A 69,344-nucleotide genomic window follows, 5' to 3' on the forward strand; every position below is an offset into this window, starting at 1 on the left:
TAATCTTTAGAATTTTATCTATTGATAGAGAACAAGCTATGGTGATTTTGAGCTCATCTTTTCACAATTGATAGAGATTTTGATTATCTTAACAATGCCACCAGTTTGAGGTCAATCGTGTCCTTAGTCAAGAGTTATAATGATTTTACTGATAATTGGTCATTTGACGCACAAAGAAAAAACTTAATATGCTAAGACATATGTGGACAATGCACATAAGGTTGTGGAATGTAAGCAGACATCCTTGGAATGTCATAAGATTTCTTTGGAATGTCATAAGACTTCATTGGAATGTCTTATGACTTCTTTGGAATGTCATAAGACTTCCTTGAAATGTCCTGAGACGTTCCTAAACTATATTTGAACGTCATTACTGTATCCACTGGTTTGTTTCGAATAATTTTGGGAGATTTTGGAGTTATTTAAAAACATAACTTCACAAAATTTTCAGGATATTTTGAGTTTTATGAACTTAACAATGCCTCCAGTTTGAGGTCAATCGGGGTCTTTAGTCAAAGTATGATAGTTTTAATGAAGAGTGGTTGTTTAATGCACGAAGAAGAAACTTAATATCCTAAGATATCTGTGGACATTGCACATATGGTTGTGGAATGTCACCAGACATCTTTGGAATGTCCTAAAACTTCCTTAGAATGTCATAAGACTTCCTTGAAATGTCATGAGACGTTCATAACCTGTATTTGAACGTTATTATTGTATCCACTTGTTTGTTTCGAACAATTTTGAGAGATTTTGGAGTTATTTAAATACATATCTGCACAAAATTTTCAAAATTTTCAAAAATTTCAGAGTTTTATGAACTTTATATGATCGTCAATACCTTGCCCATTGGTATGTTCTAAGCACATTTGGGAGATTTTGAGTGTTTTTTTGTAATGTATAATTGCACATTATCATCAAAATTTTATCTATTGATAGAGAACTAGGTATGGTGAAATTGAGCTCATCTTTTCATAAACGGTTGAGATTTTGATTAGCTTTCCAATGCCACCAGTTTTGAGGTCAATCAGGGTTCTTAGTCAAAAGAAAACTTAATATCCTGAACCATATGTGGACATTGCACATAAGGTTGTAGAATGTAACTAGACATTCTTGGAATGTCATAGGACTTCTTTGAATGTCATAAGACTCTTTGGAATGTCCTGAGACTTTTCTAAATTGTATTTAAACGTCAGTACCCTATTTTGGTTTGTTTTGACTAGTTTGAGAGATTTTGGAGTTATTTAAATACATAACTGCACAAAATTTTCAGAAATTTCATAGTTTTATGAACTTAACAGTTCCACCAGTTTGAGGTCAATTGGGGTTCTTGGTAAAAAATTATGATAGTTTTACTGAAGAGTGATCGTTACGCACGAAGAAGAAACTTAATATCATAAGACATCTATGGACATTGCACATAAGGTTGTGTAATGTCACCAGACATCCTTGGAATGAAATAAGACTTCTTTGGAATATCATAAGACTTCCTTGGAATGTCATAAGACTTTCTTGGAATGTCATAACACTTCCATGGAATGTCCTAAGACGTTATTAAACTGTATTTGAACGTCATTACTGTATCCACTCGTTTATTTCGAAAAATTTTGGGAGACTTTGGAGTTGTTTAAATACATAACTGCACAAAATTTTAAGAAATTTCAGAAATTTCAGAGCTTTATGAACTTTATGTGATCGTCATTACCCTGCCTACTGGTACATTTTAAGCAACTTCGAGAGATTTTGAGTTTTTTTGTAATGTATAATTACACATAATCTTCAAAATTTTATCTATTGATAGAGAACTAGCTATGGTGAAATTGAGCTCATCTTTTCAGAAACGGGAGAGGTTTTGAATAGCTTTCCAATGCCACCAGTTTGAGGTCAATCGGGATTCTTAGTCAAAAGTTTTGATAATTTTACTGAAGAGTGGTAGTTTAATGCACGAAGAAGAAACTTAATATCCTAAGCGATCTGTGGACATTGCACGTAAGTTTGTGGAATGTAAGCAGACATCCTTGGAATGTCAAAAACTTCTTTGGAATGTCATAAGACTTCCTTAGAATGTCCTAAGACGTTCATAAACTGTATTTAAATGTCATTACTCTATTTTTGTTTTTTCGAGCAATTTTGGGAGATTTTGGAGTTATTTAAATTCATAACTGCACAAAACTTTCAAAAATTTCAGAGTTTTATGAACTTAACAATGGTACCAATTTGAGGTCAATCGGGGTTCTTAGTCAAAAGTTATGATAGTTTTACTGAATGTTGGTCGTTTAACGCACGAAGAAGAAATTTAATATCTTAAGACATATGTGAACATTGCACATAAGGTTGTGAAATGTCACAAAACATCCTTGGAATGTCACCAAACATCCTTGGAATGTCATAAGACTTCTTTGGAATGTCATAAGACATCTTTGGAATGTCATAAGACTTCCTTGGAATGTTCTAAGACGTTTCTAAATTGTATTTGAACGTCATTATTGTATCCACTGGTTTGTTTCGAACAATTTTGGGAGATTTTGGAGTTATTTAAATATATAACTGCACAAAATTTTCAGAAATTTCAGAAATTTCAGAGCTTTATGAACTTTTTGTGATCGTCATTATCCTGCCCACTGGTACGTTTTAAACAACTTTGGGAGATTTTGAGTTTTTTTAATTGTATAATTACACATAATCTTCATAATTTTATCTACTTATAGAAAACTAGCTATGGTGATATTGAGCTCATCTTTCAGAAACATTACAGATTTTTATTAGCTTTCCAATGCAACCATTGAGGTCAATCGGGGTTCTTAATTAAAAGTTATGGTAGTTTTACAGAAGAGTTGTTGTTTGACGCACGAAAAATAAACTTAATATATCCTAAGACATTTGTGGACATTGCAAATAAGGTTGTGGAATGTCACGAGACATATTTGGATTGTCATAAGACTTCTTTGGAATGTCATATGACTTTCTTGTAATGTCCTCGATAAAAAGTTATGATAATTTTAATGAAGTGTGGTCGTTTGACGCTTGAAGAGGTAACTTACTATTCTAAAACATCTGTGGACTTCCAGAGACAGTTGTATAATGTCCTGTGACATTTTTGAACTGTCTGTAAACGTCATTACCTTGCCCACTTATACATTTTAAGCAACTTTAGGAGATTTTAAGTTTTCTTAGAAGTATAATTGCATATAATTTTCAGAATTTTATATATTGATAGAGAACTAGCTATGGTGAAATTGAGCTCATCTTTTGAGTAACGTAGAGATTTTGATAAGCTTTCCAATTCCACTAGTTTGAGGTCAATTGGGGTTCTTAGTCAAAAGTTATGATAGTTTTACTGAAGAGTGGTCATTTGACACTCGAAGAAAAACTTAATGTCCTAAGACATATGTGGACATTGCACATAAGGTTGTGGAATGTCACCACACATCTTTTGAATGTCATAAGACTTCTTTGGAAGGTCATATGAGTTCTTTGAAATATTCTGAGACGTTCTTAAACTGTCTTTAAACGTCATTACCCTATCCACTGGTTTGTTTCGAGTATTTTTAGGAGATTTTGGAGTTATTTAAAAACATAACTGCACAGAATCTTCAGAATTTTATTTATTGATAGAGAACTATCTATGGTGATTTTGAGTTCATCTTTTTAAAAAACGGTAGAGATTTTGATTAACTTATAGAATAATGCCACCAGTTTGAGGTCAATCAGGTCCTTAGTCAAGAGTTATGATAATTTTACTGAAAAGTGGTCGTTTGACGCACGAAGAAGAAACTTAATATCCTAAGACATATGTGGACAAAGCACATAAGCTTGTGGAATTTCACCAGACATATTTGGAATCATAAGACTTTCTTCAAATGTCTTGAGACGTTCCTAAACTGTATTTGAACGTCATTATTGTATCCACTGGTTTGTTTCAAACAATTTTGGGAGATTTTGGTGTTATTTAAAAACATAACTGCACAAAAATTTTAGAATTTTCAGAATTTTATGAACTTAACAATACCACCAATTTGAGGTCAATCGGGGTCCTTAGTCAAAGTTATGATAGTTTTAATGAAGAGTGGTCGTTTGACGTACGAAAAAGAAACTTAATATCCTAAAATATCTGTGGACATTGTATATAAGGTTGTGGAATGTCTGGTGACATCTTTCGATTGTCATAAGACTTCCTTGGAATGTCATAAGACTTCTTTGGAATGTCCTGAGACGTTCATAAGTATTTGAACGTAATTATTGTATCCACTGGTTTGTTTCGAACAATTTTGGGGGATTTTGGAGTTATTTAAATGCATAATTGCACAAAATTTTGGAAATTTCAAAAATTTCAGAGTTTTATGAACTTTATGTGATCGTCAATACCTTGCCCACTGGTACGTTTTAAGCAACTTTGAGAGATTTTGAGTGTTTTTTTGTAATGTATAATTGCATATAATCTCCAAATTTTATATATTGATAGAGAACTAGCTATGGTGAAATTGAGCTCATCTTTTCAGAAATGGTAGAGACTTTGATTAGCATTCCAATGCCACCAGTTTTGAGGTCAGTCGGGGTTCTTAGTCAAAAGTTGTGATAATTTTACTGAAAAGTGGTCGTTCGACGCACGAAGAGAAACCTTAATATCCTAAGCCATATGTGGACATTGCACATAAGGTTGTGGAATGTAAGCAGACATCCTTGGAATGTCATAAGGCTTCTTTGGAATGTCATAAGGCTTCCTTGGAATGTCATAAGGCTTCCTTGGAATGTCCTGAGACGTTCTTAAACTGTATTTAAACGTCATTACCCTATTTTGGTATGTTTTGAGCAATTTTGGGAGATTTTGAAGTTATTTAAATACATAACTGCACAAAATTTTCAGAGTTTTATGAACTTAACAATGCCACCAGTTTGAGGTCAATCGGGGTCCTTAGTAAAAAAGTATGATAGTTTTACTGAAGAGTGATCATTACGCACGAAGAAGAAACTTAATATCCTAAGACATCTATGGACATTGCACATAAGGTTGTGTAATGTCACCAGACATCCTTGGAATGTCATAAGACTTCTTTGGAATATCATAAGACTTCCTTAAAATGTCATAAGACTTCCTTGGAATGTCATAAGACTTCCTTGGAATGTCATAAGACTTCCTTAAACTATATTTGAAGGTCATTACTGTATCCACTGGTTTATTTCGAACAATTTTGGGAGAATTTGGGGTTATTTAAATACATAACTGCACAAAATTTTCAGAATTTTCAAAAATTTCAGGGTTTTATGAACTTTATGTTATCATCATTACCCTGCCCACTGATCTGTTTTAAGCAATTTTGGGAGATTTTGAGATTTTTTGTAATGTATAATTGCACATAATCTTCAAAATTTAATCTATTGATAGAGAACTAGCTATGGTGAATTGAGCTCATCTTTTCAGAAACGGTAGAGATTTTGAATAGATTTCCAATGCCACCAGTTTGAGATCAATTAGGGTTTTTAGTCAAAAGTTTTGATAATTTTACTGAATAATGGTAGTTTGACGCACGAAGAGGAAACTTAATATCATAAGCCATCTGTGGACATTGCACATAAGGTTGTGGAATGTAAGCAGAACATCCTTGTAATATAATAAGACTTCTTTGGAATGTCATAAGATTTCCTTAGAATATCCTGAGATGTTCCTAAATTGTATTTAAACGTCATTACCCTATTTTGGTTTGTTTCGGGCAATTTTGGGAGATTTTGGAATTATTTAAATTCTTAACTGCACAAAACTTTCAAAATTTTCAGAAATTTCAGAGTTTTATGAACTTTACAATGCTACCAATTTGAGGTCAATCATGGTCTTTAGTCAAAAGTTATGATAGTTTTACTGAAGAGTGGTCGTTTAAGAAGAAATTTAATATATTAAAACATATGCGGACATTGCACATAAGGTTGTGGAATGTCACCAGACATCCTTGGAATGTCACCAGACATCCTTGGAATGTCACCAGATATCCTTGAAATGTCATAAGACTTCTTTGGAATGTCATAAGACTTCCTTTGAATGTCCTGAGATGTTCCTAAATTGTATTTGAACGTCATTATTGTATCTACTGGTTTGTTTCGAACAATTTTGAGAGATTTTAGAGTTATTTAAATACATAACTGCACAAAATTTTCAGATATTTCAGAAATTTTAGAGCTTTATGAACTTTTTGTGATCATCATTATCCTGCCCACTGGTACGTTTTAAACAACTTTGGAAGATTTCGATTTTTTATTTAAATGTATAATTGCACATAATCTTCATAATTTTATCTACTGATAGAGAACTAGTTATGGTGATATTGAGCTCATCTTTTCAGAAACGTTACAGATTTTGGTTAGCTTTCCAATGCCACTATCCTATCCACTGGTTTGTATTTAAACGTCATTATCCTATCCACTGGTTTGTTTCGTGCAATTTTGGGAGATTTTAGAGTTTTTAAAATACATAACTGTACAGAATTTTCAGAATTTTATGAACTTTATATGATCTTCATTACTCTGTCCACTGGTTGTTTTAAGTAACTTTAGGAGATTTTAAGTTTTTTGAATTGTATAATTGCACATGATCTTTAGAATTTTATCTATTGATAGAGAATTAACTATGGTGATAGTGAGCTCATCTTTTCAGAAACAGTAGAGATTTTGATTAAATTAACAACCAATCTTCAGAATTTGATAGCAATTTTATTTTTTGTTAAAAATTGTGTCTTTTCATTATATATTAAGATGTGTCCTTTTATTATTTATTTTTTGATTTGTATATTAGTTAATATTTAAATTAAAAAGATGTACTTATTTAAATGAAAAGTTGTGACTATTCGTATATGTATCATTTCAAAATAACTACCTTTAAATTGAAAACATATGACTATTTGACTTGAAAAGTTGTGAATATTCATATGATTATCATTTCAAAATAACCACCTTTAAATTAAAAAAATATGTGACTATTCATATATATGGAAGGTTGCATGTCTTAATTTTTTATACAAATATTTATGTATTTTCATTTTATTATGCTAATATCTATTATTAATATTTCATAAATATTTTTATTGTTTTATATCTAAAAATCAGTGTATTGATATGAAAATTTAAAATTCTTAAGTTTTATACATGAAATTTGCATCTCATAATTTTTACATGAAAAAATCCCAAACAGTGTTGAAAAAATTGTGTATTTTTTAGGAATTTTATTTCTTGTTAAAAATTATGTTTTCATTATATATTAAGATGTGTCTTTTTATTATTTGTTTCAAGATTTGTGTATAAGTTAATATTTAAATTTTATACAAATATGTCTCTTTATTTTTTCATATTACACATAACTCATGATTTTGTAATACTAACTAAATTAAATTAGCTTACACAGATCCTAGTAAACAATATATTTTATTTAAAAACTATTTTAATGTTTAAAAAGAGATCTTTTATTTATTATAAAGTGATATAATTTAAAATTTTAGAGTAACTTACCTAAATTAATAAAAATGTATAATTTTATTGGTATTGATGTATTTTTATTTTAGTTGTAATTTCAAACTATAAAATATACATTTCTAATATTATCTATAAATAAATATTTTCATACGTTTTGACATGAAAAATTTATTTGAAAATAAAATTAATTTTTCTATAAAATATAAATTAAATAATGATTATTTATTTATAAGAAATAAGTTTCACGCGATATCGCGTGGATTCATTACATGTGTCTGCCAATGATTCATGTCGTTTATTGACGAATGCAGTATTTACTATTTAGTGTTACATTATCTCGTCGTTGTTGATTGATAAATGTGTGATTTTTTAAAAATAATTAATTTCAAAATAATATTTAATTAAGTAAATTAATTAAAAATTACAAACTTTATTCATATAACTTATACAATCTTGTTTCATTATAGGTGTCATTCTTACTTTTTTTCTTGTTACATAAAAAATATTAATTTAGAATTTCAATGCAAATTATACATATTTTTAACTGAAAATTAATTACAAATTATATTGATTATAAATAATTTTATTTATCTCAAATACTCTTAGTCAAATAAATATAACTAATAACAAAATAAATATATTTCAGTCACTTTTTAATCTTTGTGAAAAATATCGACACGATACTTATTAAGAAATAGAGAGAATATAACGTAACATATTTTGATAAACTAAATAGCAGTATATCTAGATGGCTATATAGTTATGAAATCATCTTAATTATTAATATTCAATATAACATGAGAGAAAATAATGCCAAATTTTATTAATCCTATATATTTAGTTTTAGAAATTTTATAAAATATCATAATTAAAATAATATTTGTCTATTAATATTGATATGTTAAGATATTTATTTACTTATTTGGTTGTTAATATATATACAATAGAAAACCTAAGAAACTACTGTGATGACAAATCAATTTTAATCATTGTTTTTTTTTCTTTTGGAAAACATCACTTTCTTATTATGCATTTGACATTTTGTACTGTATCTATTCAAGTGGTATACAAAAAAAACACCACTAGCAATTGCTTTGTTTGTTGTTTCTTTTGATTAGTATTTTTTTTTGTTTAATATTTTGATTAGTATTTTATTTCTTATGATATGTATTAAAGTATTGGTATCCATATGCTACACTGGGAAGTTTGATCCAACGACTACAATCCATTATTGGTATTTGGTACAGAGATTAGACACCAGAATCGATGGAGGCAATTCCTCTCATGCCCCTATTTCTTACTTCTCAATCTTTATTAGACAGTTTTCTTCTTTTAATTTTATGTGTCTAACGAAAAATCATAAAATTAAATCGGAAACGTGAATATTTTTTATTTGATTTATAGAATTTGATAAAAATATTTCAAAAATCAAAAAACTGTTTTTTCATAGTTTCACGAAAATCATCAAAATAGGGTTAAAAACGATTTTAAATTTTTTTTTTTCAAATTTGAAAGGTATAGAAATTAAATACTTACCCATGGGTTCACTAATCCATAGGGGGGGAGGGGGGTTAGGGTATAGTTTTTGAAGAGGGGGGAAGCTTTGATTAGGGATTTTGTGTTTTGATCAAAAATAGAATTATGAAAAAGGGGTATAGAAGACTAAGGGAGCCCATAGGAGATTGTGTATAGGAAAATAGGGGTACAGGAAAAGTTGACTCGAATCGATGTATCACATCATAAATGAACATTACGGTCGGTTGGTCCAAAATTTAGTCTTAAGTTTTGATAATTCATTTTAGGGGGGTTATTGGAAGAAGAATTTGTATAGAGTTTGTGAATTTTAAGAGTTGATTGATTTTAAAAGTTATGTGGATTGTGAAAATGTATATACATTAACTTATAGAATTTGATCATGATTTTCTTAGATTTGTCTAGCTTTTCATTAACTTGGATTACCAAAAGAGGTTTCATTAAAGAGACACACTTGTTATATATAAAGAATAATAAAAAAAATATTTAAAAAAAAATATTTCGAATTATAGTTTTCAAATTCTAACATTTTTATAAAATTTTTGTTCTTTTTTTAATTTTCTTTTTGAAATTTGAAAATGATTTTCAAAACTATTATAAACTTTTTATTTAAAGTTTTTATATATATAAATTTCATTATATATTGAAAATGATAAACATTATAAATATAAATTATGTTTTCAAAAGTGTAATGGTATACAAAATGTATGAATTATAGATTTGGACATAATTTGGTAAAAGTTGCACATGGATTTTGAAAATCACATGAATACATATGATATTTTGAAAGTTGAGTCTCATGAATAAAAATGAATAGAATTCATGTCCCAATAACAATAGATTTAGTTAGAATTAGAGAATCTATAATAACAAAACTTTTTGAATAACAATGGATTTGAATGAATTTTGAAAATTCTTAAACCAATAACAATGGATTCTATTAAGATTTATGAAATTCAAGAACCAATAACAAAGGAATCTCAAAATTTCCAAAATTCACGAAAATTCATCTCCCAATAACCCCCCGTTAGTTTCATTTGAAAGACTAGTCAACATAAAACTAACATAATACATGAAAATTAACATAACATATTTCAGCCTATAAAACTTCGTAACGATAGCTAGTTTGGTTATCCTTCTACATATTATTTCAGCTTTTATTTGTTTTTAAAAGTTGTATTGAAATTGTTATACATTGTACTTTGTAAAAGTTCTATGATATCAATATATTTGATATTATTAACCAAAATTATGTTATTGCCAAAAAAACTTTTATTTACAATGTGAAAACAATGTAAACAGTTCTATACACATATACTTTCACAATTACCAGATTAAAGCGACAAAAATACACCATCATAAACCAAAAAAAAAAACAGAGCAGAAACAAAAAAATCAGAAAAACAGGCAAACACAAGAAGCCAAGAAAAACTCAAAATCAATTGTAAGAAGAAGAAGAGAGCCAAGGATGGTCAAGTGCCTCAAGAGCTGTAGGACGTCTCAACGGATTGATTTCAAGTAGACTTCTTACAAAATCTAAGAACAATTCATCACTAACATGTAACTGATCTTCCAAGCAAGATTCTTCTGTAATTATGTATTCAATCTCATTGCTCTCCTATAACACAAAAACAACAACAACAATGCATCAGATTCGAGCCACAAGTCTTACTTACTTGAATTTAAAACAAGATAAACCTACCTCGTTCAAGTGGTATAGTTCAAACTCTTTGGTGAAGTATTTATGAGTCTCTTGACCTTTCTCTAGCATCTCCGTTTCTATAGGACCTAAAACCGCAACAATCCGAGCCAATATCATCGCTACTGCTTCGTTTGGAAACAGAACCTGATGAACATATATATACATTGATCAATTCTTGTCACTAGTTTATAACATTTATAGTTAAGATTTTAACCAGACAGTACCTCACCAGAGCAGAGCTCTGCTAAAATACACCCAAGAGACCACAAATCAATCTTTTCATCATATGGAAGTCCAAGAATCACTTCAGGAGCTCTATAGGAACGTGATTGCACATACAAACACAAGTTGTCAGAGCGGAAACAACTGCTTCCAAGATCAATGATTTTTACCGCGCATTTTTTGTAACTCTTTATTAGTATATTCTCTGGTTTAAGATCGCAATGTATGATTCCTAGTCCGTGAAGGAACACGAGGGCTTCCAAACATTGTCTCATTATAACCTGATGAAACAAAACATTAATAAAAAGCATAAATAAAAGATGTTTTAAAAAAAAAATATTAATAACGAACCTGAAGTCTGCTCAAGTTAAAGTATGGTTCTCCTCCAGATTCTTGGTTGAACTTTTGGAACTCATATAAGTTTGCACGTAGAAGCTCACACACAATAAACAGATGTTCCTGTTACAGACTCTCAATGCTTAGAGACTTGTTGAGAAAGAAAAAAAAATGATAGTTATGTATTTTCAAGATCTGATACTTGGTGGTAGAAGTAATCATAGAGACGCAAGATGTGATGTTCATCAGCAGGATCATGCTTATTAACATGTTTAAGGAGTTTAATCTCATCTAAACTCTGATCAAAGAAATCTTTGTCGTTCTTGATAATCTTGAGGCAAACATCGACCCCATTGTGTAGATCCTGCGCTTGAACCACCTTGCTAAATGCAGCTGAACCAATGTATTCTGTAATGTAGTATCTTCCCCCAATCACTGAATTAAGCACAATTGGCAGATCCTTATTTGCTTCGAACCCCGTCCTGTAATTAAAAAAGAAAATGTTACATTACATTTCATTTTATGCCATCCCTTCAACGCATCACCATCATACCTATTTTTCCAGTGAATGATTCTTAGATCAAATACTTCATACTCATCTTCTACAAGATCTTGAACAACATCAACCTCTTCATCTGTTACATTCACCTTTGCATCTTCTTCACAACTAAACCCCAATAACTCCCCATCAAAACACTCTCTTTCAAGACCGAAGTATTCTTTAGAGTCGTCCTCAAGATTGTTGATAAGAAAGGTCTTATCTAAGTAATCAAGACTTGCTTCGGTTTGAGATCCTTGTGATGATTTATCGTAGACACCAAGATTATTATTCTCGAATTGGTTATCTGTGATGAACTTGTCCTGCGTATGTGCAGGGAAGATGAAGAAATCGGATTCTGTAAATGAAGGAGACATGAACTCATCTTCCTCTGTCTCTTCTTTGGTCTGTAAGTAAAACTCACTCCACTCCTGATATGTACGCGCCGTACCAAACTGAGACATGGATTCAGATGATGATGATGATGAACCATCTCCATACGGATTCACAAACCCTACATTTAAGCAAAATCAAGAAAATCAAGAAACTATACAGTCAAATCAAGATTTGGCCAAATTCAAATCTCCACGTTACCGGAAGTGAAAGAGTCCAAGCTGACGAACTCTTCGTCTGAAGAAGACTTGGAGGAATCAGGAGGATGAGGGAGAGGACTCGCCGTGATTCTGATCGGCGGAGGAATAGGAAACAGAAACTTCTCGAAGTCAAAAGAAATGAGTTGGTTTTGCTCGTTGATATCGTCTCTCAGAGCAGACTCAGCCTCCGTTAAGCCGTTACGTCGGAGAAACTGAAGCACGGATTCAACATCCATCTCCATGGACCACCGTGAAGAGGAGAGAAAGTTTCAAGATCACGTGATCGAGAACAGAGTTAAACCCATTGTTCTTGATAAGCTTTCAAGACTTTCCCCATGGTCTCTAATGATTAATGTTAATCTCTGATCTTCTTCTACTACTACTACTTGTTCTTCTCTCTGGTTGGCTCTGTAGGACCAAAGCTAACAATAACGGACATGGTGTGATGTCTTTTCTTACCGGTTTTGTTTAGGAGAAAAAGGTTTCTTCAGGGTACGGTATTGTTTTTGTTTCAACGTCGAGGTTTCTTTTTAATATGTTAAAGACACGTGTACCAATAGTTATTTGTCACGTGTAGATGATATCACTGTGTTTGGACTTTATTTTTTAATGTCTGAACCGACGGAGTTATATAACATTTATTTTTGTCTTGTAAGCGGGACAGATCGAATTTAAAAGTTTAATAAAATAATTGAGAAAAGGAAGAATCTTTCAGATGATTGATTGTTACAGTATTATTTTACTAAAAAAATCTAAGTTCCACTAAGGTTTTATTTATTAGAAAATCAATCGTAAACCATCATCACATTTCCTAATCTCATTTCTCTTAATTAGACTTTTCAATATCTAGTATATAATTAGAATTTTAATAATGTCACACGGAGACAAGTTCTTGTTAAGATATCGTCAATGTAGGATATGAAATCCTATGGCATGACTTTATAATAATATGGCAAGTTGTTTCATTCTTGCTTCAAAGTTTTATGATCATGTTATTCTTGGACCATTGTTTAGAGAAACACTTTTTTGAATGTGAAATCTTATTCGATGTTCTGATACCCACTAACTTCTTAAACATATTAAGAATATATATCCATGACCCTTGTAAAAATATAATATAATAAATCTCTATATGGATACTTCCAACAATGCAATAATATAAATTTTGCTTTTGCTTTTTTAGTTTTACCAAAATATTCCCACTTCTTTTAAGCTTATTACTACAGGAATTAAAAGTTGAAGCTGTAGATGCATGAGTAATAAGCTTGGAACAATGGAATGGTTTTTTGTATTACAGATTCACAATTATTACTAATCTGACTATAAACTCAACAATTACGATATAATTCCGTTTGAAACTACATATCTTCACAAATGTTTTTTTTGGCTAAACAGGATTGGAGACTTGGAGTAGACGGTAATCCTTAACCAGTTATTTTTTTTATAACCCAGTATCCGACCACTAAGCGTGATCGACTAGTCCACCGGGCTTATGCTCATGCCATTACAAGATTTTTAAATGTCCACTTAAGGGCTCCTGGTTACGCAAAGTGGTCTGGGGGGCGAGAGGAGCTCGGGTAAATCCTCTCGTGACCAACGCGGATCGAACCCAAGACGGGCACTCCAGCCGGAGTTCCTTTACCATTAGGCCAACACGTCCTTAACCAGTTATTATAATTACCATTATATTTTTCGTTTCTACATTCAAAATTTAAAATAATATATGTTCTTGGATACTAACTCATCGTTGATTGTGATTATTAGAAGCACGTTAGATCTGTGTTTCAAAAAAAAAAAAAGAGGCACGTTAGATCAAACCAATTTAAACCAAGGAATATTTGAAACGTAAGTAGTTGCCCTCGACAACAAAAGAAAAGCCCAAATAGCAACTCATCCATCCCTAGTCTACATGCTTTCAAAATTCAACGATAGCCATCTGATTTTAAGAGTAATCTCTATCTTAAGTTTAATTATTACTTTACAAGTACATGCACCAAACCGAGTAGCCACAATCATTATGGATTGTGTAAATTATAATTATTTGCTTTAAGTCGAAGATAATTCACACATCTTCATGTATAAAAGAACATAAACATGAAGATGCCAACAATAAATCTATTTTAGGTTTTGTGAAGTATAAGAGTATCAGTTCCTCAGTTATTAATAGACGCTACTTGTTTTCTAATATATTTTAATTTTGTAAAACAATAAAAGTTACAAGTGTTTCTCTTATATTTGAAAATGGCTCAAAGGATCAAAATTTGCTCAGAGTACACAAATCTAGAGAGCCAGCTTCTGAAAAATTAAGATATAAGAGAAGTGATAAACAACAAAAGAAAGAAAACTATAAAATAAAGGATTTGGTATGACGTCAATGTGGTGGGTGGATGGAGTAATCATGGTTTTATTAGTAGCTCTATAGTAAATAATCATTATCATTAAATATTTTGCTTGATCAATATCAATATGAACCCCCACCGTCTCCAATTATTTTGTTTTCTCAGCAACGCCACTTTTGACCTATATATCAGCTTTTCCACGTGACCACATTTTGAGAATTTTGTTTTGTTTTCCATTCCAGCATATTTATTGCAGTATCTTCATGAGGTATTTAGAGAAAAAGTAAATGGTAGGTCCCACAAAAATGAAGAAATATGTTACAAAAGTCGCCAGGGAAGAAACGGGAGTTAGAGGTATTTGGAACTGTTCGCGGGCCCCACTGACAGGTGGCGGCTCGCGATTGGGTGCGTTTTAATTTTTTTTTTTTTCAAGATAAAAAGTAAAAATAAAAATTTTGAAGAACCCTTTTAATGGGTCACTGCGATAATCCTGCTCTTAGGAATTTAGAGCTTTGCTATTTGAAAAATTAATTCAACGTCGTAGGTTTTCCAGCCCAGTAATGAGATTTTCTATAGTAATTTTTTCATAAAAGATGTTCAATAAAAATGCATTAACCAAGTGTCGATATGTAGTCCATTACTAAATCACGCAACAATAATTGTTGTTAGAAAGTATTGTGAACCTGATAAAACTCTCTGATTAATGCTTGCTTGCTATTATGATTGCAAATGAGAAAGTATCAACCCAAAATTATCAGGGAAACTTGTAATGGTTGTCTATTTGGTATAAAACCATTTTTGACTATTTTGTTTTCATTTTACCTTTTTCATTTCTAAAATTTAATAAAATAAATAGTTTTTGAATAAAAATTAGTAAAAATATAAACAATAAATAAACATACATATATATAAACTGGTATTTTTTGTTTAAAACTTGATAAATAAATTTTTTAAATTACATTTTATTAAAAGTAGATTTCGTTTTCTACGGAAAATGAGTTATTAGAAAACAAATTATATATTAAACAAGTTCATTTACTTTTTTAGAATGAACCATCTCCTTTTAATCAAGGGAGGAGATATATTTAATTTAACATTTGATGTGATTTGATTTTTAATAGGATTTTAGATGATTTCAATTAGTTGTAGAGATTTATGTGATTTTTGTTAAACTATTCTAGAATATCACCTACGACTATGAGATTTGAATTTTAATTTTTTAACTAAAAAATTCCACTCAAACACCCTAAAATCATCTAAAACTTTAAAACTCTACGATTTAAAATATTTTCAATAACAATGGATTTCACAGTAATTTACGAAATGTCAAATTCAATAACAGTGGATTTTAAATCCGTTTTCGAAATTCATGTTTGAATAACAGTGGATTTGTCATTTTAATACAAATCACCTAAAATTCTCAGTTGAATTCACCTCCCTCAAAATAACTAATTTTGTTTCGAATGCAATTTCTACTTTTATAAAATATTCTAAAATTCCCGGAATGCGAAATTTAGACAGTACTCGAATGTCTACATGAGGTAAAAATTTCATTCGAGATTTTTGTCATGTATCTACACAGCGTAGAAGGTGTCTTCTACGGATAAAAAATCTTTTTTTGAAAACATAAGGAAATTTCAGTTTAAAAAATACTATAACTTTTCCTAAAACTTGTTTTGATCGATTTGCGTTGTCAAAATATCAAAAATGTTTTTTAATTTTTATTAGACCTTTTTAAAATGTATTTTCCTTTTTATTAATTTTAACATTTTTACAAGTTTGTAAATAAATAAAAATAAAACTTTGTAAAACGTTTTTATTAAAAATACACCTTTGTAAAACGTTTTTAATAAAACTTTAATAAAAATAAAATTTGTAAACTTTATAAAATAAAAACAAAAATTTATAAAAAGTTTTTGACAAAAATAAAACTTTAAATTTTTTAATTTTTAAAACGTTTTTTTCTTTTTATTTAACTTTTTAAAATTCACCTAAATTTTTAACTGTGTTAATATGTTCAATTTGATTAATCAATGATTAATTTTGAAATTATAAAAAAATATACTAAAAGGACAATTTTTTAGATCAAATTCCAAAAAGACAATTAAGAGATGATATTATACCAAAAGAATAATTATGCTATTTTTGTTCCGTTTTGGCAAATTTCTCAAATTATTATTGTTCTGAAAAGTCCTGAGATTGATACTCCGATTGTCTAACATAATATTTTTTTAAGAAGTTGTATTTTTTGAACTGTATAGATTGTATTTTTCGTATATGAATGTTCTGTAGATCATTAGATTGCTTTTCCAAACTTCTATGTACCACATTTGGAAGGAAAGAAACTCAATAACATCAAAGTATTGCTCGCCAACCGGAAGCTATCATTGCAGACATCAAGCAAGTTATCCAGTTCAGACTTGATCCTCTCTCTTGTAGTCAGGGGTCTGCCCCTGGGCTCACTCTCCTCTCGGCATGGTTCCAAGTCTTTTAGTTTCTTTTTTCTCTAATCGTAAATTTTACCTATAATTTGTGAAACTGAACATAGTTGTCAAATAAATATTTTAAGGCAGTTGAAATGTTAAGTGACAGTTAGCTGAGTATCTACGCAAGTTCTCAAAAGTTTCAATACTATAATTTTCATGCTTCATGTTTTATTATTACTTTTTTTTACTTTGTTAATTATAACTCCTCTTAAGAAGAATTTATACAGTACAGTTTGCCAGATCAAGAAAAAGCTATTCGACGTTTTTTTTTGGTAAAAGCTATTTGACGTTTTTTCTTGCTACGTTTTAAATTTATTTGCGGTGATTGACACTCTTCTATTCTTCATATGAAACTATGAAGCTATTGGCGATGATTGATTGCACTATAGCAAATGCATTTACTTTAATTTTTTTTTTATCTAAACTCATAAAATTTACCAATAAATTTACCAATAATAACTTATTTAGTATTAGTATTAGTATTAGTTCTTAAAATATGTAAAATAAAAATGTAAGAGTCCTATAATTTTTTAGTAAGCTGAAAAAAAAATTATATAAATATTGTTTTTTCATTTAGTTTAATTTTCAAAGGTAACAGAAACTATATAAAAAATCTTAAACACTTAACACTAAATTCTAGACAGAAAATTTAGAGTTACACAGAACCGATCATCCATATTGTTTCCAGTGGAGTAAAGCATATTAGACCCAAACATACAATCAAAAGAAGAAGTCTTCTATCATCAATACCTAAACTCCTGTAAATGGATAGATTTCTAGAAAGGCATATGCTCAAGTCTATTTTTCGTATTCAAGTCTATTGATGAGTCTTATTCACGAATAGTACATTCCATCAAAAGTGGGGGAACCATTTACGTTAATTTAACTATTATCCATAGACTGTTATTGACTTGAAAGGTTGATGATTTCTCTAACTATTATTTCAACTGAAGTTAATATCACCAAAAAAATATTGCCATTTTTCAAAATTCTCGGATGGATCATAAATAATTTTATTTAATCCCATTTCAAACAAAAATAAATCATCCGACGCGTGAGGATATATCATTCACCATTCAAAGCTTAAAAATGGGAAATTTTGGTAGACTATAATTAATGACTTAGATTGTATTCAATGGATACATAAATCACCCACTATTCAAAGCTTAAAGATCACACGTGATCACCTAGTCCAAACTAACCAGATATTCAAATATACAAAACATCTAGTTATGGCAACATAATAAAGCCTCTTACCAAATTAAAATATAACCAAAACAAAAATGGTAACTTTGATACGGACGTGAATTTGAGACTTGGTCACGATTGTGTTAATTAGCATGCAGAAAGAGAAATAATCGTCCTTGACCATTGACCAACACTTGGGCTTATATATAATAACGGTACACTATTCCGCTAATTCACAAGCTCAATTGCTCTCTTTCTCATACGTAAACAACAAGAAACACACATTAATCAAAAGCTAACCCCATCCATGCAAGTCTCCAAGGATCTAAACGATCTTACGCTGGCGTGCCCTCCAAGAAAGCCAAGGGAGAGGAGTCCGAGACCTTATTCCGAGGTGTTGAGAAGCAAGCGACCACCGATGCTTAACCTAGGACGTTTGTTTCCGACGGTTGTTGAACCGTGGGGAAGCGCAGCGGAGAGGAGGACGCCGCCGCGGGATGAGGATGTTGAAGCTGAGAAAGATGGAGTTTACTCCGTTTACTGCAAGAGAGGAAGACGCCGACCAATGGCGATGGAAGATCGGTACTCCGCGGTGGTTGATCACGACGGGGGAGGGCGTAGAAAGGCTTTCTTCGGCGTTTACGACGGTCACGGTGGTTCCAAAGCCGCGGAGTTCGCGGCGGAGAATCTCGGTAACAACATTGAGGCGGCGGTGGCGGCCGCCGCGAGATCCTCCGGAGATGAAGGTTACTCGATTGAGAGAGCCATAAGAGAGGGTTACCTCAAGACGGACGAGGAGTTCTTGAGAGAAGGCTCAAAAGGCGGCGCGTGTTGTGTAACCGCTCTTATATCTAACGGCCAGCTTGCGGTTTCAAACGCCGGTGATTGTCGGGCGGTGATAAGCCGCGCTGGAGTTGCGGAAGCTCTTACTACGGATCACAGTCCTGATCAAGAACATGAACTCAAAAGGATTCGAGCATCGGTGAATCTTATATCATTCATTGATCTCAATATTGTATTTGTCCGGTTTGATTCGGTTTAATTATATTTTGTGTTTGTATAGGGTGGTTATGTTGACTGCTGTCACGGCGTGTGGAGAATTCAATGGACATTAGCCGTTTCACGAGCAATTGGAGACCAGAATCTCAAGGAGTGGGTAATAGCTGAACCGGAAACTAGAACATTAAAGATTAGACCGGAATTGGAGTTCTTGATCTTAGCATCTGATGGCCTTTGGGATACGGTAAGCATATCTCAATGTTGATTCTGTTTTGTAGTGCATAGTTTATATGCTGAACCGGATTTTCCGTCATAGGTAACAAACCAGGAGGCGGTTGATGTAGTTCGACCGTACTGCATAGGCGTGGAGAATCCAAAAACACTTCCTGCTTGCAAGAAACTAGCCGAGCTATCGTCTACAAAAGGGAGCTTGGATGACATTAGTGTAATCATAATTCAGCTACAACAGTTTGTGGCATGATTCTAATATTTAGCTAAACTTGATTAAAATCACTAGGTCTTGAGTTATTGACAATTATGTTGCATATAAGTTTCAAACATTAATCAATATTATTATTCTTTGGGATATCAAGATCCAAGTGTTTTTAGCCTACGATATGATATGCTGTAAAAACTATATAAATTAATACTCGATAAATTAATATATATGATAAATTAATAAATATATATTTTTGGTTTCAAAATACATTAGTATAAAATATAACACAGGTCGATAAGATAATAATATAATATTTTTAAAAATTCTTTATAAATATATAATCCCATTAGAATCATGAATTAATAATTTATATATATATATAAACGCTACGAAATATACAGATATGATATCAATACTTGAATGTTGTTATTAATTTAACTATAGCATTACTTTTTAAACTGCAGATGTGAAATATATATATGCAAATCCCCTATCATTAATCAACCTTGCCAATCACTCAATGTAGAAAAATATTGTCCAAACACCACGCAGCGGTTCCCTTCTTTATTACAAACACCAATTTTCTATTCCGGTTTTAATAGTCTTAACCAAACTAATATAATTTTTGTCTACGATAACTGATTCTTTTCAGTCTCTTAGATACAAATTCTTGCATGCATGAATAATCAGCCTCACATAACGACCTCCAAAATGTATAACATCAAAAAAAATTTGCACGTAGGATCATAAGCTATGGCTGAAACAAAAGATGTGTCATGTGTAGAGAACTTGATTTCTTAGCTGACAAAATCTTGCACGTAGGATCATAAGCTATGACTGAAAAGTTGTGTCCTGTGTTGATAACTTGATTTCTTGGCTAACAAATTCTTGCACGTAGGATCATAAGCTATAACATCAACGAAATCTCATCCCACATAGTTTTCGAGAACTTGATTTCTTGGCCGCCTTTAGTTACTAATTATCAGACATTATCTAAGTTTTTTTTGAGCGGTTGAGTGCTTCGGAACACTCCATATCTATAAAGTGGTCTTTGAATCGCATATTGCAGGTGACGCGATTCTGTTGATAGAAGCTTTTCCTCAGTTTGAAGTTCTACTCTCTTCCATTGGAAGACAACTTAAAAGCTTCAGATTCTGGATCATTGCTATCGTTCATAGTGAAGGGAACCACTGCGTTGATATACTTGGTTGATCTCTTTCTTCTCCCTTGTTGCAATCGAGGGAGATGTGTATTGGCAGGTTTTTCATGAAATCTCATATAATCGATATCCGGACTTACCCGGAAGGTGGTCATGATCTTTATATTAAAGTGCATGCAGGTATCTCTTAACATAATAAAAGTTCGAGTTGGTCAAGCTCAGGGTCGTCTCAAACTTGATACGGACCCTGTTCAAAAAAGAAAATAAGACCCTATTTACTAATCCAAAATAATTTTGATTTTTACAAAATATTAGTATAATATAAAATAAATACATCAATTTAATTATTTTATATCTAAATAACACAATTTTCTATTTTTAATGTAAAGTCAATGATCAAATAATTGAACTTGATTATTTGACATTTTTCAATGTAAAATCATCGATCAAATCATCGAATTTGATCATTTTCTATTTTTTCAGTTTTTAAACATTTATTGTATCTATAATAAAAAATCATAATCTATAAATATATTAGAGTAACAAAATATGGATAGTAAGCTATATACTTTTGAGTGGACAAGTTACTCTTTTTTTCTTGTCAACAAAAATTGTAGGTTAGTTTTTTTTCTTTGTGTTTGCTATTTCTAATTAAAAATAGTGAAAAATATATTTTGTTATCCGTATGTAATCACTAATTGATAATTGTTTCTTAAACATAATTAATTAGAATATTAACTTTCTATATTACCATTGAATATTCACACACATATTAACAACCATTTCTTACTTTACAAAATGTATAATTGATATAAATACTAATTACTTCCAAATTCATTGCATTTTTAGTTGGTTATATAAAAAATAAAAAATTGTAATTTACATTTATTGGTTATAAATACAGAAACTAAATTCAAATATAGTTATTCTGATTTTTTTTATAAAATATGATTTTAAATTTATAACTATTACTAAAACAAATAAAAATTATGGACCCTCTAAAATTCTGGACCATGTTCGACCGCTCCACTTGCACGTGCTAAAAGACGGCCCTGGTCAAGCTTAATAGCTTTTCAAATTTTTTTTGACACGAATATCCTTTGCAGATTTTTCCTCGGGTGAGAAGAGAGACCGAATATTGGGCTTAAGATAAATATGGGTTTCCATATCTTTGGGATTAAGACGGTCTATGTATTTCCTTTTTCTAGCTAGGTTAACCTAACAATGTTGTATATAAACACCTCTTGGTGAATGAATAAAGGGGACACAATTCTACATTAAGATCTTACCAAAAAAATTCTTTCTACTCAAACCCTTTAGCGTTTGATTTTTTTTCTACTACTAAACTCATCGTCTACGATGTCTATTACTCCTACTATTACTTCTGCAACTCCTGTAACTATGGAAGTTTCTTCGGAAATTTCACCTTACTATCTCCATCCCTCAGATAACCCTGGTGCTCTTATTACATCGGTTCATCTAATGCATGACAATTACCAGGAGTGGTCGACGGAGCTGCGAAACTCATTACAAGCTAAGCAGAAACTTGGCTTCATCGATGGGACAATGTCAAAACCGTCTGATGATAGTCCTGATTTACTGCGATGGTTGGCAGCAAATTCAATGACTGTCGGCTGGATCCGTACGTCAATTGATCCTAAGATTCGTTCGACAGTTACACATGTACCGGAAGCTCATAAACTATGGGAATCTTTGCGGTTGCGTTTCTCTGTCAAGAACGGGACCAGAATTCATCAACTCCAGGACGCTATTACTAACTGCAAGCAGGATGGTCAATCTGTCTTGGAATACTACGGCAGGCTCACGAAGCTATGGGAGGAGCTTCAGAACCTCAAAACTACTCGTACGTGTACGTGTACTTGTGCTGCAGCTGCAGACATTGAGAAAGACAAAGAAGATGCTCGAGTTCACAAGTTTCTCTTCGGACTTGATGACTCACGCTTTATGTCTATTAGGTCACGGATCACTGACGAGGATCCTTTACCTGACCTTAATATCGTCTACTCCAGAGTTATTCGTGAGGAGCAGAATATGGTTACAACTCGTGAGAAAGAACAAGTCGCTGGAAAAATCATAGGTTGGAGTATTGGAGTCAGCGTTATGCTTATTCTGATTGTTATCCTCTTCTGCTTTTGGAAGAGGAGACAGAAGCAAGCAAAAGCAGATGCTGCCGCACCTATTGCTAAATAAATGAGTTTTTGTTTTTTTGTTTTGTTTTTCTGTATACTACTTTTATGTGTTGAATGAAAATATTCTGTCAAGTGGGGAACCAAGTTCTAATGAACGAGATGGTGTTACCAACAAAGAAGATCAATTTGTTTGGAGACGACGAAGTAGAAGATTTGGAACTTCCATTGATGGAGTTTGAAGCTGTTGTCGCAGCCACCGAACATTTCTCCGATTCTAACAAGGTCGGAAAAGGTTTAGTTGATGATGGATCGATTTGCATATTTATTAGTATGTCTTATGTTTTGTCTGGGATTCCACGCTTTTTCAATTGCAATACTCAACTCTGTCTTGTGTGTTCAAGACCGTGAGCCATAACTGTGATTCAATAATAGTTACTGGTGTTTTCTACAATATTCGTGATGACAACTAAACATGAACAAACAAACAAACCAAAAAACACTGATACGTTTCCATGGCGATCTGCTTCATTCTCTATCTATCCCATCCTCACTGAGCTTATCTCTCTTCCATCATATCAACGCAACAAAAGGGTATCCACGTTTCACGATGATAGGTCAGAGTCTCGGCTCTGTTTACATAGCGTGGTATACACGCTTTCACGTACCCTCTCGCTCGTCTCTTTGGTTGCAAAGTCGTTTGCTATACTCAATTACCCAACCATTAGTTTAGATATGATCGATCTCTCGTGTTCGTCAGAGGAGCTCTATGTATATAACAACGACCGCTTCGATTGCTAAGAAGGTTTGGTTACAGACTTTTTTAAAAATTTCCATCTTTTTGTTTGTTTATTTTAGGCTAATTAGGTTTTTGTTCTTGTATTGGTGTGGTAGTGATTGGTTATCTACGTGGAAGATATAGTTTACTACAGAGGTTTCGGCTGGTTTGTATGGGATGGTTGGCTCGTGGACCAAGTCCCATATCGAAGCGATTTTTGGAGGATTCCTGATCGGATTAGACGAGTGTACCCTTCTTTTTGATACCTCAGGACTCCAGGTGAGATAACACATTTGACGACATGTCTTCTTGTTATATTACTGTATTTGTTTCAACATCTTGGGGGTTATAATGCATTTTTTGATCTAATGGCTCCTCTGTTTTTTTTTTTTTTTACATGTGGTGCAGCTCACGACTCGGCTGAACCGAAGATGGGACATTGTATTGGAAGAAGATGGACAACGAACCGGGTTTCTTGCTGAGACCGTGGAGGAATACGCTGAAGCGATCCTTGAGATTGTGAAGATGAAAGGAACAGAGAGGCTTAAGATGGCTGAATCTGCTAGAGAACGAGCTTACTAGGTTCTCTGAACAACAGTTTAGTGAAGACTTCAAAACTGCAATTCCACCCGTTTACACCGGTTCTCTCAAATCACAGTCTTGAAGACTTAAATTACTGCTTACTACACTAGCTTTTAAACTCACAAAGACGAACTAGGTTATACCATTTTGTTATGTCACTGATTCTGCAAAAAGAAAATACAACTTGTCAATGTTAGAAACTGAGTTTATTCAGGAAGATTCTTACGTGCTCTCTAAAGTTCCACAGTTAATTTCTTGTTGATTGGTTCTCTAAGCTTTTGACTTAGTAATCATATTGGAAAGCCAAAAACATACTCTTAATAAATAACATTTTAATGTAAATATTTTTTATATATAATGTGAATAAATAATCTTAAAACATTTATTTAAATTATTGTTATTTTAAAATTTATATCATAAATTCTTAATTCTAGACCAAAAATCATAATCTCAAACCCTAAACACAACCCAAAAAATACTAAATCCTAATTCTAGAATTTATTTTGGTTACTTTTCTCTTTTAAATTTAATTTTGTGATACAAACTTTCAAAACTATTTTGGACTATTTTTCCTTCAACTATATAAACTGGTTAGTTTAACTAAATCTTCTCTCCCTTTTGAAGCTTCATACCAGATGCAGCAAACCTGATCTAAGCTCCTAAGCCCAAATTATATCACCAAAGTTTTGGCCTTTAAATGGTTCAAGAAGATCACTGATGTCAAACAAAAGAAGATTGGCTATATCTAGTTTTGATAAGGTATCACAAACCTTCGACAACACGTTCCTCTTACAATGTTGGGTCGGCAGGTGCCGTCACCACCAAATCTATACATGTATTATATCTCAACTTGTATTGGTTAGCTAATCATTTATCATGTGTGGACAATGTACAACAGATATGTGTGACTGAGAGACACTAAGATTCTGTAGCATATAAAATCAATGCACTAAAAAGACCATTCAAAGAAAAAATGTCAACAAAAGTAGGCTTATAGGAAGCCACAGCATCGCATATGATTGACAATAGATGCCAAATCCGAGCTGATCCTATCTACGCATGAAAAATGAAATTAAGAATGCAATATAGTTTTAATGATACGGAGTTCTAAACTCGGAGTATGCGATAACTTTTAGTTAATTATTTTGTTTTCTTAAGAAGTTACATATTTGTTATTGGTTTTTAGTACTTTTGCAATAATTTTCTTCTTTTCAATGTTCTCAAATGATTGTTTTTGGTCACGCGGGTAACATGGTCTTGGTCGTTGCCTCCTTGGGACATATAAGAAAACTTTGCTCAAATGATTCGTTTCCATAAATATATTCTATTAACTGACAAAATAATTACTTGTGATGTAAGTATATTGCTGTGTACTTCAACCCATTCGTTTTTACAGTATTTCTCAAGTACATAGCAATATACTTTTTTTAAAAAAATATGTACTTGAGAAATACTGTAAAAAACGAATGGGTTGAAATGTTCACCAACCTACGAGGTGAAGCAATATTGTCAGCTAGTGGCTTTTTTTTTTTTTTTTTTGCTTAATCAGCTAGTGGCATTGCGCCAACAAATCAACAATGGTTCTTAAAATGCGTATAGATCATCACCTGAGAAAACGTTTCCATCTTGAAACTATGAGATGTTCTGATTATTTCAAAAATGCTTTATAAATAAACGATTTAAGTTCCAAATTTTACTTTCAAAGATCTAAAATAAAGCAGAAAGAAAACAAGTATTCGTAGTCGGTAGTCAATGGTTGTTCTTTATAGAAAGGCTAAAAGTGACGGGAATATACGACCGAAAGCAAAACGAAACTAACAATTAATCGTTTTCTTGATATGATTACATAGTTACCCCCAAGATTTAATTATGTCCTTGGGTTTATTTCACCAGTTAATAATAAATTCAAGAAATTAAATAAAACTGAAAAATATAAAGCAATGTTCTTGGAGAAGCAAAAATAACAACATTTTAAATGAATATAGGTAGTTAGTGACTGCGTCTCGTCTAAACTAAACTGTATTTTTCTATTTTAGATATAAAATGATCTGCTAGAAATTTGTTCACGTTTATATTTGTATGTTTTCTCATCAACTTTACTCAACAACATTCCATGATCAGATTGTCAGTGAGTGATAAGGGCATCAGCATTGAGAGTTCATGAGTGAGGTTCACAGATTTTTCAAAAAAAAAATATTAAAATAAGCAAACTTCATGAACTCCTCTCTCCTGAAGTTTTTTCTAGTGAATCCCTCTCTCATGAGGTTCATCACTGTAGCACAGGCCCCATGTATCGTGGCGGCCCGCGATTGGTCTATTTTTTTTTTTTTAAAAACAAAAATCAAAAAAAAAACCAAAAAATTTAATAATTAAAAATTAAAAAGATGAACCCCAAGAAGGGATTCACCAATGCAGATGCTCTAAGAAGGACAATGTCAATGACTTGATAAACTCGAATCTGAGTGCAATCTTTTTGAACTCATTTATTTCAATCTGTGGTATTAAAATGCTGATCCGAAGTGCTACTTTTGGCCCTACATATCTTGATTTACGCAAATTGAAACGAATTGGCAATTAAATTTTTGAAAACGAGTAAATTTGGGTGACTTATTATAACCACAGCTATCGATTATTGAATAAATGCATCTACTGCATGTGAATATGTGACAAGAAAACGCCACCAAATCTAAGTTAAAGTTGTTTATTTTGGCGATGTGCATAAAAGAAATTTTCCAAATAATTCCAATCTTTCTTGTTGGAAACATATAGTGTTAAAAAAAATTTCTCAAAAAAAAACATATAGTGTTATATTTTTAGTTACCACTTATATATAACATATACAATTTGACCTACTTGGTTTATGCCGTTTGTTCTGTATGAACTTTTAGTTTTTTTACCTGTATAGCAAAATTGTTGTTTTTCTATAAAATAACATATTCTAATATGTTATCACAAACTATTAGACTATTGTTGTAATATTCACTACACATTTATTACATAACTGAAGATGCAGATTAACAGAAAAATCTTCTTAAATTGGATTATTCCTTGCCTAAAAAGTGGAAATTGCATAATCAACTTCTCAGATGGTAATTTCATGGACAGCTTGATTAACCAAAGAAAACCAACCAGATTATATTTCTACATCACAAACAAAACAAAATTTTGACTAACTTTGACCAAGATATAAACGAAGTGTTAAGCATGCAACAATGGAGGAATCCTTAGATCAGTTGAACAGATATTCCAGGCTTGCTAGTAACAGAAGTACAAGATGTACACAGTGTACATTTTAGATTGATTGATTTCATTGGCTACCAGCTTTTTCTAATGTTTGATTCCAAATGATGAAAATACGGGCCGGTATCAATCATGGAAATATATAATGAGACCATCAGAGATTTGCTAACAACTTGGAAAGAAGTACGACATCAAATTTGATAAAAATGGGAACACTCATGTTCCAGGATTGACGGTTCGTGATGTACATAGCAGTGATCAGATTTCAAAACTTTGACACGAGGTTGATAAGAACATGTTTCGTTTGCATCATGTATGTAAAAAGTTTGTTTATTATGTCGATGTGTATAAAATATGTTTTTCCAAATAATTTCAATCTTTCTTGTTGGAAACTTGGAAATGTATAGTTTTATATTTTTAGTACCAATTATAACATATACAATTTGATCTACTTGTTTATGCCGTATGAACTTTTAGTTTTATTTACATGTATACTAGGTGTTTTGCCCGCACATGCGGGCATAAATTTCTTATAAATACTTATTAGTTTATGTCTTATTAATCTAAAATCAGTATAATAAATTATTATTTATGTTTTTAAATAGTTAAATCAAATATCAAAATATTTATATATGTCAAATACTTTTAATCAAAATATATACTTATTATTGTGTTAAATTTTTTAAAATACTCATATCTTAGAGATAGTTTAGAAAATATATTTATATTTTTTGGTTGACTAATATTTAATAATAAATTGTTTTGTATCTTATTTTTTTTTAACTTTTATAATAAAATATTGTTTTCAGATAGGCACAAAAAAAAGAATATATATAGAAGAATTATTTTTTTTTGATAATTCTAAAATATTTTTTTGTAATCAATTATTTAATATAGCATATAACATATAAACTTTATATCATTAAAATAAATTAGTGAATAGTTAGAAACTAATAATAAATTAATAACCCATCTAAAAGTCTAAAACCTAATAAAAATATGATAAATAAGAAAAGCTAATATAACATATAAATTTAATATTAATAAAATAAAATTCGTTTTTATTTATATAGAATATTCATCAAGACTATTATTTTAAATTAATGATTTAGTGACTCAGCTCAAAACAAATAATACATCAATGATAATTTAGCTTAAACTTAATAAAAATATGACAAATAAGCAAAATTAACTAAAATCATGGAGAACATGACAAGTAAGCAAAATCACTTCATAAATAATAGTATAGATGTATAGCAAAATTGTTATTTTTTTATAAAATAACATGTAATATGTTATCACAAACTATTGTTGTAACATTCACTACACATTTATTACAAAACTAAAAGTGCAGATTGACGGGAAAAAAATATTTTTAAATTGGATTCTTGGTAACCTAAAAATAGAGGAATTGCTGAATCAACTTCTCATATGGAAATACTTTCATGGACAGCTTGAGTCACCAAAAAAAAACACCCCGGATTATGTATCTTGATCACAAACAAAACAGAATTCTGACTAGCTCTGACCAAGTTATGAACAAGGTGTTAAACATGCAATAATGATTGTCATGATTTCATAATTCATATTACCAAGTATATCAAAGAAGAGTATTGTTGGTTTGATCTAACAAAACCAGAATCAATATGAGTAGGAGATTTTTAAATGCAGTAAAACATAACCATCAATCTCCATATCATTTAGATGTTGCAGATCATAAACAATAAATATATTGTTCTCTAAAGTTCTTTATGGAACTCTCCATCACCTGAAATTAGCATAGCATGTGCTACGAACTGCTACCTCGCCAGTTTAATGACCGCAGTGTCTTCTGAATTTGTATATCACTGACTTGCTTATTTTTTCTTAGAATTCACATCTACATTCAAATATAGCTAATACCTGTCACAAAATATTAGATTATATGTTATGGTCTAATAATTTATTATTTAATATTAATATTTTTGATGATTTAGTTTTAAAAAAAATCTTTCTATAGAATTCAGGAGCTTCATTTCTTAAAAATGTGAAAACCTACGAAAAAGAAAGTTGTTAAAGAATTTTACTTAAATTGTCAAATACATGTTTTAAATGAGTTTGTTTTAAATTGTCAAATAACAATAATTCAACAAATATTTTAAATGAGTTTGTTTCAAATTTCTATTGGTCTAACTTTTATTTTCACCTATCTTTTCCAAGAATACATGTATAACTTAGCTTTACCAAACCTTTTTTTTCACTCGGTCAATATCATAGACGACGAACAAGCACCATGAAATAATATGTTTACATACGGCGATGCGAAAGAAAAGTTGTATGTCATATTTTTTATGGTTCGACTCATGAATTTAAAAGAAACCAATTTCCACCTTTTTATAATTAAGAAAAAGATAACAGTTTCCACCTACAAATGTTTTTATTCTTTTTTCTTAAATTTTAAATATGTAAAAAAAGCAATGAAATGTTAATATCTACGAGTTATGGGAATATTTGAATTTGAAGATATAGGCTCCTACTCTTTAAAGAAAGAGACCTTTTCTTCTGTAATCAACTTACGACACAATAAAGTAAGTAGACTGCATATATTGACATAACTAAGTATCTTTGAATTGGTTGTGTTGTTATTCGTGGACTTTCATGTGTATATAGGCATGACTCTTCACATTGTCTCGTCTTCTAAAACACTATCCCATGCAACAACATTACAAATAAAAAAGTGTATCTATTTCGGCTTTTTAATTTTTGCACTCAACCATAGATTAACAAATACTGAAATAATTGAAACTAGGATAGAACCCGCACTTAAAAGTGCGGAATTATTTTTGTTAACAAATTTATTAATATGTCTGTTTGTTCACAGCGTTGTCATTAATCTTTGATTCGGTTTCAAATTTTAATTTTTTGGTTTCCGGTTTGATTTCGATTTGGTTGTGTTTTTTGATTTTCGATTTAAAAATATAGGAAATGTTAGTTATTTATGAATTTTGATAATTGGTTTAGGTTTACTTATATTGGTTTTTGATTGGGTTCAAATAACAGTGTTAAGAATCCGATAAAAAATTTGAGTTCAGTCCGAACACGTGAGTTTTGATAGAGATATGTAATTTTTGATCTTAATTCTCTTTTAGATGGCCGTATTTTGATTACATTTTCTAGTTTTTTTATTGTTTTTATAGTTTAAATATGTTTAGAAAATCGGTATATCTAAAGGTTATATACAAAGTAAAAATATATCAATATTATTTTAAAATAGTAAATATTTTTTAGTTTAAATAAATATTAGATAGCTCGCTTATATATTGGTGGTTGTGAAACTAATTAATGATATTCTTAATGTGGTTAGAATATTATGGATAACTATTTTATGTAGATAACTAATAGATATTAAACTAATTGAAATTAGAAAATATCTAATCTATTAATATATAAAAATGAACATCCAATCTATTAATTTATAGCAAATATGAATATAAGGAAAATATTAACATAAGGCTGTGAATTCTATCTTCGGTTTTGATAAACAAAAAAATGTAACGTAGATGGTGAACATGATCTAATATTTATTGGGTTTCTTTGCTAAATAACCAAGAAAAAAAAGAAATTAGATTCTGGGAGATAAAGTAGAGAGAGATGGAGTCACTATGTAGCACGGAAGCTTCATCGGACGTGCGTTTCACGCTTCGGAATCAGAATCGGAATCGGAATCTCGCGGAAGCTTACGGAATCTCGTTTCCAAAACGCTTCTAAAATATTCTCTTAGAAGACACGTTGGAAGCTTACGATTCCGTTTTGGAATCACGCTTCCATTTTTTTCTAAAACCCAATATCATAAATAAATAAAAAAATATAAAATCATAGTTTTTAATTTATATAAAATTATAGTTTTATTTATATAAAATTCAAATTTAATAGTAATAAAATAGAGAGAACAGAAATGTACAAGTATTTAAACTAATACTATATGTTATCTTTACGCATTGAAGTTTTTATTAAAGGTATAGCATATATTGAAATATATTGTGTTAATTATTTATGAAGTATTCAAAATAATTAGTTTGAAAATTTCTTTTAAACTTAATTTATGTGAATTTCCATAGTTTTAGTATGAAATCATTTCAAAATTATTATAAATGAATAAATATTTTATTTTAAATTTATATCATATAGTTTTTAATCTTAAATTTATAAAAGTTTTTTACTATATATATAAATATATATATATATATATATATAGATATACGCTTCCAATACGTACCCGCTTCCTAATTTGTTTAAAAAATTCGCTTCCGCGCTTCCATACGTTTCCGCTTCCACGTACCCGCTTCCGTTTCCATGTAACATAGGATGGAGAGAGGGTGTGTTTTTGGTTAATTAGTGAAATATATTTTTTTTTGTTATTAAACTTAATTTCACATATTTATATATGATTGAAGTTTATATGCAAAAAATATTGTGTCCATAATTAGACATTTTTATCTGTTAGAATGTTTCGTAGTGTCCATAATTTTATTTTTTGTATTGCAGATAGTGATCTAAATAAGAGAAGCAAATACGATCATGTTTACTAACAGTCTAACATAATGTTCAATTAGAATTATTATATTATTTTCAATAGTAAATAACCTGTTGTTTAGTTTCGGTTTAATTTTGGATGATTTTAATAGATTAAATATTGGTTTAGTTTACGTAATCTGGTTCTATTATCTATGTAGGTAGTAACAAATTTGAAATGGTCCAAAATTTAAAAACAATTTTCAATAGTAGATGAAAATAGGATTCTAAATTAGTAGATTAGATATCTTGATGATAAAAAGAAATTAAGTTGTAAGATGTTATTTTGTTTTATTATTTTTTTGCATGGAAAATTAGTTAAGATTAGATTTATCTATTGTTAAAGAGGTTAGAATATTCTCTTATATTCCTTTATATTTAGATAATTAATAGAAATAAAAATATTTGAAGGTTACAAAAATCGATATGAACTGAAGTATCTCTTTATAATATTTGGCTTAAATAAATTTATAAAAACACAAAACATATGTAATGTCAATTATATACAGGATTAAAAATCTATATGATTGAACGTAGTAAAAGGTCAATTTTGTGTTCATAATAAAAAAAAATTGTGGTAATGCTTATATGGTTCAAGATGAACAAAATATTAAACACTTTGATTTCTTTCTGCGGGCAGGTGGTGATCTGAGAATATACATGATCGTCAATCAGTGTTATTGTATTACTCTTCTACACTAACATGATGTCAAATTATTAGATTTATTGCAATATTCTTGTATATGGAATTTGGAATATAAAGAAGATCGATCATGTGTGGTGACCCGGAGTCAATTTGAGTTACTATATTGTTATTGTAATGTAATATTTAATAATGTACCGGTTTTGGTATTTATTTCCGATGGTTATGGTAAATTAGGTTTTTCTTTTTTTCAGAAAAGGTAAATTAGGTTTTGGTTACTTTAACTTATCCGAAGACATTATGTAAGAAGCGTGTAAAATTTTATTGTAACCAACTTGTGAATCTCTAAATATATGTAACGTGCTAATAAAAATGAAAGAGTCCAAAATTTTAAAACAACCTTTGAATAGTAGATATAATTTAGGACTCTAAATTAATATAGTAGATATACATGTAGTAAAATTTACGATGTTGCAAAAAATGAATACCGTATACAAGTTGAGTGGATATCGCGAAGGAAAGACATCGAGAAAGCGGAGAAAATGAGGATATGGAGGACAAAGTATTATTTGTTCCTATCCAAATTCTGTTCATATTAAATATATTAAAAAATCGTAGAAAAATGATTCGAGCAGGAGTGATATGAGTGAGACCACCGATCCCGGTGAAAACTTTTGTACACATAAAACTAAAGATAAAAGCATCTCCCTCCAATGATTATGATTGGAGATTAATCGTTGTCAAATTCAACTTTTCAACTATTTCAAATATTCGATTTTAGTTGGTCTTTTTCCTTATGATTAAAGTGGGGAGACATGCCTATTTGATTTGAACGACTAAAACTTTCAAACTGAAAATCCCTATCTTGCATAGTTTGTATTAGGTCAGGAAAACAACTTGTACATTAATCCCACCAGAAAAACGACTTGTAGATATATTTTACTGGATATACTATTGATCTAGTAAATACTTCGACCACCATTCGATCAACATGTACACAAGTAGGATCTTGAAAGATGTTTTTGGTACTCACGTTTGATTTCATAGATGAGAACTAATTGAACCAACTAGCATGTGATCCGGTGATCAAGTGGGTAGACGAGTCATATAGATCAAGTTTTTTAAACGAGCTTCATTAAGTACGAAAGTTATCGTGGATCCGTCTTGACTAACACTAGATGTTTTTAAATAGCAAAAATATCTAATATTTATAAATTTCAAATTTATTATAGATTTTAAAGCATCGTTGGTTTCTTACTATATATAGTATTTCAGCCAAATAAATAGTAAGAAAATATGAAAGACAAAAGAACTCATTTTTATTTAAAAAAATTCAAAAAAAAAATGATTACACTTCCGCTTATCCTCTTGTAGTTGTTAGTGGTATAGTTACTTTAAAATGTTAAAAATTAACTACATAACTAAACCTATCTGAGATAGCAAAGGCTAATAATGCTCTTAGATTTGAAACATGTTTTAGTTATATAAAAAGAATATCACAAATTTAGGATGAAAATTAAAAAAGAAATGATATAACCCAAAGAATTCTAAAAATCAAGAGTAGTTAATTTTCAGCGAAATTTCAACACAAAACTGCGGCTTCTGAAAGTATATACAATTATTAGAAAAAAAAAATTTACCAAAACAATAGAAAGTTAAATTTTATATCTCTACAATATTGAGAAACCAATAAAAGTCTAGAACGACCATCACACCAATCACCATCAACCTTAATTTCTCCTTTCATTATTTAGATTGAAACACAAACTACAAGCTCTCTCTATCCCACTCAGTTCCACACTTCCATCTTCCAAAAAAACAAAACAGAACATAACCTCTATCAGTTCTTTTTTTTTTTGATCAAAAGCCTCTATCAGTTCTGATCTTTTGATTTTGCACTATTACTTACCTTTAAAAAAATAAGAAAATAGAATAAACAATTCTTTATTGGTTTCTCGGGGGATGGAGAACTCGTACGAGTCAGCAGTCAAGTGGTCTGATTCCAACAGTCCATATAATATGCTCTCATGTTCACTATTACAATCTGATTCTGATCTTAGCCGCTTTAATCTCGGCTTCTCTTCTTCTGCCTCCTCCGGCAACTTCCAGGCGGATGAGTTTGTCGGTGGGATAGAGAAAGGTGAGTTAGTTTCAAGAAGCCACCGTCTGGCGGAGAAGAGACGCCGTGATCGGATTAATTCTCACCTCTCTGCTCTCCGGAAACTTGTCCCTAATTCCGACAAGGTATGTTGGTCTCTACTCTAGTTCACAACTTTTTTTTTGTGCACCTAGTTCACAACTTGTTTTTATTTTATTTGACTTGACTCGTCAAGCAAGATTGAAATGTTTCGGTTTAGTTTTAATTTTAGCAAACCGGTTTTGTTTAGCCTGATTCGGTTATGGCGTAGTTAGACGGACCTAGCTAGTCATATTACCAGCAAAATTGCAGTCACTTAATTTGTAACGTGATAATAACTGATATTCAAAAAAGATTTATTTATTTATTTACACATTAAATAAAACATATACTAAAATTGTATCATAAATATATTATTTTGTGATTATCATATTTTAATAAAATTAAACTAATAATAATTCAATAAATTTAATTATTATTATTTTATAAGTTGCTATGTACAATCTAACAACAGAAAATTTATAGAAAACATATAAAAAAAACTGTGAAGCAATTTTTGTCCACAAACATTTATCTTTTCGAAACAAAGGTATCAGAAGATAAAGTCTCAAATTATCAGTAAAATTGAAACCATTTGGTTCAAGAATATTCAATCTGAGTAAACCGGTATTGAACCTGACTCGGTTTGGCACATGTGGTGGTTGTTAGTTGTTACAAGAGTCACAAGACAGCTCTTTCTAAAGTTTTGATCAAAACAGTCCTTCATTTAACTGTTGTCTCAATGTTTCGGTTTAGTAATGAAATTTTTTTGACATTGACCTCTATACAGTTGGACAAAGCAGCACTCTTAGCGACAGTGATAGAACAAGTGAAAGAACTCAAACAAACAGCAACACAATCTCCAACCTTCCAAGATCTTCCAACAGAAGCGGATGAAGTAATTGTTCAGCCGGAAACCATCTCCAATGACTTTGAACCAGACACCATCATCTTCAAAGCTTCCTTTTGCTGCGAAGATCAACCCGAGGCAATCTCGGAGATCATTAGGGTTCTCACAAAGTTTCAACTCGAGACATTACAAGCTGAGATAATCTGCGTTGGTGGAAGAATGAGAATCAACTTCGTCTTAAAAGATAGCAACTGCAAAGAGACAACGACAAGCATGGCTGCATCTGCAAAATCTTTGAAGCAAGCTCTCTGCGCTGCTTTAAACCGTATCGCATCTTCTTCTTCTTCCTCGTCTACTTCTTCGGTTTGTAGGATTAGAAGTAAAAGACAGAGATGGTTCCTCTCTTCTCACTACTCACAACAATGACGTTTTTACTAATACCATCTTAATACACAGATCGCGTTATTTGTTTCACAAGTGTTACGTGTAGGTTACGTTTTCTTCCTAAACAAAACAAGGTTTGTATATTTATATTCTAAGATTATATAACCAATCTGTGGGATTCAATAAAGATCTATAATATTAGCATTTGCAAGAAGACAAACATTATTTGGTGACAATCTGATTAGAAAGATAAAAAGATTTAACGTTAATTGAGGATCCATACAATCCGACAGAAACGAAGACAAGAAAACTTAGAGCTTAAACAAGATCCAAACAAAAGTACTTAGCGAAATGAAATAACTGGAAAGCGAAGTCTTCAAGAGAGGAGTCTACTTAGATCGCTGTCTCATCTTTCGTCTCTTCCTCTTCAACCTCCTCATACGCTTCTTCTTCCACTGTATAGAAAAAACAAAAAAAAGAAGAACTTAGCCAAATGATAAAGAAAGAGAAGCGAACAAGATTTGAATGATGATCAGTATACCTTGGCTCTCATTGCGGAGGAACTCTTTTTTTCTCAAAACCTTACTCTGGCTATTTCCCGGTGACGGTAGCAAGAAGAGAGAGCAGAAAGCGTAACTCGGAATATATATACTCCATGAAAACCCTAGGGTTGAGGCAGACATGGGCATTTATGTTAAGCCCATGTAGTGTTTTTTCTCTTGGGTTTGTGTTATGTTTATACCATAGTTTGGGCCTATGCACTAAACTTTTTCCAGCTATAAAGAAGTTAGCAAGAAAAGAATACTGAAGTTTTTTAACATTAATTTATTATTACAAATTATTGTCTAAATAGTTCTACTATTCTATAAAGGATAACTCTACTGTTACCTTAATAATTAGCAGAACTATTAAGATAACATGCATCCAGTTATCACATCATATAAAACCTTCTAAAAATGACGTAAAAGATTACAAAATATCAATATGCATATAGATTGGATAATATATATTATTTCTATTTCGTATGGTGGAACCTAAATTAAAGAAAAAAAACTCATTTATTGGTAGAAAGACGTGGTTAGTTGGTAGTTCCATGCTGGCTATAAAACAAAATGTAATTAAAAAGTCAACAATTAAGATATTCGTAATTTGTAGAGAGTTCATTCCCTTTGGTCGAGCTGACTTTTTAGATACAGATCTCTAATAATTGAAATACCCAGCCACAACCATTTATATAAACGAGTCGATTCATGTCCCAAGTGATAAGTTAGTTATCGTTGACAAAATATAAATATTTTGTATGGTTGCATCTACCATCAAAAGTATTTGATTAATCATGGTATCTCACTATCTGAGTGCCAAAGTTCGCTCTAGAAGGATTACTAAATGTTTTAGACCATTGCGATTTTGTATTTTTGAGAATCTTAAATAGTGAGAAATTGTCAAAACTCAAAACATATTATACTAAAAACAAGACATGTGATGAATTTGGATATGATCAATATTTCAGGAAGGGATTAAGTTGCTGAAATATGTGGTGATGTATCAAATATGGTTAGTTTAATGAATTCTATAGCAAAATAAAAGGTTTGCAAGATTATACGAATGTTTTTTTTACAAGACTAATTTCTAATATTTTACTAATTCATCCAAAAAGGCAAAAACTCTTATGACTATTACTTACTTAGTCAACTAAGATGAAAGATACAATTATACAAACACAACTTACATTATACTAAAAATTTGGTGATACATTCAGATAAGCTTAAAGCAGGAGAAGAAGCTTTTAGACATAATAATAGCCAATCATGCTTATTGTTCTGCCGACACATACTATTGAATCAATCGCGATTCACGCGGGGGGAAGGCGAGCAGAGCAACAACAACCAAGTCTATCATGGATCCCATATAGAACTTTAATCCATTCTGATGTACGATTGCAAAAGTGGGGATCATGCAACAATTTAACAGCGTGGTTAGGTTTGAATTTGATTCTTCAAACGATGTTATGGGCCTGGGTTCTGGGTATAGTTATCATCAATTCATCATGGGAAACAAATCTATAACGATGATTTATATTTGGATGAATAAACAAAATGGAAGTTTGGCGTAGGAAGTAACCAAATATAGAACAAAAACCACGAAGGATTGATAAAGTCAAAACTATATTATACGTCAATGGAGGGAGACTTCCTCATTTTATTTTCAAAAAATTAAATAGTGAAAATTGGAATTTATATATTCTCTAATTAAGCGTTAGGTCTCGTCACAAGATTCTCGTACGAGTCAACGGCGCTAGACGGAACGGCGACCATTACTTTAACCGCGTCACTTCGTTCAGGAACCGGAAGCAACAAACAGTACCGGTCGCAGCAAACCGATCCCACGTGAACCGGTTTACCAAAACCGAAATCAAGCTTTTCTAAACCGAGGCGTGACCACTGCGAAATTATCAAGACTCCCACCGAGTCAGGACACTTCGCCTTGCTCACGGCCTCCACCACCGATCTGACGTAACCATCTCCGACTCTCTCCTTCGCCTGTTTCACCAGCTTCGCCGCGTGGCGTAATCCTTTCTCCGTCAGATCTTTCACGGTGGTTTGCGCGCACCCGACGACGAAGGCGTTACCGTAGAACCCGGCGGGTAAAACCGGTCTGACTCGGTCTCGGATGTTGATGCTGAACAAAAGCTTGACGGTTTGGTTAGACGGCAAGCTCAGCGATCTCGCCCAGCTCCGCCACACGTGCGCAGAGAGCACCTCGAACGATGTGTGTTTGGTGCTGGACTCGCCGAGTCGACTCGCGAGTTTCTTGAGCTCTGTGAGTCTCTGTTTCTCGAAGACAACGGAAGTCGGAACGAGTCGCTCGGCGTTGAACCGGTTGACGAACCCGCAAAGGTCGGGAACTCGGTTGAACTCGGGATGGCTGAACGAGCCGCGAACCGGAGACGGGTTAAGCAAGCGGCGGTCCCAGAGGTGTCTCCGTTTCAACTCGGTCTGACTCAGCGAGTCTCTGGATAACTCGGCGAACAAGGTGAGAAACTCGGCGCTTCCGATCCCGTCGGAGAGGCAGTGGTTGACACCGACGGCTAAAGCGGCGCCGCCGTCTCTGAGCCAAGTGAGCTGGAGGACGAGAGGTGGCGCACCGGCGAGGACGTCGACGACGCTGAGGGAGAGAAGCTTTCTCCAGCTAGTCACGTGCCGGGGAGCTTTCTGAAAGTCAAGGCACGTGAGGTGATCAGTCACGGCTTCGAGAAACAGAGCACCTTGGCCACGGCAGTTAACCTCGAGACTTCCGCCGCTGTTGGGTCTCTCACGGACACGGCCGGAGAAAGGGAAGTAAGGAACTAGAGCGCGAGAGAGAGCTGATTTGAGACGATCCGAGAGAGAAACCGGGTCGGAAACGGGTGAGTAGACGAGGAGGTACTCGATTGTGAAACGTAGGAAGAGCTGGGAATCTAAGGCGGAGAGAGACAGAACACAGGAAGGTGTTTGGTCGGAAGGAGTAATGACTGTGGCTTCTTTGACATGAACCAGTGATCCCATTATACTTTCTTTCTTCCTTCTTTTTGCTCTGAAATAAAGAAGGTGGGTCTCTGCGATGTGTATTATATATAATACCGCTGATATGTTATGTATGTGCATATATATTCACGTAGAAGAGAGACAAGTAGGGTTTTTGTAATTTGGCTGAGGTTTTTTCAGACATGGAATGTCCTGTGTGTTGTATCATGCATGTGTACTCTTGTGTGTACAGTGTACGTGTTATCTTAATTGTTCTGACTGATTTCAAATCTAGAGGCAACGCTTTTGATCAGTTGGTGTGAAAGTTTTACAAGTTATCATTCGACGTGTAGATTTTAAGTTCAGAGCATAGTGGTGGATAATCATCCTCAGTATGTTTTATACCTTTTTATTTAATAATAACAAAATATAGAGAGAGAGATATATAAGAAACTACTTTTTATGGATATAGGGAAAGATTTTAACGAATATTTGGTTAATTTGGGATTTTGGTTGATCCGGAGATATCTCGTGATGGATACAACTTTTTGGTGGTTGATCAAGCATATATTTACCGTTCATACGAATACGTGCATCGACTATTTGAATTTGATCATCCACACGACAATCCACTATGGAGATAGACAATTAACATAACCACATATCTAGAGTAACTATTTTTGACCAAATATCTAGAGCAACTTTTCACGTACAATAACATATATGCAAAATGGTGATACACAAAATAGTTTGTAAAGTAAGAATTAAAGACAATAATGTCTAAACAAAGAGGAAGAAATTAAAACTACCAATTGGCAAAGGTCAACTATAGTCTATACACGTATTTCAATAATTTAGTTAAAAGTGGCAAAGGTTTTTTTTTTTGATTCAAAATTTAAAATAATATAATTAAAATGGCAAAGGTTAAGACAAGCTTCTATGGTCTTTTTAAGTATTAGTAGCACGTAGTAGTAAATGATTTATTTTGCAATTTTTTAAATTACGAAGTCTCTGAGTTGACGTGCTAGTTGCCACGGTGTGAAATAAAAGACTGATGTTAACAAAATGTGCAAGTAATCATCAACTTAATTATGTTTTACATAGATATAAAAATTAAAGATATATCACTATCGTCATTATATTATTCCATTAGATTTAATTAGGTCAGCATACAGAATTACTAATATCATGGGTTCGAACTGTGTATTGAAATGGGTAAGCATTTTCCGATGAAAAGAACACACCATAACGGGTGGTCTAGTAACTCCAATGATCCGTGTAGCCAATCCAAACACAAAACAGGCGCCAAAGGTAACCCTAACCGCAAGAGAAATAAAGTACGGGACTTATTCGGCTAAATTCGACTTAATGGGCAAAACACAATTCAGAGTTGTTAAGGTTTCAAAATGAAAAAAAAATGTTTATAATCAGCCTGTATAGCCGGCCGATTAAAGGTTACCTTTCTTGTTCATAGTTATTTGGATGTATTTAAAGGGAGATAATCGTGATGATATTGTAGTTTGATTGTGGTAGCGGTTTACAGTATGATGTGCATTGTTGTTTGGGCATTGGCTCGCGCATGTGTCTTAAACAGTGAAAGATTTGGTGCCAAGATTCTTATCGAATAACTTTATTGGACAAAAAAGTACTCATGGAACATTAAATAAAGTATAACCTTCCATAGTTATGTAAAATATAAGTAGAGATAAACATCACTACTGATTTCCTCTTTTGCTGATTATAGTGATCTTATAATTAATGTTTATTATCATAACTAATATGTTATTTAATTATACACATAAATATTTTGAATTTTTGGATTTCTTACATCCCAATAGTATTAATTTCGAAACTAAAATAGTCAAATATTAATAGATTCACTATATTCGATAATAGTTAGTTTTAACTTTTAACTTGTGTTTATAATATTGATTTCTAAAGTAAAACGAGTTTCCCATCTAGCTACTAGCTAGGACTATTGTGAAAAGTATCAAAAATAGAGAAAAAAACTCAATGCCTCTCGCTCTCTACCATGAGCCATATATACCGAAAGATCACTAAAGACTTTAATTTCTGAAATTGTTACCATTCGAGTTAATATAAATATATGCACTTTTATGTTAAATCATAGGTATTAATAATTCAAAAGCAATGCCCCTTGTCCAACGGTAAAAACGGACTCCTTTTTGGACACCACACGTATATAGATTTATGCTTTAGATTTTATTTACATATTCGGAAAAAGGATCTATTACATATCCAGAAAAAGTCTATTTGAGGACTGCACGTTCTTTTGGAAATTAGTTTGAGCCTTTCAAACAGGAGGACCCAGGTTAAATAAAAAAAAAAGCAATGCCACTTTTTCTTGAATCACTGTCGTGGTCTTGTCAATTCTAGAATGGACCCATAAATATTTAACGTGGTCATCCGCATAGTATATTTTTTTTTTCCCGTCAAGTATTTTATTAATAGGGTCGAGCCCAAAAAAAACAAACTGAAATACAACAACCCACATCAACACACAAACACCAAAAGCCTACAGTCCAAATACAGGGATCAGAGAAAACAAAAAGAGAGTGGGCCAGACCCAAACGAAAAGCTTTTGACCACCCAAAACGTCGACTCCACCGACACTCTTCAGGCCCACGTGTTTAGATCTCAACACACGAGACACGCGTCACTCAATCTCTTCATCTTCTCGAACTCCGGCAACCACAAGGACGGTACACCAGATTTTCCCCTGAAACTATCAACATCCCTTGACACACCGGAACAAACTGGAGTCCATGACCTCCACAACTTCTTCACCGCAATCGCCTTTAACTCGGGTGTTTACTTTATCGGAGAGCATCAATCGCTAGTGCGAGATTCATCCGTCACCGTTCGAGCACACACACACCAGAGCAAAGACCTTCGGAGAGAAACCACACTATCATCCACCGGAGAGCTTCCCTCTTCCTGCTACGAGACTTTACCCACCGAGACTCAATCAACACCACGAGAAAATAAAAAAGTAAACCCTAAAACATCATTAAGGGAACAAAAGCCGAAGACGCAAGGCGAGGAGATCCTTCACGTCTCGGAGACAAAGCCGGCGGCGATGAGGCTGTAGAAACCTCCACCTCCCCGGAAGCTTGATCGGCGACGGCAGAGCTATCAGAGCCTCCACCTCCCAGAAAAACAACTGAACCCAAAAACTATCTATCTCAGCGAAACGCCGTTCTACATTCTCACCGCGAATCCAGAGAAAGAGGAGCTGCCGCCGTTGAAAGCTCTCCTCAAGCGGAGCTTTTGTCGGAGCAAAACCCTAACCCAGATCCTCGAGTATATCGGAGAGTGCGACAGATCGAAACAGACAGTACACAAGCTAACCTGGACTGACAAAGAACGGAGCCACCGGCGCCGGAACGCGCCAAGACGCGCCACCGGACGTCGGGGCTTCCTCCACAAGTGTTTTCCTCTTTCTTTCTCTCTCTTCCCTTACTCTTGTTTGTTTCGATCCGCATAGTATATATGATCTACTTTTCTTTTAAGTCATGTTTTTCTTCTTCTTTTCGATACGATATAAAGCTTCTTTTATTCAATGATATAGTAGAGTGAACTCTTTTTCCTTTTGCGAGAGAAAGTAAAATGAACTTCCGCCCTACAAAATTATAAATACTACTTCTTGTTCTTAATAAACCAAAATGTGATGAGTAGGGTTGAAGATTTAAGGATCGATAAAATCTTAGTATGCCGGATTTCAAATAAAAAGAAGGTAACCAGATATCGAATGGTGATGTGTAAATGTATATATGTAATTTACAATACAGTGTCCAAAGACTATTTGCAAGAGATTATGTCTTATCATCAAAATAAATAATTAAGATGGTGGGATATATTTCACCTTCCCATTGAATAAAACATTTAAGAAGATGATTCGGTAATCCAAATAAATGGGTTTAAGTTGTTTTGATTCTGTTTATGAAAAGAAATAATGAAGATTTGGAAGATTTTGTGCGAAGTAAAAAAAGTTGCGAAGATGGCTTTATGGTATGCACATGTTACGGTAGTCATGTCTTTTCTTTTTTTAGGGACACTGATCAAGGAATCTAGAGCTAGTCATCTACAAACTTTGGTCGTTTACATTTTCGAGTAGATGCATGCTGAAAAGTGAAAGGGCACTTTCCATATAATATACGTCTTGGTCGTGTCGGTGACACAAGGACACGTTAATGAACAAGAAGCAGTGTCGCTGAATGATGAAAAATGAAAGTAAAAAAAAAAAGAAGGTAAAAGTTATGTTATGCCACTGTCGTGTCGCTCGTATTTTCAGAGTTGCTACTTTTTTGAATAAGTTGTCGGTCTTCGTCCAGTTCGTGATGTCTACTTCCACAAGTTTATATATATACCGTCGCTTGATCCTTATTGCAGAATCAAGGACACAAAAAGGTTATATGAAGTAGAGGTCGAGGAATGCTGGCCATTGATGATACTGGTAACGTAGAACTTTTGATGTCTAAATTCTTTTTTTTTTCTAAATTCTGATGTCTAAATACTGATGTCTAAATTCTTCATTTCCCATGTATAGCCCAACTTATATCTTATATGTAGATATCTGATGCAGAGAGATATTTAGATATATTCTCAATATCTTAATTATCTAGTTTATTATTTGTTTTGATATTTATTTTAATTAGTTATAATTATCTTAAGGATTTTAATAGTTATTAGGTTATTTGGTTTTCATATAAATTGGCATCTTATGCCTAGAGTTGTATTCAGATTATTGATATTGATATTTTATAAAGAGAGGTTTGAAACCCTTTTATTTTCTTGTTACGGCTAGAACTCGATAGTTCTCAATGAATCAAGAATACTTTGATCCTAGGTATTCTCAGACTAAATAGGATTCATTGTGTTATCGTAGCTTGCACTGCATCAGTTTGGTATCAGAGCAAAGAGCAAAGTGTTTTGGTTTCTTAATCAAAACTCGATTCTGGAATCATGGAGAATTTATTTCTCGAAAGTGAAGAGATCGGTTACATAGATATTATTGGTGATCCAGTTTATGATATCTACGAGCAAGATAACATGAACTTCATCAACTATCAATTACCAAAGGACGTGATTATGAATCAAAGTCAAACCGTGATATCAAGAGAAGACGTCCACGGTGGCAGCCACTTCAACCCTATTAAAGAAGGCTTGTTCGTGAAAAGAATGGAGATAGTGGAGGTTTTGTCATCTTATACTAAAAGGCACGTGAAGGCAAATTTTCAGTTCTTTTGTTTTTCTACGAAAGATATGAAGATTAAAGTTGTAGTGCAAAAGAATTATATTCTTTTATTTGAAGGATATGATCGACAGAAAATTAGAGGAAGAGACAATTATGTTTGTTATCGACAAGATTTTGGGATTGAAGACCACGGTTAAGATTCGAGGACGAATCTTCTCCAACCCGGGAAAAATGATGCAGAGAGATATTTAGATATATTCTCAATATCTTAATTATCTAGTTTATTATTTGTTTTGATATTTATTTTAATTAGTTATAATTATCTTAAGGATTTTAATAGTTATTAGGTTATTTGGTTTTCATATAAATTGGCATCTTATGCCTAGAGTTGTATTCAGATTATTGATATTGATATTTTATAAAGAGAGGTTTAAAACCCTTTTATTTCCTTGTTACGGCTAGAACTCAATAGTTCTCAACGAATCAAGAAGACTTTAATCCTAGGTATTCTCAGACTAAATAGGATTCATTGTGTTATTGTAGCTTGCGCTGCATCAATATCTAACATTGCATTTCTTATAAACAGTGCCGGTCCTGAGATATTCATGGTCCAATACGAAATACAAAACTGAGGCCCTTATAAAATATATAAAAAATCTGTCAATAAAAAACTCAAGTCTATAATAAGAAAATTACGATATCTTCAAAACTAATAAAAATTATCAGTTCTTAAATATAGATATTCTTGTATTCTTTCCTATAAAATTATCCATCCGATTTTCGTAATCAAGACTCTTGATCATATCATTTTCAATCGACAATATAGCTAAACTATTCAATTTTTTTGAAATAGTTGACCATAAATAAGACTTAATCAACTTCAGCTTCGAAAAGTTTCTTTCGGCTGAAACCAGAATTGTAAACATTACTAGAAGCGTGAAAGAATGTTTGCTAAGAAAAAAATTTAATTTAGAAGATAACTATTCTTTTTTTTTTGAGTAACCAGAAAAAAACTATTCTAAATCAGTTATTTTCCTTTTTTTGAGTAACCAGAAAGAATGTTGTCATCATAAGATAGCTTGCGCTGCATCAATATCTAACATTGCATTTCTTATAAACAGTGCCGGTCCTGAGATATTCATGGTCCAATACGAAATACAAAACTGAGGCCCTTATAAAATATATAAAAAATCTGTCAATAAAAAACTCAAGTCTATAATAAGAAAATTACGATATCTTCAAAACTAATAAAAATTATCAGTTCTTAAATATAGATATTCTTGTATTCTTTCCTATAAAATTATCCATCCGATTTTCGTAATCAAGACTCTTGATCATATCATTTTCAATCGACAATATAGCTAAACTATTCAATTTTTTGAAATAGTTGACCATAAATAAGACTTAATCAACTTCAGCTTCGAAAAGTTTCTTTCGGCTGAAACAACTGAAACCAGAATTGTAAACATTACTAGAAGCGTGAAAGAATGTTTGCTAAGAAAAAAATTTAATTTAGAAGATAACTATTCTTTTTTTTTTGAGTAACCAGAAAAAAACTATTCTAAATCAGTTATTTTCCTTTTTTGTTGTCATCATAATATTTTCCTATTTTTTATTATCTTTCAATTTACTCATGTTTAATAACATAAAAGATGTCCACGGCCCACCACCTTCCTTACTTATAGACAATATACAGCAGTACACATAACAAATTTCTATATTTATAAGTAATACAAATGAAAAAACTAGGCCCTAAAATTTTATCAAAATAATAGGCCACATACGGTTGCATCTAATGTTTGTGGTCAAAGCCGGGCCTGCTTATAAATCTTCGATTTATCCAAGGACAGTTACAATGAGTCCCTGGAAGCCAAAATCACGTACAGTATCTCACTTATTTCCTCACAATATCATGTAGAGCATGATTATCGAGAAGTTTCTTCTCAAGAGTTTATAATTATTTTAATATTATTTCATATGTTTTATATTAAAATACTAAAACGATACTTATTTTGCAAAAAAAAAACACTTAATAAGAAATGAATGGAGTAATAATTTTATGTAATTTAATTAAAAGTTAAATTTTAAATCACAAAAGTAATCGTAAACCAACAAAAAAGCTGCATATGTAAAAAGACTATCCTCCCATCTTTTGCTAAGGTTTTCTTCAAGGAACCATATGATTCTCTGACACCACTCTTTCAATATTTTCATTTTTTAATAAGTAGAAACTGTCTCTAATGGGGTTGCCTTTACTTCACCATAATTTTAGACGTGAACCACATTCCACATACCCATATCACCCTCGTTTTGGTAAGCTCATTATACGTCGAGCTCTACTGTTACAAACCTCTTTTGGCATTGAGTGCATTTATGGAGACAGTAACGAAAAATCAAATTAATTACATCTTTTTTTTTTTGAAACCTAATTAATTACATCTTTACAGCAGCCAGATTATCTATAAAAAATAGTAATTTATATTATAAAAACATTCATAGATCATAGAGAGCATATCGGCTCTCTCCGATGAACAGAAGAAAATACAAAAACCTATTTTGAATTTAGTTGATAAATGATCCAATTAATACGAGTCATACGAAAATAAAGACAAAACCTTTGTCAAGTTATTCTTGTACATTTTCAATTGATCAGTACGTGATTTCCAAAAAGGCGTAGGGCAGCCAAGGAGTAAAACAAATCATATTTTGCGTCGCATACGTGTATTTATATGTTTTCATTATTTTCGTTATTCGTCACGACGCATAATAATAACTACTAGATTTTGATCCGCGCTTTGGAAGCGCGGAATATTTTACGATAAAAAAATTCACTAATAACTTAACAAATATTTTGGTTATTTTTAAAGAGTGTGTATTTAAAATATTTTTGCATTTAAATCAGTGTTTTTAAATTCAACCCGATTGTAATTATACCTGTTAATCCGGAGATCTGACAATTCAATTTTGGTTTTAAAAATATTCATATTAAAAAAAATCACTAAACCTCGAGACTAACCGATTGAACTGATGGATGACCGATATGTAATCTAATTGGATTTAAATTGTAATAGTTTCATAATTTGTAATCTTATAATCCAAATTTTAAAGTTCATTATTTTGCAATTTATGAAATTATGATGTTTCTACAAAATTCTAAAGAGAAAATGATAGATATAAAATAACTAAGATTAATTATTGTATTGTCTGGAAACATTGATAGTAGTATAAAAAATATATTGTTTGAAAACATTGATAGTAGTACAAAGAAATAAGTATATTGTTTGGAAACATGGATAGTAGTATAAAGAAAGTAACATTAGTGATTTAACGTAGGTTTAACTATAAAGTATAAATGTGTATTTAATTTAAAAACTTACAAAATAAATGTTAGGTCCAACAGAATGTTTCTGTTTTAATAAGATAGATTTTCTTATATGAAAAATAATTAAATAAATTGGGTGTACCGAAAGAAACATCCACATGCACATATTATCCATCCAACAAGAATTTGGCAGGCCCAGCTCTTGAGCACTGGGCAAGTAGCTACCATTCTTTCTCATAAAAATAGACCGTTAGTTTCGAATTCCGACATTGGCTTCTACAACTTGTTGGTATCAATTTAATTTTGATATATAAGATTGATAGTACATTATTCTCTTATATGAATAAAAGTGTCATGTATTTAGAATATTGTTTGCATTGTTAATCATATTAAGTTCTTTGTCAGTACAGGTAAACAGTTAACAAAAAAAAAACTAGGGAATTATTAACTTAATCAAACATAAATATATGATGGCTTCGCACATGAATCCGATCAAAATACCTTTCGATTTTGTTAACATTTACGGTTATTATAATCATTTAAGCTATTAGCTATATACAACTACACATAACATTGTTTATGGTCGAATGATATTCATCTTACACAAAAATAAATTATTTTCCTGTCCTTTCAGGTTTCAACTCAAATTCAATAGACTAGGAGTAGAATAACCCATACCCAACGTATATTACTCTCCTTTTGTTAATTAAGAAGTGAGATTCTTAAGACCTTCGATTTAAATCTAGCATAGCATATCGGACCAAGTAGACAAGTAGACTATGCGCTATCATAGTACCATATCAAATAGCAGTTAGCTAGTTAATATTATTTTTAAAACACATTCGCCGGTCAGTGCCTTGTGGGATTTTGTAGCCAAATATACAAAACAAATAATAAATATTAGAAAGTATTTTCAATAAAAATAATAGAAATAGCATATCTAATCTAAGGCAAAATCTGAAATAATTTTATATTCAGATGAACCGGTTTATAACTAGGTTACTACAGTAGTACAATGTTTCAAAAGAAATACTAGGTATACTACATAAATTCGTAAAAATATAGAGCCCGAGCGACAAACGAATTGGTAGATGTCGCTTGTATATGAACATAGTGACCTTTTCTTGTTGTCTAGATATAACTTCAGTTCAAAGAAATTTGTATAGATGATATGTAAATCTATACCACTAAACTCGATCTACATACATGCATTATTAGTAACATTACATAATTTTTGCTGACAAACATATTTTGTCAGTGTACCCGGAGATACTGTAGCTAGGAAAAAATGTTAGCCGGTAATGAATGATCGTATTCAACATGAAAATAACAACTCACCTTTGTTATACATCATATGTGAAGCCAAACTAAGGCTCCTTCGAAAATGACACGAAAGGATACATATGTTTACAGAACCCTCACATATAGACACATATAAATGTATATATGCATATACAAATCGATTTTAATATATAAATATATTTACGCTGAGGTAAAAAAACAAGGAAGATAAGAAGATTCGAGTGTTAAATGTAAAAGCCGGCCACCGGCCTCTTAATGATTTCGCGATCATAATTAATGCAAGTTGAATCCAGAAAAGAGAGAATTTGTCTTTATGTTTCCCAAAGATTTCATTGGGTCAAAGATTGGTCGGCAGTGACAATTTCACTGGCACGGAGACAAGATTCTAACTCTTTAATTTCTAATTACATTATTTCCTTAGCGTTTTACTATGGGGAATACACAAACTAATTTCTTTTTCTAATAAAATACACGAATTATTTTATATTGTTAATAAAATATACGAATTGTTTTGAATTTTCATTTAATACACAAACTAATTTTTATTGTCTGTTAAACACACAAACTTTTGAAATTTACAGATTTTACACATTATTTTAGACGCCGTTAATTATATTTAACGGAAATGATGACGGCGTCAATGTTTAATTAAACACGTTTTAAATTGTAAAAAGAATTTTTTTAAAAAAATACACGAAGTAATTTTATTTTTTAATAAAAAAACTTATAAACTATTTAAACATGAGAAGTTCAGATGTCGACCAGTTTATGAAGACGCTATGCAATATTAGTTGGAAGATGCCCACCATTTTAAATTTATAGCGAAAATATCCAAAAGAATATTTACTTTATAAATAATTCTTGGGTGATATGCTAGTAGATCACGGACAGAATTTATATATAGCAGTATCATGGCCACTAAACAAATCTAAATATGTTTAATTCGATCTTCTGCAATTTTATACAAGTAATTTTTAATATATGTAAATGAAAAGCAATATAGTTAACCCTTTTAAGCAAAAAAAATATAGTTTTTAGTCTATTCTTTAGTCTTTATTATTCAAAAACAAAGTCACACATGACATTATGTAACGACGTTTTCTAGGAATAAAATTAGCGTTCATTAAAAAATAAAAAGCACTAATTTTATGGAGATATATATAGTCAACATAAAATAAGTTCAGTAACACACCAATGGCCGCAAAAAGTAAAACACACGGGTTGTTGTGGGCAAATGTGGAGGTCATGTATTGCCCAAATAAAAACATGTTTTTAAAGGTTAGATGATTAAGCATAAATTAGGTGAGAATTGGTTCTGGATATTGCAGATGATCGAGTTATACATATTATATGTAGTCTAAATTATTATTAGGATAAGCTTAGAGATTAGATTTGATTTGCATCTTTACCTCAACATTTTATGTGTTTTTCTTCTTCTTGATGTGATAAGCCTTGTTTTCTTCTTCTTTTGATCACAACCCCTCTTTTAGTGACCTCCTTTCTCAACTTCTTTAATTATCTTTTTCAACCATGCCAAAAGGATTCCTCGCTAACGATTGAATCCAAGTCTTTTCACACAAAGGAAGAAGAGATATTCTTTAAAAGTGATTCTTATTCCCAAAATCATATATTTGTTTTGTTGTTTTGGTTTTGTTTGGTAGTGTTTAATCAAATTTACACATAATAGTCTCCAGTATAATAAGTATATTTATATTGTTATATAAAGTAGCCGGTTAGTTTTCTTCATATAGGTGATGTTACTATATATATTACTTCCTTTAGCTATAAACTAAGTAACGTATGTTCATTTATCATAGTCAGAGACCAAAATTAGTTTTCGTGAACACGCAAGTATTTTTGCTGCGGAAAGTTAGTTTCTATTGGTTCTAAGTTAAACGTATAAATGGCTTATAACGAAGATATTAAAATAGGTTTCCAAATCAACTTAGGATTCGATGACTACTTTCTTAAAAATAATACTAAATACAAAATGGAGCCACGTTAAACTTTTGAAACATCAATTAAAGTGTTCTTTTATTGTTTTTTCAATCAACTATGGTGCTCAAAAGATTTGTAGTATCAATTTTTAGGTATATCTTAATCCTTAGTTACCTAATTTCCTCTAATGCATTCTTATGAAAAGATATAAACAGGTTAGGTATATCGATTATTCATTCTTTATCACTCACTGTCATTAACTCTTTCCCAGCTTTGGATTATATTCATGACTTAAGAAAGATAACGCCTTCGAAACATGAACGCGAGTTTATTGATGGGCCGTATTTCTTAAATTAGGCCTATAATACTACCAGAATAGCCCACTGTATCCTAAACCCATTCTCTGAATAAACCTTCGGTATTGAAATCAATAGCAGTGAGAGCAACTCAAGTTCTGAGGTTTAGGTTTTGTGTTGGATCCATGAGCTCTATTTTTGTGTAGGGTTAGATCATGAAACCAAGTTGAAGAACATGTGCATGTGAAGATGTAGCATCTCTGCATTTGTTGCATCTGCTCATTTGTCATGTCTGCTTTGTGGTGTTGCTGGTTTCAGTTTGGAGCTATTTCACAGAAAATATGACATGGATTAGTCTCTCAAGGGTTTTATTTGTCGTACAAGTTCAGTAGATTGTTGCAACACATCTAGGTTCTTTTCTGTTGGTATTGAGAGTGACATGAACTAGAACTAATTGTCATGTGAGATCTGGATCTAACCTAACAAAGTAAACACTGAAAAAATGAAATCAGACAAAGGGACAATGAGGTGAGTGAGACCAACAATTCACCATTGCCATTTAATTGGGTGTGAGTCCCTAATTAACAAGGAAAACACGTCTTTATTGTCTTCTTAAAATTCTGTTTCACGAGATATTAGGGTTGCTGAATGATATGCTAGTAATTTAATGCACCCCCACGTATATAGCTTTGTGTTCACAAGGTGGATGGATACATGATCATACGGATTATTAATGATATTTCAACTGATACGATCGTATAATCATTAATCATATGACGCGTGAAGTCACAAAGATCGTCTCGATCAACGAGACAGGGAAATTATGAGGTGTGACCACACGTATCACGTACATCGCCCTGTTTTTTTTTTTTTTGATAAAAGGCTTGCTATTAAATACTACTAGAAAGGTTACAAGAGAATGGCTCAGCCATATAGTTCAGAATAAGAAGTTAAAGCACATTCTAAGCAAAGTATCACCTTGACTTAAAATCATACATCGCCATGTTATTCCCACTAATGTTGGAATACTGTAATCATCATGGCTAGTTCAAAGGAGTTTGGGTTTCTAAACCTGCAAAATCGACATAATTAACTAGTAGTAGTACTAATATCTTACCGACATTCACATTCCAAAGTTATAGGGAATCTAGTTTGCGATTCGCCACAAATGAATAAAATATTAGTTAGATGGTTAGTGGGAGCATTAAAGGCTAGCTATCATCGTCAGCTACACAGCAGCTCTCTCTTTGCACGCCATTTATGAGTCATCTTCGGTCCTTTTCTAATCTTTGTAGACTTCGAATGGAAATAATCTATTTCTGAATTCTGATATGCTCTGCTTATTATTAATTTATTATACACACAAACTTAAAGTGGCGATGTACCAGTAGTAATGGCATTCAATTGTCTTTACTCTTTACTATATGGCGATCTATAAACCGCTTTTTTGCCGCACATGCGTTTATGATATATGAATATATAGCATATGCTATTTAATTGATAAATTACGTATAACTTGAAATTCAACTAGCATAATATTCCCAACAACAAAGTGAACATATAATAATTAAAAAAAGAGTGCACATATGCAGATAAAACGTTGATTATTACAGTTTTCTTAAGCTTTTTGTTTCAATTATTTATTTCTTTCCACTCTTGAAAACAACGTTGATCAATATATTTGAAAGTGTATCAGATCTTCCAGTACATTAGAATATTCATTGCTAGAGAAAAATATTATTCAACTTCGTACCGTTTTTAATTTGGACCCATGTGGTAAATTTATATATATATTTGCAGTTCTAACAAATTGGACAATGTGGTTCTCTTTTTCATCACATATTCCACCCACACTAACCAAACCATGAACCGTAACCATCACAAACCAATCCTACTTACATTCTTCACTCTTCTTCTCCAACTTCCAAACCTTATCAATGCATCACCATCCCCACCCATAACGGCTCTTTACGCCTTCGGCGACTCTACGGTGGATTCCGGCAACAACAACTACATCCCCACTCTTTTTCAAAGCAACCTCCACCCTACGGCAGATCTTTCCCGGATAAACTCTCCACCGGAAGATTCTCAGATGGAAAACTCGCCACCGACTTTATAGCCTCTTCTCTAGGTCTCAAACCCACTTTACCAGCTTACCTCAACCCCTCGGTCAAACCGGCTGACCTTTTGACCGGTGTTAGCTTTGCTTCGGCTGGAGGTGGTCTAGATGATCGGACTGCAATGATGTCGTTGACTTTGACCATGGACAATCAATGGAGTTACTTTGAGGAGGCTGTACGTAAGATGAAGAGTGTGGTTGGAGATTCGGAGACTAATCGGGTGATTAAGAATGCTTTGTTTGTGATTAGTGCTGGGACTAATGATATGATCTATAATGTTTATGATCATGTTCTTGGGAGCTTTATTTCCGTTTCGGACTATCAAGATTATCTACTCAGCAAAGTCGAAGCGTTTATCCAGGTTTAGCTACGTTCAACTTTTAAAATTTTAATTCATTTTTAGATTGTAGACTATTTCTCATAGGAAAATAACCACATAAACTAATCTATAGAATTGTGTATATATTAAAAAAATAAGAAATGTCCTACTCGCAAGGATCCCACCCATTAAATTACTTGATAGACTTAAGACCAACACGGCTCCACGCATTCTTCTAATCCAACAATCATATATAATTTATTATTCTTATTTTTGAACAAGTATTTAAAAACGTTCCAATATATATTATGTTTTAAGCAAAAAAAGAGTACATATATAATATGTTTCATTATGTATTGTTAAATAGTGTTGTCCATTTCCATATTTCCCCCTTTTGTTTAAACGTTTATTTTTAAAAGTTCAAGAGAACCAATGATAAAATTTTAATTTTAATAAACCACCTGCTTCATATAATTGATTACTGAAGAGTATACTTCGAAGTTGAAATGTTAAAAGCTTTTCAATCATACGTCGTGAATGTCTTCTACACTTAAAAACTCTTAAATGTGCCTTAGCTCAAATTTCACATTCATGTTATTTGTTCGTCAAATAATACATATTTCATAGGCCTAGTTTTGTTTGTTAATTAGGCCCCAAGTGTTTGCTAAGTGTGCGCTTTCGGTTTGGGCCATTTGTTTATTATCTTTGTACTTTGTCTGGGCTCTAACCGTTATGGGCTTTATCCTTTTGATAAATTTTAGTTGACAAAAAGGTTTTATTTGTTACTCGGGCCCATATACTATATCTGCTATCTATATTATTAAAACTGAAGTACAAAATTGGAGTGTTTGGAGACTTGAATAGAAGGATTAAAAAAATTTAGAGTGTTTGGAAACTTGAATAGTAGTTTTAATGAAATTTGTATGGATATATGAATAGTAGTATCTATTAATTGTGTTTCCATATTTAACTTAGTTTAACAATTTAATTAATTATATTACCTTAATAGAAATTTACATCATTTATTATATTACCATAATAATAATACTGCATATTTTTATTTATTAGTTAATCAATATTAACTTTGTGCCAATTATAAAATAAAAAAAAATAATTAGAATTTACATATGATTAAACATTTGGTTTAGTTTATTTTACTAAAATGTTTTTTTTAGTTTCAATCGGTGGAGAATTACGTACCCAAAAACATAGTTCAAAGATATGTTTTTGTGAATAAAATAATAACTTAAATCAAAATGATTAAAATGTTTTACACTTATTGCCACTATATTTTTCACTCCATATAATTATTTTATTTGATAAAAAAACTATTTCTATTTCACTTAATTTAACCAAACACAGAAATAATTTTTTATTAATTTATAAAATCAGTTAGACATGAACATTATTTGTCTATTTAGGTACATATTGTTCCTTTCGGTATCTTTTTTTTTAAACTAAGTCTCGCTCGAATATTATAAACTTATGTGTGGATTTTGAGTTAGGTCATTCTGGATCTGGATGAATTCGGTTCTAATGTATAGGAACCTTAAAATATCTAAATAACCAATCTATCTAAAATAGGTTCGGATATTTGTAACAAAAATAGCTATATAACCTGATTCGGTCCAGGTCTTTAGAAAATAACCAATGTATCTAAAACGAGTTCGGATATTTGTAATAAAAATAGCCATATAACCTGATTTGGTCCAAGTCTTTTGAAAATAACCAATGTATCTAAAACAAGTTCGAATATTTGTAACAAAAATAGCCATATAACCTGATTCGGTCCACATCTTTTTAATATCATTATTTATATTATGATACATCTAAAATATATAACACTAATTATGAAAAATAAATATCGATGTATAAAAAAACTCTTACTATTTCACTTAATTTAGCCAAACACATAGAAAGATTTATAAAATCAGTTAGACATGAATATTATCTATCCATTTAGGTACATGTTGTCCATTCTGAATCTGGATGAATTCGGTTCTAATGTATAGGAACCTAAAAATATTTAAATAACCAATGTATCTAAAACGGGTTCGGATATTTGTAACAAAAATAGTCATATAACCTGATTCGGTCCAGGTCTTTTGAATATCTTTAGTTATATCATGATACATCTAAAATATATATCACTAATTATAAAAAGTAAATATCAATGTATAAAAATATGTTTCAGGGGCCAATTTAACAAAATATTAGTTGGTTCAGTTGAAATAATTATATTTTAAAAAATTATATGAACTAAAAAAAATCAATATAAAAGTACTGTACATTTGGGTTCAAAGTCATTTCTTTTAACAACAAACTACACAAACATGTTGATTTGTATACAAATTTAAATTACAATATAAATATTTAATTAATATAAAAATATGTCACATTGTTTAAACAAAATATCAATGTAAAAGTATTGTACAGTTACGTTCTAAAATCATTAATTTTAACAACAAGCCAAATAAATATGTTGATTGGAAAGAGAATAAAACAAAATTAGAGAAACACATAGTTTACCAGAGACATTATATGTGTCGAATTTATTATAAAGAAAGTTTTACTAAGATAAATACATTTAATAAATACAAACAAATAATATATTTCATAAACGTGAAAAATAATATCCGCGCTTTCGAAGCGCGGATCAAAATCTAGTTAATCATTAAACTCTTATCTCAGATCATAGAGAAGAGACTGAGATACAAGCATAGATATCCAAAAACGGCTACAACATACAAATATCTAACGTGTATTTTAAAATCATACAAATGCTTAACAGAGACTACACGACGCGGGAGCACGAAGGATTGCAGTAGCTGGACTACCACCAATTGGATGCCTTCCCGTGCAAGTAACACTTGGTACCGTCACTATCCCTCGCATTCTCCATCATCGGATATGCACGGAAAATCAAAACGCTGATTCTCAGCTCTACAATCAAAAGCTACGGAAGCTAAACTACCGTCTCAGTCAGAGGCTTCCAGGCTCGAAAATTCTTTACCTTGACATCTACACTCCATTAATAGACATGATCAGACATCCTCCCAGATATGGTAACTAGAACTAGTCTACGTTTTATAATACACGAAATTTGTTAATTAGCGTTAGTTTTATATTTGGTGATTGGTATATATATGAAATGCAGGATTGGAAGAAACATTGAAAGGGTGTTGCGGGACGGGGCTGCTTGAGGCAGGACCTCTATGCAAGCCATTGTCTCGGACTTGTGAGGATGTTTCAAAGTACATGTTCTTTGATTCTGTGCATCCATCACAAAAGGCGTATTCTGTCATAGCATCTTACGCCTTACAAAAGTTGTTCCCTCTCCTCTAATCTATTTATTTTTATCATTTGTGGATTTAAATTTTAATGTTGTAACTAAATATGGGCAGCATCAAACATTGTCTCCACATCATTCTTATTCAGCTAAGTGTCAAATTGATGTAACCTTTATTTTGGTAAAATATTATGGTTACGCCACAATGAAATATCGTATGAAACCACTGTAAACTCTAAAATCAATGAAATAGAATTCTGAAAGAACTATTATTATAATATTCTACAAATATTAACACCAAAGGCAAAAATATTTTTAACGTTACAGATATGTTTGACTTAAAAGTATATTATGTAATATATATTATGTAATATATATTGGTCAAATTATTAAGGCTTAGGAAGAATATTATACAACAAAGACACATGTAGGTATACACAAAACAACAAAAATCTTCCATAGTATTGATTCCCTGAAAAATATGTAAATCTCACATATAGAATACGATATGGCCTTTGTTCAAAAAAAAAAAAAGAATACGATATGGCCAAATTTTATTCAAGGCCCGAGATGATAAGAAAACGATTATATGCGAATTACAAATAATTTGTTGCCTATCGAGAAGATCAAGACATATCTCTCTGTCAAGTACATCTGTCTTCTTGTCTTTCTCTCCAAAATTTTCTTAAAGAAAGTCTTATGAGAAAAGAAACAAAGTTTGTAAACGCCGGTTTAATTCTAATATTAAAAGAGTGCATGGTATTGTCAGAAATTATTACAAGACTGATGCCAAATTAGAAATGGAGACTGATGCCAAATTAGAAATGGACTTTAACTTTAATGTGATTACTTTGGCTGTAACATTGAAAAATTTGGCTCATACTCTAATGGAAATAGAGATGGACGATTGTATGTATAATATTGGCCTAGGATACTTGTTTAAATTAACGTTGATGTATATATTTCTCGACAAGATCTCCTTGTTAGGGAACATAATATTGGCTTAGGATACTTGTTGTGTGAGAATGAGTGAAAACGCGAGCTACACTGCACATACATTTGCAACAACAAGACACAACCAAGGCAACGTGCAATGTCTTGTAACTCTGAAAACCCAATAACTTGCTAATCTATTTCTTACATACTATTCAGAATAAAACAAGTTTCTTCTCACAATTTGATCACAAACATTTATATTTAAACAAGCATTCAACATCTCGAGAAAATATGTGGGAACAATGACCAAAATAACGTTAAAAATGTCTCTATTATTACCTTAGTTATGGGTCTTGTCACAAGTATGCAACGAATGATAAACAAAGAAACGTCTTCCATCAACAAGTACCTCAAGATCTCACTTAGAATATACGTATATAATTGTTGCTGTATATATTCATAAAGTGAGATCAAGGGGACTTGCCAAGACCGAAATCTTTCTCTTTTTATGATCATTTTGATCTTCTTTCCTAATGGCTCGACCATGTTGCGATAAAGTCGATGAAGATAATGAAAGAGACAACCGCTTGCTATCTTCATGCTCTTTTTCTCCCTCTTCTAACAAGCATTCTCCAAGGTTATTGTGAGTAGGAGGTACCTTAAGGGACAAACTTAGATCCAAATCTTGGTTCGACTTATTGTAGTCATCAGATAATAACAATCTTTTCCTCTTCAAATCATTCTCCGTTTCTTCTCCCACTCGAGGATTGTCACGTTGATGAGAATTTAATGTCATAGCAATATGATTTTGTGGTCTTGATGGCATTGAAGAGTTAGGCTTGGAGGAGAAGCTCTGTCCCCATGATTTGTTAAACGTTTTCATACCATCAAGAAAACTTCTATGACTTCTTGGAACAGCTTCACCTATACCATTGTTGGCATTAACCGCGTCATGAGAATTGGTTCCAAACGAAATAGTTTTATTCTTATCATCAAGAATACTATTGCTAACTCCATGAAATCTCTCGCCAATCTGTGAGCTAAACAATGTTTGTCTTGTTCTTGTATTGTCTCGTGTAGTTAAGCCTCTCCAAGGACTACGATAGACCTGTCGTCTATGGTCGATCCACGAACCACCACTATATCTACTGATAATAACATTCCAAGTTATATAAAAATAAAATTTAACATATATATAGGTAAGAATTATAAGCTAATTTTATTGTAAATACCCTAAACTAGTAGAAGGCCCTTGATCAAAACTCTGTAGCATCGGAAGTTGGCTAAGGTTGTAAGGGTAACCAGCTCCGTGTTCAAACGAAAATCCTTGATCTCCTGAAGTAATAATAAGAAAAGAGATCAACATATTTCCAATTTCTTCAAATTTAAGATTTACTATCAAATTCCAAAGAAAACCTTACTCATTACATAAAAGAAGTAAATTACCTTGATTTAGGTCATCGGTTTTCTTGCTTCTGTACATCTGCGTAAAAATAAAGGTGGAAATATGCAGTTTTAGATGGAAATCTAGATGATGTATATAGATACAAAATATATGTGTATCTTTGCAAACCTGAAGATGGCTCTTGACATGGGCAATACTTAACCCCTTGACGTTCATCAATTGAAGAACAAGCTTCGGTGTTGCTCCTAACAAAATCATTAAAAGAAAACCCGAATAAATATCAACAAGAAACCCCTAGAAATTGTATCCTCATATACAATGATCTTGAATATTTATTCATATATATAAATGAAACTCAACTATCTGGTCCACCCAATCTCTCCACAGCTTGAAGAAAGCAGAGATGGAGCTCAGGTGTCCATCGCAGCCTTGGAGTCTTCGAGCGGTTGTATGGCCTCACAGATCCACCACTTTTCTTGATCTGATCATTATTATGATGATGATGGTGACTCCCACTTTCTTCCACATAGCTATTGTTAGATGGGCTCTGATCTGCTGATCTCTCTTCTTCGTCTTCCTCTTCTTCCTCTTCTTCGTCTTTGTCGTCTTCTTTCGTGGTGGTTGCTTTGAAGTTGTTAGATGGACAAGTTTTGGAGTTTTCAGAACTTTGGCTGCTTGGTGTCATCTTGGTCTCTAGCTCTTTGGCTGCTTTTGTGTTGCTTGTTTTGGGGTTTGAACCTTTTTGGTCTATCTTGGGGGTTCTCTGGACAAAGTTCAATCAAGGTCACACACTAACACATATATGTGTTAGGAATTAACGTGAAGACTTTTGAAGGTCTATGTGTATGACTTTTTGGATGCTCTTGTATCCATCATTCCACTTTTTCCCTCTGGCGTCTCTCTCTCCAACTCTACATATGTATGGAAATATATGTATATGATGACAACGGATATTCTAAATTCTATTTTAACATATAGTTTTTCTTCACAATAATGGTTTTCTATAGTTTTATATACATCTAAGGGAAAGATAGATCTAGTTTTACACCTAATGACAAAAGGGGTCCTTTTACTACTATTAAACATTAACAGTGCCACTTCAGTCATAAAATAATATTCTAAAATCAAAATTTAGAGATAATAATTGTTAACTCAGTTCCTTCAATTTTGAAGCTCGTGACAAGGAAGTGAAAAGAAACTCTGAGGAGTAGATATGATTTGTCTAACATTGTTTTCATCTCCGTGGTAAACATTAAAATGTTTTTCCTAAAATAGAGATCAACCTGTTGGTAATACCATATAGCGACTCAAATCTAGGTTCACAATGACGTGCTGTGAGGGTTTACAAATTTTTGTTTCAAAACCAATTGCCAATGAATTGAGTTAACATATGCTTTCATTTGATTTTTAATATTCTTGTTTCGTTCGAACTAGTTTTTGCAATAGGAAGAAGGAAACATTGATGAGGCATACACATTAATTAGATAAATGAAACTTCTTCCATATACATCGTTACAACTCATAAATTAAATTGACTAAAAGCAAAGAAATAAATAAAAGGGGATGGTTAGGGGGATGGGCTCGTGACTTCAAAGCCAAAGCTGTGAAGCAGAAAAAAGAAACCCAAAAGCATAAGTTCTTTGTGTGTTTGAGAGAGATAGGAAAGAAAGAGCAGAGAGAGAGAGAGGAATCAGACAGAAGTTAAAAGGTGCTCGGCTGGGCTGTCTTCACTGAGAGACACGAGAAGAAAATATTGCTACTTGTTTCTGTCACCAACGACAATCACGGATTTGTCTCCATCTCCACAACTCTTACTATTTCATATTATCTATAATTATCTACACATGCATGCATCTCTGTCTCTATACATGCAAAATGTACATCTCTCTTTTCCATGTGTAACCCAAATAAGTTTATTTTTAGTTTATTAGAATATTGGACATCACAGTTTAAGCTGATAAATCACATGAATTCTCCCGTCTCACAGAATTGAACTTTAGATTTAAACGAGCAATTATGTACGTATACACACGCGCAACCAATTGATTTAGTTTGGCATTCAGGGGTGAGTTCCTAGTAAATATTAAATACAAAACTATAGATGTCTAAATTAATAAGTATCCAACCAAAGTAGAGATTTCATATAAACATTCCGAAAAATGAATGTAAGCTTTTTGAACTAAACAAAGAATGTAAGCTTGAGAACTCGAATTTTCAATTAATTTAAAGTTTTACTTGATTTACATTTTTATAGTAAAGTATATGTAATTACTTTTTTGTTCTTATTACACTTGGAATATATATATATATATTTTTTTTTTTATTTGTAACAATTATCTTATACAAAAATTAATTAGAGTTACCTACGAATACTGGTCTCATTTCATAATCTAGAAAAAGAAATAAACCAAACGTTAAAACGATGTATAAATATGCGAAGTTGGGTCTTCTCAGATCATTGTATAATACAATAGTATAAATTGTAATATGAAGTATTTATATACTCAGTTGTATATATATTCTCTTACGAAAGCAGAACTTTTCGTGTAACTATGCAAGTACCGTGTTAAATATCGTGAATGGTGACCGGATATAATTCAGAAGTCATCGGTCAAATAAATTAGGTATAATATATGACATTTCTTTAGTTTTTCAAATCTTTTTTAGAAGCCCAATGTCCAGCCGTAATCGTATCTTTCTTCGTCGTTATTAATTCTTTTTTTTGAAGACAGAATTAATAACGACGAAGAAAGATACGATTACTGTGTTTTTTTATGTTTTTTTTTCGTAGTACGAATTAAAATTGTCGTAGTTAGGTTTTATGTTTTTTTTGTTTTTTTATTTAGGTTTTATGTTTTATGTTTTATTATTTTTGTTTAAACGTCGTATTTAGGTTTCATTTTTTTCCTTTTATTTGTTTTTGTTTAAACGTCTTATTTAGGTTTTATAGGTTCTACCAATACTGTAATTATTTACGTTAGAATAACGTTCTTCATATCTACCCTATGCAATCCTAGCTACATCCATCCTCAGACAACCCATGAGCACTTAAACGACCCAACAAATACCAAATGCTAAGTAATATATATTACGGCTTTAATATAAGGTTAAACTTATAAGCCGTTGAATGTTGACCAACACACAAATTCTTTTTTTTTTTTTTGAGAAAATATACACTAATTCAATCTCCTCGACACGTATACGAATCAGTATATATGTTAGGCGTTGATCAAAGTCTTCGTGTTTTGTGTTTTATGGAATCTCTCAACCTTTTCAATTTTCGTAACCTAAGACAAAAAAAAATTGTAGACAACTCAGTTTCGGAACCTAAAATCTTTTGTCATGTAGAATTTGGACTGAAGATCTTCTGTCTGTAGAAATTAACCATGGTATACACTAGACCGAAGAAAATTTCCAGTATTATGTCATATAAATACTTCAATAATGTGTGTCAATACATATATTTTAAATTAAGCGATGTGTGAATCAAAAAATATATTTTAATGGGAAAGAATAAGTTGGAAAAAGCCCTTTATCAAAAAAAAAAGAATAAGTTGGAGATCAAGAGGAATATAATAACATATGGGATTTGTACGTATTATGCATGGGTTTGCATGAAATAGCCACTGCATCTAAGTAATCAATCAGTATGGCCCAATAGTTTAGGTATTGAAACCACAATTGCATATTATATATTTTCTGTCATTATTATACTATCATTTTTGGTCTGATATTATTATATTACCATGAGAACAAAAGTCATGTTGAATTCTTTTAATTATAGAAACGAATAAAGTTTGGACCTCTTCTTGGGAAAAGGCATTTTCGTGGAATGTAGGTTGCTTCGAATTATAAAAAGGGAATTTCATTTCATATGTATTATGCGTATACTATTTAAAATTAATTTGGGATTATTTAACTTAATATCTCAAATCGGCACATGGAGGGCAAAATTTTATTTCACAAATACCTTTTTTGTTATGGACGAACTTTCAAAATTCACCGAACAGTCAAGTTTCATGAGAATAGGTAAAACTATTGGGGTCTCATCACGAAGAAGTAAAAGTAAACGGATGATTTGATGAAGAATTAAGAGAATAAAGTAATAGGAAATTATGAAAATAATAGGGACATTTAGATGACATTAGTATTATTATTTAATACAATTTGTTTACATAATTCAATTTAGTTTTAAAAAAAAACTTAAAAGCTCAGTAAGTGGATAATAAGTGAACATGTGGTATAAAAAGTTCTAGTGAATTAGTTCCCTACATTCTCTTTTCTAATTTTTTATTAATTAATTTATTCTGCAAATGAGATATTCAGCTGTATATTCATATTGGAAATGCTATTAGATATTCTTTGAACCTCACTAATGGAGATTTTAGTGAGATGCTCTTAGAACTAGAAAACCCCGGCGGCCCGGCCCTTTGTCGTGGGGAAAAAGATATCACTAGACATATATTTATTTTTCGATTGTGTAAGACGTTGAGTGAAATCCGAAAGATCAAACATCACAACGTCTTACATGCTCATCTATAACTCCAATATATACGGTAATTATAGTGGCATTTTACATGAAACTACGTACTTCTGCTAGTTTCAAAAAAGAAACTACATACTTCTGCCCAGACATGAAAACATGTAGTGACAAAAAAGGCCATGTGTTGGTCACTTGGTCTCCTTGATCTCTGGTGCAATAAGAAATATGACCAATACAAGATTCTGAAGAAGAGATATGATGGGCCTGATGGAACTTGAACGCCAAAAATGTCTAGAGCCACAAAGATATGATGGGCCTGATGGAATGGCCCAAATGTCTAGTGATTCGTTTTGAGCATATTCAAAATCAAAGATTCTGCTGAAAGGTTCTTTTTCTTCACAGTAGTCAGTAGGTTGAAGAAAATCTTGGATAACACTTCGATCTAAAAATTGTGAAACCAAAAAAAAGTACTGGTATCTATTGCTCAAGTAGCAAGTTCGCAATGCTTGTTTCTCTCTAGATCTTATCTTGTTTTCTTTCCTTCTTTTATGTGATCCAGACAATTGTTTCGAAAAGACAAAAGCATAAGCTCTCTTAACTAGAGTGAGGAGTCTAGACCTCTATCTGCCACTCTTCCTCCGCCTCTTCTCCTCCTCAGCACGTTTGAATAATCTCGGATAGCTGAATCTTCTGAGAAGTGGGCTCGGTTCAGCAAAGTATTTTTGCGCCAAACTGTCAGTCTCTTCACCCGGAGTGGGTACATATGCAAACATGACATCTAAAGAGACGTCCAAGTAGCCTTTGAATCCAATATTTTCACCATTACTCGATCTCACCCTTATGTATCTTTCCCCGTTCTTCACACCTGCTTTGACTAAAGAAACTGCATGTAGTCCTATGAGCCTCGAATTTTGAAGGACAGGGCCCCGATACATCTTCCAAAAAAAAAGAAAAACAAGCTGATATTATTATATAGTTCATGTTAGATATAAAAACACATTTAACTTACATTTTCTCCAATCTCATTGAACTCTGGGTAAAACATTGCAACAGCTGCTCCTATTGGTTGGTGCTTAAGCTGGAGAAGCGCCTCGTCGGCTGTATGTAATCTTTTGAAGTCTTTGATGTAACTTAGTTCTGACTGTTGCCGGTCAGGAATATCTTTAGGACATCCCGAAAATGGTCTATCTTCTTCAGTTAGAATTCCATTTTCCATCACGTATTTCATGCCTCTGTTGATACTTGAAGTGTAGCAGTAGTGACCTGATGCTTTAATGTTTCTTCGTTCCACCGGGTCTGTGTGATCAACCAAATCTTGAATGGAAAATCTTATGTTAGGGTCTGTGCCAGGTCTCTCTATCAGTATCACAGCCCTTATAAGCTCGCTCGCAACCACAGCCCAACAAATATCTGAAAACATATAGAAACATACGTTATATTCGTTAACTTATAATGACCTGTTGAAACAGAGGAAAAAACTGTTTGTGTAGATTTTTCATCTGACCGTGATCTAGTTGGTCTTCCACTTCCCCCATAATGGTTGCCCAATCCACACCGTCTAGGCATTTGGGCATGAGCTGTACTTGAAAACAAGTGACTGTTATTAACTTAACTTCATCTAAAATTGCATTAGTATCAACTAGCGTGAGTTACAAGTAAGACTAGTACGTATACCCCACGTTTGACCCAAGATGCATATCTCACATGCTTTGTTTTTCCATCTACATTGTTAATACACTCGAGGATTCTCACTTTAGAATCAGGTTTAGATTTCATTATACCTAGTAAGATGTCATGGGGCACCATACTAAGGATATCAGCAACTAATGGTTGAAACTCTGGGTCAGTCAACGCGATAATCTTATCAAAGATGGGTAAAATTTCATCAGGGACATCAACAAGCACCTGAAAAAAAAACAAACAGTAACCAATATTTAGGATGAAAACCGTGAGAAAAGAAAAAAGTATAAAAAAAATCCAATAAGATTTGTGAGATAATTAACATCAACAAAAAATAAGACTCCACATCTTTAACACCAAAACTCTTAACTACAAAGTTAAATGGTTAAAAATAAACATTACAACTATTTTATTGTCTACTTACTTGTGCAAGTGTAGTGTTTGAGCTTCCTCACGTTTGCGACATAGTCTCTTTGTTTCTTCGTTCAAGCAAAACGTTTTGCTCTACATGAAATTTACAGAGGTAAAATTATCAGACAATATTTCAAAAAATAATCTCAAGTTGCAAAACCAAGTAAACTCCATGTAAAGATCTAACAAAGACACTGTTGCATCTGTGTGTCTTAAATCGGGTTTTTTGGACTTCATACTTACAGCAGAGCAAAGTCCAAAATCTGCTGAAGAACTCAAAGATATGGCGGAGGTTCCTTATGCTAGCGCAGTTGGTTGTTTGATGTATGCAATGGTGTGTACAAGACCGGATCTAGCACAAGCAGTTAGTCAAGTCAGTAAGTACATGTCGAATCCTGGGAAGAGACATTGGGATGCTGTGAAGTGGATCCTAAGATACTTGCGAGGTACAAGTGACTATGGGCTTATGTTTGGTGGAGAAGTGCAGGATTCAGTTATTGGGTTCGTGGATTCAGATTATGGTTGAGACCTTGATAATAGCAGGTCAACTACGAGGTATGTATTTACTCTTGCAGGAGCACCTATTTGCTGGAGATCGGTACAACAAGGTATTGTAGCGATGTCAACCACTGAAGCTGAATACATGGCACTTGGAGAAGCAGCTAAGGAAGCAGTATGGGTACAAGGACTTGTATCCGAGTTGGGTGTTGATCAAGAAGGTGTTCAGCTACACTGTGATAGTCAAAATGCGTTATGCTTGGCTAAGAATCAAGTGTATCATGGAAGGACGAAGCACATACGTATAAGGTTTCACAAGATAAGGGAGTTAGCAGCTTCTGGAGAAGTCTTATTGGAGAAGGTGCATACGTCGGAGAATCCAGCTGACATGTTGACCAAGCCTGTTACAACGGAGAAGTTCAAGTATTGCTTGAATCTGCTCCGTGTTTGCCAATGCTAAGAAGCAATGGAGGTTCCCCCCAGAAGATAGACGGGATAAGGAGTTTTGTAGAGATTTTTCGTCAAGGTGGTGTTTGTTGCATCTGTGTGTCTTAAATCTCCGTGTGTACCAGTAAAATGCCCAGCACTCGTGGGTCGGACGTAGTCCGACCGAGTGCGGGCGACACTCGTTATCAAGGTTGACATCTGGGGGGTGCGGGGCGGCCCCCGCGGTACGGTATGCATTTTCGGTTTAAGAAAGTTACTATTTCTATTGGGAAAATGAAATCGGGTTTTTTGAGGCTGTATAAATATGGGTCTAAGAGTTTGTAAATTATTATCACATTATTAATAAGAAACTCTAAACGGGTATTTGCCTCAATACGTTTTCTTCTATATTCTTCTTCTAACCTAAACGACGGCTGTTCACAACAGACAGTTTGACAAATGCAAAGTTTCTTAAAAGCAAGAAGCTACCAAAAGTTGTGTGACTTTAAACTTCTCAGATCTTGACAACTCTCTACCCTCAAATAGTCTCTCACGCAACCATGTATGACAAAGAACAGAAAAGTAATGTTTCTATCTTCTAATGCTTCAGAAAACTAGAAACTGAAAATATATTAATGCAGAGTGTCAAAAGCTTTTATTACTATTTCGCCTCCTGGACGTTGCACTCTGTCAACACGAACCACTTATGAATCTTAACATAAGTATGAGTAGAGACATAAAATGTCTAGTCTTCTTACTTCTGAATCCCTTGTTTTCTAAATATAGAAACTGCAGAAACAACTTTTTGCTTTTTGACCAAACAGAGTCAATTAATTATTTTGAAATTAGTAGTTTTTCTAAAATAACTAAATAATCACTAATAATTAATTTTCTTGATCATTACAAATTCAAATACTAAAATGAAGATATCTATTTTTTTCAAAAAATAATAATTCTGAATTCAAAATTTTAAGATAATGTGATCCCAACATAACTAAACATAAATATTTAACTACTGAAAAATGCTTCTTAATTTATTGGAAATATTACATGCACAGATTTAAATATTTCCAGGCAGTATAAAAACAGTTACACGCGGTTGGATTTGGTCCCTGTTCTAAAACGCGCCGCCTAGAGCCGTGTAATCGCCGGAAAATTGCAATTTGGACACCAAGCGTAGTGATTTGGAGTGATTCGGTAAAAAAAAATCGGAATCTCAAACAATCTTAAGTTTTCACCCTTTTTAGTGTAGGAATGGCGAAAATTGTTGTAAAAATTGATTGAAAACCCAATATATGTAGGTTTCAAAGAAATTGATTGAAAACAGCAGAAAAAATGACGAAAATTGTTGTAAAAATCGTCTTATTCGAAGGAGCCGTCGAGTTTAACTGCATAAAACCCTAAAACTAAAAAGAGAAAGACGATAATGAAATGACTAAACTACCCTTCATTAAATTTAATGACTAAAAAACATGCCAAAACGCATACAGCACACCTCGAACTCGGGTTGCTAACGACTTTGGGGAATGGCTAACCACTAGACTGTGCGATCCTCATTGGATGTTATTACAAATTGATAATATATAACCAAAACAAATCGGCGATTAATCCCGGCAAAGTCTCCGATTTTCTCATTCGGCGCTAAGCGCAACCCAAGCGTACGAGGAACGCCTAGCGAGTTTCCGAACAGGGGATTTGGTACATCATTAATCTTTTATACACCACTTTGTATAACTTTTTCAACTTACATTTTCTTCAGCTTTTTGGCACGTTCTCCCAGTATTTCCCATGCATTGATTTTACAGGAGTAGTACTGATTTGCTAGAAACAAATAGTTGATAGATAGTATATATTAAGG

At 32.2% G+C, this 69,344-nt stretch overlaps 8 protein-coding genes and 1 long non-coding RNA gene across 12 annotated transcripts; 4 read left to right on the forward strand and 5 right to left on the reverse strand.

Annotated features, from left to right (window-relative positions):
* Positions 1–10,209: 10,209 nt before the first annotated feature.
* Positions 10,210–12,877, reverse strand: LOC108848834 (serine/threonine-protein kinase ppk15-like). Of its 3 annotated transcripts, none has more exons than XM_018622282.2 (7): positions 12,381–12,875; positions 11,802–12,300; positions 11,451–11,730; positions 11,264–11,371; positions 10,915–11,193; positions 10,691–10,834; positions 10,210–10,606 (listed from the first exon to the last, which is right to left on the reverse strand). In XM_018622282.2, exons 1-7 carry the CDS (start codon positions 12,619–12,621, stop codon positions 10,427–10,429), a joined length of 1,731 nt encoding a protein of 576 aa, XP_018477784.1. In that variant the 5' UTR covers positions 12,622–12,875; the 3' UTR covers positions 10,210–10,426. The 3 variants fall into 3 exon arrangements, with proteins under 3 accessions (XP_018477784.1, XP_018477786.1, XP_018477785.1); XM_018622283.2 differs by having other exon boundaries at positions 10,466–10,606; positions 10,920–11,193; positions 12,381–12,877; XM_018622284.2 differs by lacking the exons at positions 11,264–11,371; positions 11,451–11,730; positions 11,802–12,300; positions 12,381–12,875 and having other exon boundaries at positions 10,920–11,058.
* A 5,743-nt stretch (positions 12,878–18,620) lies between these two features.
* LOC108852660 (probable protein phosphatase 2C 30) lies at positions 18,621–19,968 on the forward strand. Its single transcript, XM_018626155.2, has 3 exons — positions 18,621–19,374; positions 19,456–19,635; positions 19,708–19,968. Exons 1-3 carry the CDS (start codon positions 18,700–18,702, stop codon positions 19,870–19,872), a joined length of 1,020 nt encoding a protein of 339 aa, XP_018481657.1. The 5' UTR covers positions 18,621–18,699; the 3' UTR covers positions 19,873–19,968.
* Positions 19,969–24,043: 4,075 nt separating this feature from the next.
* On the forward strand, positions 24,044–24,824 carry LOC130511535 (GDP-Man:Man(3)GlcNAc(2)-PP-Dol alpha-1,2-mannosyltransferase-like). Its single transcript, XM_057008628.1, has 2 exons — positions 24,044–24,193; positions 24,323–24,824. The coding sequence occupies exons 1-2, from the start codon at positions 24,092–24,094 to the stop codon at positions 24,494–24,496; spliced, it is 276 nt and encodes a 91-aa protein (XP_056864608.1). The 5' UTR covers positions 24,044–24,091; the 3' UTR covers positions 24,497–24,824.
* A 9,876-nt stretch (positions 24,825–34,700) lies between these two features.
* Positions 34,701–36,481, forward strand: LOC108848964 (transcription factor bHLH51). Its single transcript, XM_018622435.2, has 2 exons — positions 34,701–35,174; positions 35,897–36,481. The coding sequence occupies exons 1-2, from the start codon at positions 34,893–34,895 to the stop codon at positions 36,380–36,382; spliced, it is 768 nt and encodes a 255-aa protein (XP_018477937.1). The 5' UTR covers positions 34,701–34,892; the 3' UTR covers positions 36,383–36,481.
* A 100-nt stretch (positions 36,482–36,581) lies between these two features.
* LOC108848965 (uncharacterized) lies at positions 36,582–37,079 on the reverse strand. The gene is made up of 2 exons (XR_001949111.2): positions 36,882–37,079; positions 36,582–36,795 (listed from the first exon to the last, which is right to left on the reverse strand). It is a non-coding gene; the product is annotated as an uncharacterized LOC108848965 (long non-coding RNA).
* A 1,407-nt stretch (positions 37,080–38,486) lies between these two features.
* LOC108849020 (alcohol acyltransferase 9) lies at positions 38,487–40,135 on the reverse strand. Its single transcript, XM_018622511.2, has one exon. It carries the CDS (start codon positions 39,982–39,984, stop codon positions 38,590–38,592), a length of 1,395 nt encoding a protein of 464 aa, XP_018478013.1. The 5' UTR covers positions 39,985–40,135; the 3' UTR covers positions 38,487–38,589.
* Positions 40,136–53,677: 13,542 nt separating this feature from the next.
* LOC108851873 (GDSL esterase/lipase At2g40250) lies at positions 53,678–57,853 on the forward strand. Its single transcript, XM_018625351.2, is given in 4 exon segments — positions 53,678–53,955; positions 53,958–54,400; positions 57,150–57,423; positions 57,516–57,853. Coding segments are annotated over 4 exon segments (1,077 nt in total). The 5' UTR covers positions 53,678–53,783; the 3' UTR covers positions 57,704–57,853.
* Positions 57,854–58,837: 984 nt separating this feature from the next.
* LOC108853605 (two-component response regulator ORR24) lies at positions 58,838–60,913 on the reverse strand. 2 transcript variants are annotated; one of them, XM_018627014.2, is made up of 5 exons: positions 60,349–60,913; positions 60,157–60,233; positions 60,030–60,066; positions 59,816–59,918; positions 58,838–59,731 (listed from the first exon to the last, which is right to left on the reverse strand). In XM_018627014.2, exons 1-5 carry the CDS (start codon positions 60,671–60,673, stop codon positions 59,041–59,043), a joined length of 1,233 nt encoding a protein of 410 aa, XP_018482516.1. In that variant the 5' UTR covers positions 60,674–60,913; the 3' UTR covers positions 58,838–59,040. The 2 variants fall into 2 exon arrangements, with proteins under 2 accessions (XP_018482516.1, XP_018482517.1); XM_018627015.2 differs by having other exon boundaries at positions 58,838–59,728; positions 60,349–60,911.
* Positions 60,914–65,091: 4,178 nt separating this feature from the next.
* LOC108851021 (uncharacterized) lies at positions 65,092–66,617 on the reverse strand. Its single transcript, XM_018624455.2, has 6 exons — positions 66,607–66,617; positions 66,493–66,499; positions 66,146–66,376; positions 65,976–66,048; positions 65,481–65,881; positions 65,092–65,406 (listed from the first exon to the last, which is right to left on the reverse strand). The coding sequence occupies exons 1-6, from the start codon at positions 66,615–66,617 to the stop codon at positions 65,092–65,094; spliced, it is 1,038 nt and encodes a 345-aa protein (XP_018479957.2).
* Positions 66,618–69,344: the final 2,727 nt, after the last annotated feature.

The sequence above is a fragment of the Raphanus sativus genome, chromosome 4 (assembly GCF_000801105.2).
Source record: "Raphanus sativus cultivar WK10039 chromosome 4, ASM80110v3, whole genome shotgun sequence".
NCBI classification, from domain to species: domain Eukaryota; kingdom Viridiplantae; phylum Streptophyta; class Magnoliopsida; order Brassicales; family Brassicaceae; genus Raphanus; species Raphanus sativus.

Coding starts and splice junctions, on each gene's coding strand:
- LOC108848834 (XM_018622282.2), bottom strand. CDS start 12,621: ATGGAGATGGATGTTGAATCCGTGCTTCAGTTTCTCCGACGTAACGGC. Junction 12,301..12,380: donor CTTGGACTCTTTCACTTCCG/GTAACGTGGAGA, acceptor GCTTAAATGTAG/GGTTTGTGAATCCGTATGGA. Junction 10,835..10,914: donor CAGAGCTCTGCTCTGGTGAG/GTACTGTCTGGT, acceptor TATGTTCATCAG/GTTCTGTTTCCAAACGAAGC.
- LOC108852660 (XM_018626155.2), top strand. CDS start 18,700: ATGCAAGTCTCCAAGGATCTAAACGATCTTACGCTGGCGTGCCCTCCA. Junction 19,375..19,455: donor TCAAAAGGATTCGAGCATCG/GTGAATCTTATA, acceptor GTGTTTGTATAG/GGTGGTTATGTTGACTGCTG. Junction 19,636..19,707: donor CTGATGGCCTTTGGGATACG/GTAAGCATATCT, acceptor TTTCCGTCATAG/GTAACAAACCAGGAGGCGGT.
- LOC130511535 (XM_057008628.1), top strand. CDS start 24,092: ATGGTTGGCTCGTGGACCAAGTCCCATATCGAAGCGATTTTTGGAGGA. Junction 24,194..24,322: donor TTGATACCTCAGGACTCCAG/GTGAGATAACAC, acceptor CATGTGGTGCAG/CTCACGACTCGGCTGAACCG.
- LOC108848964 (XM_018622435.2), top strand. CDS start 34,893: ATGGAGAACTCGTACGAGTCAGCAGTCAAGTGGTCTGATTCCAACAGT. Junction 35,175..35,896: donor TTGTCCCTAATTCCGACAAG/GTATGTTGGTCT, acceptor ACCTCTATACAG/TTGGACAAAGCAGCACTCTT.
- LOC108849020 (XM_018622511.2), bottom strand. CDS start 39,984: ATGCACATACATAACATATCAGCGGTATTATATATAATACACATCGCA.
- LOC108853605 (XM_018627014.2), bottom strand. CDS start 60,673: ATGACACCAAGCAGCCAAAGTTCTGAAAACTCCAAAACTTGTCCATCT. Junction 60,234..60,348: donor GAGATTGGGTGGACCAGATA/GTTGAGTTTCAT, acceptor TGATTTTGTTAG/GAGCAACACCGAAGCTTGTT. Junction 60,067..60,156: donor ATGTCAAGAGCCATCTTCAG/GTTTGCAAAGAT, acceptor ATTTTTACGCAG/ATGTACAGAAGCAAGAAAAC.
- LOC108851021 (XM_018624455.2), bottom strand. Junction 66,049..66,145: donor CATCTTGGGTCAAACGTGGG/GTATACGTACTA, acceptor TTTCAAGTACAG/CTCATGCCCAAATGCCTAGA. Junction 65,882..65,975: donor GGAAGACCAACTAGATCACG/GTCAGATGAAAA, acceptor ATATGTTTTCAG/ATATTTGTTGGGCTGTGGTT.